Source organism: Protopterus annectens, chromosome 2.part0 (assembly GCF_019279795.1).
Source record: "Protopterus annectens isolate FY-2018-M chromosome 2.part0, PAN1.0, whole genome shotgun sequence".
NCBI classification, from domain to species: Eukaryota; Metazoa; Chordata; order Ceratodontiformes; family Protopteridae; genus Protopterus; species Protopterus annectens.
In genome coordinates this window covers 1,477,942,670-1,478,014,758 of record NC_056728.1, presented here as the reverse complement: position 1 = coordinate 1,478,014,758, position 72,089 = coordinate 1,477,942,670, and positions in this window count along the sequence as shown.

Genomic DNA, 72,089 nt, shown 5'->3' with positions numbered 1-72,089 from the left:
CCACAGCATCTTCGGCTCTGGCAGAGTCACCAGTGGGTAGTGTTGGGTAGGGTTGCTTGTGAGGCAGGGCTAACTCATGGGATGCCTGAGGTGGTGATGGTTGTTGTGAGACTGTGGGCTGGGATGGGTGCTATTGTCAATATGGCTGTATAAAACAGAAAACAACTGGTGATAAATTAAAAAAATAGCAACAAAATGTAATATATAGAAACTGTTGTAACAATGAGTATGGCAGAGAGAAACAGAAACATACAATTGCATACAGTTTTATATATATATATATATATCAACACCGTGAACAGTTTCATTTACAAAACATATTAAAAAAAAAAAAAAAAAAAGTAACCACAGTGTAAAATATAACTAAAAAAGTCCAAAACAAACACTGTGAAGCAGTAGGAAATACTTTCAGTAAGCCAAACTCTTCAGTCAAAGCTGTTTTTAGTCTTCCAACATACAAACACACAGATTTCATATTGTGGAAACAACAACTCTTCTTGAATATCTTTGTTCAATTTCTCTGTCTCTACTATCAGTGCACAAATTTTAACATCATTAACTTCTATAATTTTTGCCAGCAACTCTAAACCATCCCCGGGATTCATGAAGCTCAGCGCAAAGATGGTGTTAGGCTTGTGCCGACCATGTGGCATAGGGATGGCGCAGTAGCACCATATGCATATTAATGAAGGCGTGCTGCTGCCACATCCATGTGCATAGGAAATGTGCGTGAGTGCATGGGGCGTGTCAAAGCGCCGCACGGAGGCATGGACATGTCAGCTGTTTACGTGCAACCTACAATGCTGAATAGTACAGCCTGCCTCCAATAGTAATCACACCTGTCAGTGTCCGTGGATACTGAAACGTATGCAAAGCATGCAAGACAGTTTTGCGAACACAAAAATAAGAAGCAAATACAAATGCATGTAGCTGAATATTGAGTCCCCATCCTTCGAACAAATGACATTTAAAACCCCGTGCCCGTATTCTATTGTAGTGTTGATAGTTATATCAAGTGGAAGTGAAACGCATCATGTTAGCGCACCACCAATAGCTAAGTCTAGCCCAATGGTCAGGGTTACCACCTGTCCCACATTGTGAGTGACAGTCCCCTTATGGGTAGTTGTGTCCACACCAAAACCATTATAAATGTAAAATATCCTGCGATCGTAGGACATAAATATGTCCCACATCTTATGTAATAGTCACATACAATAGTTATTTCCATATGTAACATACCTACATTTTACAAGAAACAGAATAAGCAAGTAAATGAAACAGAAGAAACTGCTAAACTGCTACAACAATAAGCTTACATTTAGGCATAAAACAGAAGTACTATTCGTTGTACTGACTGTGGGTATGTGTTGGCCTGTAAAATCTGATGTGTGTCCGGAATATATCCCATCCTGGCCATATGAAAAGGTGGCAACCCTACCAATGGTCAGAGCATTTGCCCAAAATCTGCCCATTTGCGGTCCAAGGGGTCCTTGTCAGGATGGGCCAAAAATGAACGGGTATTACTCGGGTCTACCTAACATGTCATGAAAGATAAGTACTTGTGTGTTCCTATGTGCATGATGTACAGCATGTGGAAGGTGAAAAATGCTAGGGTAGTCCTCACAACCATACAGGTACCAGAGATATGTAGTGTATGCAATGTGTTCCCTTGACCATGCCATAGGCCATCAACCAGAGAAGGGATGCAAGGAGTGTGTGGAATATGGGTGTGGGGGGGGCGGGTAATGTAATAATTCACCAAGGGGTGAATGTGTTGGATGCACAATAGGTGAACTGGAAGTATATGAGGGAGCAGTGGGTGAATCAGAAATAAACACAAAAAACAAACATACGCATCTGCAATACAACCTGACAGGCCATACTGTAGAACACAATTCCACAAACATATGAATATTAAAATGTATGAAACACATGTACAGAAATGTCACTGGCACATACCCACATAATGGTCTGGCCTGAACTGATCCATCCAACCACAATACACCTGGATGCATAATTGAATACCTATCATCCCCTGTACAGCACACAACCCCCCATTCCTGAACGTCCACCAAATCCAGCATACTCGGGATGCTAGCTTGGTGCAGCCATATCTGCACATAGTGACCACTACTCATATCTTGTAGGCAGTTTCACCCTAGGCAGTCTCATGATTGCAAACTATGTATCCCTTGCATGTATAACCCTATCACAGTTTCGTAAATCCAAAAATATCGAAGGTAATTGGTCTATTCAATTTTTGGATATCCCTCATGGGATAAGTATCCTGTGTAAACATCAGACTTGGTGTCACGACACGATGTCCAGTCCTGTAGACATCTGGACACAAGTTGTATGTGCAGTAGTGGTTCACGAGACTGCTCAGCCTCCAGCCGGTCATGCAGAACCTACTACCAAGGATTAAACACCTGACCGTGATGCACGTCTCCCCACATGCATTATCAAGAATATATACTTTACACATTCGCATAGTGGCAGTTGGATATAGGGTGATTAAGGTGCTGACGTAAGCAGGGTACCTCCTGTCCCACTTTGTGAGGGACAGTCCGTGTTTGGGTAGGTGTGTCCTGACCAAAAATAATACAATGGCAAATGTCCTGTGATTGTAGGAAATAATCATGTACCATATTTCATGTAACAGTTGAATAAAACAGTTATTTCTGTATGTAAAATATGTAAATCTTACAAGAAACAGAATAAGCAACTAAACTGCTACAAGAATAAGCTCTCATCTAGGAAAATATGTAAAGTTTTAACCCTGTACTGACCATGAGTATGTGTTGGCCTGAAAAATCTGGTGTGTCCCAAATATATCCCATCCTGGCCATATGAAAAGGTGGCAACCCTACCAATGGTCAGAGCATTCACACAATAACTAGCCAGCCTCTTCACCCCCCCTAAAACCAGTGACTTTTGGAGGAAAGGTGGTGAATTACACTGAATGAATAATGACAATAATTAAGAGTAATATACATCTTTTTCTTCAGAAAATAAGTATTAATACATATGCTCTGATTCTGTCAACATTTCAAATTAATAGTACTAATATTTTAAAAGTGTCTGTGTTTGCCCCTGATTTGTCCTTGCCTTGTCCCTGTTGCTGTTAAAATTAGTCCCTGAGTGGTTGAGAGGTCCGTACATATATGTACACCAACCAACTGTCACATTTGTTGCCAGTACTGTTGAATACCTGTAGTGAAGTCATATATCCTAGCTACCATCCATGCGGAATGTACCACAGATGGTGTAGTGGTCAAACTGGTGACTAAGATGTGTCTGTTTCTAGGTCCAAGCTATGCAAGGGTCACTGATTTTATATGATGGCTAGAATAATGTCCGTCGGATAGGGGGAGGTAAAGCCAACTGGGATGCGTGGTGGACATTCAACAGTATGGGAAATGTAAATAGGTATGTAGGTGTATATGTATGTGTATGTACAGACAGATATATATATATATATATATATATATATATATATATATATATATATATATATATAAATGAACATGGTGACAATAAAGCAGTCATAACGAATGTGAAGGGAAACACAAGTGGAACTCCCCCACCCCGTATTATGTAGTGCGACATGCTAATTTTGACTTTCAAATGGGTACAGAGCTAATGTAAAGGCATTCCTGGTTCAAGTTCGACTATAGCACATATAATTTTCCTTGTGGAATGAATGTCGCTGTGCTGTAAAGCCAACATTTAAACATGTAAAGGTGAACGTGTGTTTCGCATGGGGCCATTAACCGAATTCCTTCAATCAAAGTGGTACTGTCATAATGAATAAGGCACATGTAAGCACAAATAAGCGGTAGTAAACATATGTAACTCACAGTAAGCATATGTGAGTGTGCCTGTGCAGGTGTAAGCAGCTCCCAGTATAGCAAATCTATGTTTTTATCTATAGATGTAATTGATATATATATATGTATATATATATATATATATATATATATATATATATATATATATATGTATATATATATATATATATATTTATATATATATATATATATATATATATATATATACATATACATATACACACACACACACACACACACACACACACACACACACACACACACACATATATATATATATATATATATATGTGTGTGTGTGTGTGTGTGTGTGTGTATAGATATATATCAACAGACATGAAATAAATATATATATATATATATATATATATATATATATATATATATATATATATTCGAAGAATGAACACCGTAAGAATAAAGCAAACACAAGGGTTGTGAAGGGAATCGACAGCAACTAAGGTATTATATAGTGCTTGCAGCGTATGTCAGATAAAGCTGCCCAAGAGTGAGCAGAGCACCGTTAATCACACCAGAGGCAGGGTTCTACCAGTGGGCATAACATCGTTGAACTGCTACGTCTACATTAGACACAGATGGAATGTAGTCCATGTTGGGACCACCTACACTTGTAAACCACAAATGGCCGTAATCCATAACACCAGGAAAGGCATGTATGTGCAAATATGAATGGCGGGAGACCCGGTGAATACAAGAGGCGGTACAAAATGTGTGTAGGGCCTCAACGCTCTGGAGAGGGCAATGTGTAAAGCTGTGTCATGGCTGTGATATCAAGTGGATAATGGCTATTACGCATGGAAACTCAACACGGGTGGGGTGGAGGAACTATGGGTATGCGATTATGGATCCAGGAGTGCCAGGTTTGGTTGGGCCGGTTCCAATGGACCGCCCCATATAGGTCAGCTAGTACACAATAGGTATATATCCGTACGCACATGCAGACAACAATATGTTGAAGTACATTCTCTGTAACACATGCACTCCATTTATTGATATAAATAACATGAATGTGCACAGACAAACAAAGACAGTAGCCAGAATAATAGGTTGTGCAGACGAGGAACAGGACAAATGATACTGTATCACATCCCAGTTACCATCAGTAATCCGTACATGAACATATTGCGACATCTGTCCACTGTATAACATGCTAAATACCGAATACAAGATAACCGGAGTGAAATGACAGTGTCATAATGACTAAGGCAATAGTATGCTGGTGAAGCATATATAAAACTCAATACGCATGTGTAAGTGCATATGAGTGGGAAATGTATTGGTCAACTGACACACAGATGTATATATATAATATATATATATATATATATATATATATATATATATATATATATATATATATATATATATATATATATATATATATATATATATATATATATATAAACACACACATATATACACACAAATATATCCACACAAAAAAAAAAAAAAAATATATATATATATATATATATATATATATATATATATATATATATAGATATATATCTATATATATATATATATATATATATATATATATATATATATATATATATATATATATATATATATATATATATATATATATATATATATATATATAGATATCTATATATATATATATATATATATATATATATATATATATATATATATATGTGTGTGTGTGTGTGTGTGTGTGTGTGTCTGTGTGTTACTGTAAATATACACATGTACATACCTAGGTTACGTTACAGCAATTACAGGTAACATATGGTCAAACTGGGCATATGTTAGTGGGAGGTCCAATAAACAAACATCTATCTCCCACACCTCCCCATCTTGGCCGGTGAGACATTCATACATGCAATAAAGGTAAATACACCACTGCTTTCCAGACCACCGGCAGGAAACTACCAGTGGGAGAGATCTGCAAGGTCTATACTTTAAAAATGGATCACGGGGTCCCTTGCGGGACACCAAAAATTTGCCTTGTAGGCGAACCTGTGATGATTGACGTGACCGGGATGTAGCTGTATACGGAACAGTAGGTTGTGCAACTCTGATAACACATGGGTTGACAAAACGTACATGTGTCCTGACATGGGGAGAGTGGACAGTGTGTAGGGGTTTGTTCATACCCCAGCTGCGCTCACAGTAATGATGAGTGCTGTAGAGGTGTGTCAGGTAGGGGAATCATGGGTATGCAATAATGGGCCTAAGTGCGCAGGTGTTGGTTGGCAGAGATGTATTAGGCCCATCCAGTGGAAGTAATTAATATTCCTATGTGGGTATAGCAGACACCCATACCTCCCAAACCTTAAGAGCACATCTCCTGGATAGTCCGTAAACCATTGGGGGAACACATAGGGACTATATCAGTGAACTGTACCCGATTATCATGGACGGCCATGATTACCAATCAGAATCTAACACAGTCTCAACTAAACCCGTCCATAACTACTGATATTAGGTGGACAGGTGGTGGAATACACGTAATGACTAATGAGAACATGTATGAGTCATAAACAGCATGTACCTCGACAAATGTGTATGAATACATGTGCTCTGGGACTGTCAGTGTGTCAGGTTAATAGTACCAATCATCTAAATGTGTCCCTCAGGGTGTTATGCAGTGTCCCTGATTCAGTGTTCATTCTCCCCCATTCGTATGTGAGGTCTGCTAGTGACAGAAAATGCATATTCCGCCAACTTCCTTATGAAGATGATAGCATAATAGGTTGGGGTTACCACCTGCTCACCTATGCGAGGGACACTCCCCTTTGGGCAGTTGTGTCCTGCAAAATAAATGTTATTATGGCACATGGCCTGTGACTTTAGGGCAAAGAATCCATATATTGTCTGTAGTGGTTGCATAAAAAGATTATGTTGTATCTGAAACACCTAGATGTTATAGGAAACAGTATTAGCAACTACAATGCTACAAGAATAACCTTTAATTATGCAAACCGGTGAAGTAGTCTATTTTCTACTGGCTGTGGGTATGTGTTGCCTTGCCAAATCTGACATCTCTACATATAGGTCCTATGAGGTTGCCACCTTTCCAAATGGCCAAAGTGGGAGTTGCTCAGTAGAAATGTCAGACGTACCAGGTCAGAACATACCTACAGCCGTGCATAGACTATACATATTAGCACAAATAAAAGCTTAGTCTAGTAGCAGTCCAGTTGCTTATGCTACTTCACATAACATATAGAAGTGTCATATATACAACAACTGTTACATGCAACTATTAGAGAAAAGTAGAATATAATATTGTCCTGTAATCAGTACATTTGCTATGTCTTGATTATTTTTGTATGACACATATGCCTAAGGAGGGCACTGTCCCACGCAAAGTGGGGCAGGTGTTAATCCTAAAGTCTCACCCTGGCCAATTTAAAAGGAGGCAAACCTACAATAGGTATGCAGTAGCATGACCCGGCAGACGGGTGTGGGTCCCAAAATACATTTATCTGTCTGCATTGCAGAGTATTGGTTCCCATGTATCAGCCAGATGGGAGCAGATTGTATGAGGAACACGCATATAATATGATTAACTCACTGGACAGGCCGCGGATTCCGTACAGTTGAGCACCTTGCCGTCACCTAATGGTCAGCCATAACCGATACTGTAGTCATGTAGTCCGATGTAATAGGCATCACAAGGGATTGCGCCCACCCAGCATGAGTGACACATGCAAGCACCAATGTCGGTGCATGTGCATGTGAGGGAGCGAGTGGGTGTAAGCATGTTTGGCTACCAGTATGCAAGTATTGCACTGGTAAAGAAATGTGGAGTCTAAGCAAGTGTAAGAACAGTAACCAGAGGTCAGCAGTGCTTAACACCACGCAAACCCACGCACAACCGCTCCCAACTGCTTCAATGTGCCTTACTCACTCTGTATCCAATGGGTTTGTTCTGGCCGCAAACAAATAACCGTCCTTTGCAAGTGTTGGTAGCAACACCCTGCACACACAGCTAATGTGAATTACCAATACACCATGGCAAATATACAGACAATAGACAGTACCACACACATACCATACAGCACAGTCACCCAACAGTATAGCAATGTACCGGCAGATATGTCCGGACCACTGGTGTTTGCAGACCTGGCCGACTTTGTGTTTACGTATGTGAGCATGCCCAGTATGATCATTCCACATGTTGTCGATTGACATTGCTGTCATACCTTCATGTGTTTGAGCATGCTCAGTATGGCCAACTGTATAGCATGTGTTGCATGTCCAGATAGTAAGTACTGTGGTGCCGACCTCTGCGTTGTACACTGACAGGTGGCATGCTGTGTCTGCAGGGCATCCATCAGTCATGTGACATTGACCGTTGCTACATTTCTGCACAGCGTGGGGGGACATCCGACTGTATCCACATTCCTACACAGCACTGGGGGGGTGCACCTGACTGTTGTTATATGTGTACGTTGGAAGGGGGGCACACCTGACACTTGTACACTTTTACTACTACTGTACTGGTATGTCAGGTACTCCATTTCAGTGTGTAGACCTACCTACTGTGCTGGCTAGAGACATACTAGTGTACTCCAGATCTTAGCTTTAATTACCAACATATTAGTTTCAGATGTCCTAGCCTTCACAACCTACATTCAACTGCCTGGCCTGATGTAGTCTGTCTGTGTGGGTCTGTGGGGTAGGGGTCATCCATTGGGCTTATTCAGAGGCCATAGTACAGAATTTGTCTGTGTTGGTCTACATCTGTCCAGCTGGTTGAACAGCTGTATGGACACACATGATGCTCAGCCCATTACCCGCAGTGGGATATGACACCCTGTGTACTACTGGCTACTATGGTGACTACATGTATGTGCTACAGATGTCATGGTGCCACTATGGACGTCTACTGTCTGCTGCCTTAACATTTGGCCAACAAATTCCCTTGCATGCTCACATCCATACCATAGCTACAGGTAACAACAGATTCTAATACAACTGCCAATTGGTAGGTTGATTGAGTCACCTTGGCGGTGTGCCAGACCTGAGGATTGTGCTGGAGGGCTGCCTTTGTCGGATGCACATAGTGCACCTCCAATACATGATTGATCCCAGGTAGTGTCATGTTTGGCATCTTTTTTACTGTCTATGCTAGTCAGAGAGGGTGACATTCCCTGGGTACCTACTGTGTCAGTGCATATGCTATGCGTTGCCTCTTTGCTAAGGCCAGATCATACTGGGCACGCCTCCTTCTGCTTACTGGGTCTGGCTCAGGTTGTTCCTCCTCTGAGTCACTCTGTGCCTGTACAGGCCTTGGCATTGGTGGGGGCTGTGTGGTCCTGCCCCATGCTGTTCCTGCTGCAGCTGTTTCCGCAGGATCATATTGTGTAGCATAGCATATACCATCACAATTTGGGTGCATGTAGCTGGTGAATACTGCAAGGCTCCACTGGATGTGTTCAGACACAGGAACCGTGACCTGAGCATCCAAAACACATGCTCTATTATATGTCTGGCCTGTGTGTGTGCCTCATTATGACGTAGTTGGTCAGGTGTGTGTGCATTTCTGATGAGTGTCATCAGCCACGGCTGCAGTGGGTACACAGCATCCCCCACTAGGTGACCATAGGGGATGTCCATATTGGCAAAGCTGTGGTACAGCTGCATCAGATGCCATATATCGGAATCGTCATAGCTTCCAGGGCAGCCAGCATACACATTCAGTATATTGCCTTGGGCATTGCTTATGACCTGACAGTTGATGGAGGGGATGCTCCTGTGGTTAATGTAGGCCCTATCCTACTCACCGGGTGGTGCTTTGATGCATATGTACGTGCAGGCTATAGCACCCACTACCCCAGGGTAGTCTGCCATTTGGTGGAAGAGATGCATATTGCTGGTCAATACCTCACATGTGTTGAGGAAATGTACGTGCTCACTGGCATGTGGTGACATGGCATCCAGGAACTGGTGGAATACCCTGGATGCAGATGCCTGTGAGACCCACATGATATCCCCAGTTGTGTTTTGGGAGGTACCTGTGGCTAGAATACATAGGCCTACATATACCTTGGTATCCACTGGGATGGGTTCCCCTTGGCCTGTTCGATGTGTCAGGTGTGGCCGGCACAGCTCAACAATCTGCTTTAGGAGGTCTCTGTCCACCCCATAGCGATCCACTATCTCCAGCTCATGTAGCCCCTGGTAGGTTACCCTGGGTCTGTACAGTCTTCTCTGTCTCCTCACTGAGAGTTGTTCGGCAGCATTCACATCCTCACCACCCTCAGCCTCCTGCACGTATGGGTATATGTTGCCTGCTGTAGCCCTTCTCTTTTCGTTGGATTGTTTTGTAAAATTTCCCCGCATGTATACACCAGTGGTGTAGTGTGTGGAAAAATCTGAGGGTATGGTGCTTGTTCACTTTATCGTAGTATTCTGGGATGGGATGGGCCTGTAATCTATTGATTGTGATAATTATCACCTGTTTGCCCAGCTTGTTCACCTTGACTACTCTCCTACTGCTGTTGTCCCTCCAAATTGCACTAGGCAGGTATAGACACACCCCTAGCTTAGGTTGTGCTAAGCCAGGAGCATTCCCGAGACACAGGGCTCCAATCTATGTACAGTATGCCTGACACCCCCTCCATGCTTTCACCTATATTCGAGTCCTGCACCCGGCTATCTATACACAGACACTCTTGGGACCTGCATCACACCCTGAGGATAAACGGGATTCACTGTTTTCCTCCTTGTTTGCATAATATTATCTTCTAATGCATAGTTACATGACCCATACTGAGCCTTTCCAAAAATAACCACTGCTTACTGTCACGCAGACCCGCACACAACTGGTTAAAAGTGCCTTACTATCACCGTATTCAATGTCCCTTGTTTTTCCCAGAAGCAAAACAACTGGCCTCTGCACGGTTTGAAAGCAAGACCCTGCACATGACAGACGATGTGCTTTACCACTAAGCCATGGCAGACATACATACATCTGAGGTTATCACGTACAGATCATCCAGCACAGGCATTCAGCAGTATAGAACATGTATTCCATCATGTAGATTTATGTGTTCTAATGTCCATATATATATATATATATATATATATATATATATATATATATATATATATATATATATATATATACATATATATATATATATATATATATATATATATATATATGTATATATATATATATATATATATATATATATACATATACACACACATACATAGATATAGCATATATATCTCAACAGCGGACCATGTGACACCAAAGCATTAGACAAGAATAAAAAGGAAACCACGTGCACCTCCTGCATTATGTACTGGTGTTAATATCAAGGCTAGTGTGTTTCTGTGCGTCACATGGGTTCAGACTGTATTAAGGGTCAGATTAGGGATGCTGACATTACTCACGGGACCTATTGCCAAATGTATGTGTATGTCTTGCCAACTCAGTCTCTTGGCCGATTGTGACATTTATGGCCACTATATAGGAAAACAACAAAACATGCTCCTCAACACATCCAGTAGCTAGCCACTCACAGACACCAACACATAGAATATGACTGCAAAACACACACACACCTATCATGTCTTGGAAGAGATCACCTACCTGTCTATTCTATCACACTACAGCATTACACAGTTACAGAATGTGCTACCGAGATTATTGGGGCACAACATTCCCAGAGGTGTACTTCTAGGGGGTTGACATCATCAGCAATGGCAAAGTTGGCGATAGGGATTTTATGGAGTGAGAGCAGTCTAAAAGCATTATTCTGTCCCCAGGCAGATACACACACACACACACACACACACACACACACACACACACACACACACACACACACACACACACACACTTAGCATGGCTGGGATTAGAACACCAGCCTAATTACCTTATCACACTACAGCATTAGGCAGTTACAGAACGCACTACCGAGATTACTGGGATACAGTACTCCCAGAGGTGTACTTCTAGGTGGGTGACATCATCAGCAATGGCAAAGTCGGCAATAGGGATTGTATGGAGTGTGAGCAGTCTAAAAGCATTATTCTGTCCCCAAGCAGATGGAGACACACACACAGTTGACATGGTTGGGATTAGAACACCGACCTAATCACAGTACAGCATTATGCAGTTACAGAAAGAGATATTGAGATTACTGAGACACAACACTCCCAGAGGTGTACTTCTAGGTGGGTGACATCATCAGCAGTGGCAAAGTCGGCAATGGGGATTGCATGGAGTGTGAGCAGTCTAAAAGCATTATTCTGTCCCCAGGCAGACAAAAATAACCACACACACATTTGGAAGGGCTGGGATTAGAACACTGAAATAGCTACCTTCTTACACAACAGTATTATGCAGCTACAGAACATGCTACCTAGACTACTGGGACACAACACTCCCAGAGGTGTACATCTAGGTGGATGACATCATCAGCAATGGCAAAGTCAGTGATAGGGATTGTATGGAGTGTGAGCAGTCTAAAAGCATTATTCTGTCCCGAAGCACACAGACACACACACACACACACACACACACACACACACACACACACACACACACACACACACTTGACATTGTTGGGCTTAAAACACTGACCTAATTACCTTATCACACTGCAGCATTATGCAGTTACAGAATGCACTACTGAGATTACTGGAACACAGCACTCCCAGAGGTGTATTTCTAGGTGGGTGACATCATCAGCATTGGCAAAGTCAGTGATTGGGATTGTATGGAGTGTGAGCAGTCTAAAGCATGATTCTGTCCCCAGGCAGACGGATACACACACACACACACACACACACACACACACACACACACACACACTGGGCATGGCTGGGATTAGAACACAGACTTAAATACTTTATTACATTACAGCATAATGCAGTTACAAAACACGGTCCCTAGATTACTGGGGCACAACACTCCAGGAGGTGTACTTCTAGGTGGGTGACATCATCAGCAATGGCAAAGTTGGCGATAGGGATTCTATATAGTGTGAGCAGTCTAAAAGCATTATTCTGTCCCCAGGCAGATGGAGACACACACACACAATTGGCATGGCTGGGGTTAGAACACCAACCTAACTACCTTCTTACACTACAGCATTTCGCAATTACAGAACATGCTACCGAGACTAGTGGGATACAGAACTCCCAGAGGTGTACTAATAGGTGGGTGACATCATCAGCATTGGCAAAGTAGGCGATAGGGATTGTATGGAGTGTGAGCAGTCTAAAAGCATTATTCTGTCGTCAGGCAGACGAAGACACACACACAGTTGGCATAGCTGGGATTAGAACACCAACCTAACTACATTATCACACTACAGCATTACACAGTTAGAGAACACACCACCAAGACTGCTGGGGCACAACACTCCCAGAGGTGTACTTCTAGGTGGATGACATCATCAGCATTGGCAAAGATAGGGATTGTATGGAGTGTGAGCAGTCTAAAAGCATATTTCTGTCCCCAGGCAGACGGAGACAAACACACGTCAGTGGTGGGATCAGGACAACTGCCTATCTACAGGCCACTATTACAATGCTACATAGATATGAGCCGCGCCACAGACACTACACCTTTCAAGACTGTCAATATGACCTTCTAGGAATGCGGACATCGACATGGATGCTGGCAGTTGTGATGTACATACCTGTGAATCTGTGTGTTCAATGTAGTAATCCATCCCGAAGTGGAGTATGGCCATCTGTTAATTGCATAACTACTATCGCTATACAGGATTACAATGGCCATGCCCATGCACATAGAGACACATAACCGACACAAGGTGCCACTGCACATGCTCACACACTTAGTAGCACACGGCTGTTTGGAATGCAATATGTGTCCATCTACACAACGTTATACTGGGTATGCTCACACAGTAGCACAGGGTTGTTTTGTATGCACTTTGATTCTAAACACGGAAGGGCACAGTGGCCATGCTATTACAGTTAGACCTGAACAACACACTGTAATGGACTCCAGTGTTGATAGTTGTCATTGCTAGCAGGAATGCTGCACTACATATATCTGACACCTGTCGTCTACACAACGTCTGCTGCTGTCCGTCACCTTAGATGTACCAATCTAAACCTGGCACACTACTACCACCCATGGTGATGTCCTGCCAAGAGTGGCTACTTTGCCCATATAGTGCCATTCATAGTCGAATGCCCTGAGATCAGGTTAACACCATGACACCTAGAGGACAACTGCATTGTATTTGTATGCTAAACAGTGCTAGATGTGTAGTGTTCATAATTATAGCTGGCCAATGTAGATCCAACAATGGGAAATACTGACATCTGTACAGTGAGGAACACCTGGCTAAAGGCTCAGTTGTGCACAATAGCACTACCACCGTATACCTCGGATACAGACATGTGGGCCATAACACAGGTATGGACCACTCCAGGTGGTGGTGTCCCCACGTACATGAAGGCCACTCACATGTACTGACCAGTACACCCTCAAAAGGCATCACAGATCTGTCAGGTGCAGATAACAGTGTCAAAAGTTGCATTCTAGTATGTAGCCCTCAGACATCACCATGTCCTTGGACCAGCAACACACATCCATACATGTGGTAGAGCATATAATAGTACAACACCATATGACCCATGACCAGTGGACTGTACCTAGCTTTACATCAACTGTGCAGACTACCCATGTACTGACACAGTTGCATCATATGTTATGCAATGCAATGATACCACTGTTCATAACCAGGTCAGCTGTATACATAACAGGGGCCCTGGGTCATATACAGCAGTAACAGATGACTGTTACTGTACACCAGTAAACACCCTCATGTTTGAATATGACATATATGTACCTGCCATGGATATATACATGCCACACATACACACCAGACATATGTACATAGAATAGCTGTTGCTGTCCTTCGTGCAGACAGGTGGCTACAGCAATTACACACATGCACATGGAAGGTAGGTCCATGGCTATTGAATGCTAACAGTACATAAGGTGTGATATTAATGTTGACTGAGTTAACATTCCCTCTGTACTGGTTACCCATGACAACTATCATATAATACAACAGTCCATATGGCATGCATGTCATCACACATGTCCACCAATTGCAATGCCTACAAACATGGCTAAATGACAGGAATGTAGGACCTACACACATGTACATGTAGTGGTGTGCGTTCAGCTGCCATGTGTGCGCAGTAGTAGCTGATGTTTGCAGGTGACGTGTGTCTTACTACAACATGCAGTTGCAATGCAGCCCCATCATTGCCAACTGTATATGGTGATATACTGACAGTACAGTAAGATGTACATTGGGTATGGACAGATGTACGGACATAACTAAGTGGTGGGCCATCTTTGCAGTTGGATGTTTGCTGAGGACAGCTCAGAGATGTGTCACAAGCCATCTTACAATAACATGTGCAAACACTAAGCTATGTTTCTGTTAATTGAAGGGGAACACATACAACATACACAGTGGTCAGGGTGTCACTGACTGTAAATCACTTGACACCTGTAGCACTTAAGACCTCCCGTGTGCATATATCAGCACAATTGCCAAAGGTAGTGTCAGTACACATTGTAATGCAGGCAATACTGCTGCATGTCTGTCATACATATCATAAGATAGCAGGTGTTTGATTCACAGTACTGCCATGTGTGTTTGCTTGTGTGTCCATATATGCCACATATGGTGGGGAATACATCCCAATTGTTACTCACTCTCCTGTACACTGTTGTAGAGATCTGCATATACTGCATTGTAGAAAGCAAGACATAGGCAGGGGTGGGGTGTGTATCACACACACATGTGAGCTATCTGTATGTGCATGACATAGGTGCATTCAATTGTGGACTCCACAGTGTGTGTGTGTGTGTGTGTGTGTGTGTGTGTGTGTGTGTGTGTGTGTATGTATGTATGGTTGTCTGGTCCATGGAGTGAGGATGTATGTTACCATAGTGAACAGATAGGACCCCTAACCCCTCCAGGTGATGCAATCTACTACCCTGTTGATGCCGTCGATCTTAGGCATTACTGATTACCTGTACATGTGTTTTCTCTTTGTCGCATCATGTGGGTGCACAGTACTGTAATGGTGATTACCACATAGGCAGGGGTCCTCACCTCCACACTATCAAGTGTGTGTGTTACAGTGTCGTTGACCCCATGAGTGTGGATGTGTTACTGTGTGTCTGAATGCATGTGTGCGAATACCTGTGTGTGTGTGTGTGTGTGTGTGTGTGTGTGTGTGTGTGTGTGTGTGTGTGTGTGTGTGTGTGTGTGTGTGTGTGTGTGTGTGTGTGTGTGTGTGTGTGTAGTTGTGGGTTCTCATCCTGTAATGTGAATGTGTATTACTGCTACACAATTAGGCCTCAAGCTATCAACTGGCCTCTACCCTTGTCATCAGCTAGACTGCTATGTAAACTCCCCACCCCATGTAACTGTATCTGTGATGTCACCCGGTATGGATGTCATGTCTCTAGCCACTGTAGCTTAGTACACAGCTCCCATGCTCCTGGATCAGTAGATGTATAGACATCTTTGGAATGTCAGCCTTTCTAACAGTGAGGTTGAAACTACAAATAGCATGCTGGCATTGCCATACATATCTGTGAGTAGTCCACATTTACACATGGGAAACTAACTGCAAACACTCACACTCAACGGCACATGCAATTAGACCTGAAGGAGGGAAGCAGGACATCATGAACAACATGCTGTTACTGTTGTTACCAAGACACATACTGTGAACAGAAAACAATGCATTCTAAACCTGTACTACATGGCATGTCTGCTGCATGTCAACAGTACACAACAATTGTAATCTACACTTATCTCCCTTTTCTGTTCACCCTGTGCATCAGATCATATGAGCATGTCCCTGCACCGATGGTGTGAATGACAGGGATGCGGCACAGGCATCATTATATGCAGAGGGTGATAATGTTTGCCAGGGGTCTAGGCTGCACCAGTGGATGACATCATGTGTGTGGGTTAGGGCATGTCATCTAATTGGCCATGTGTGGTTGTTATGCATGCGTGTGTTGCAGTGCCCTGCAGATGTTTCTGGTGTGTGCGTGTATGTGTGCACACAGTTCTGCCATGTGTCTGGCCTACACAGGGGTATTATTGACAGCTCCATACTGTACAAACAAAGTTTTACAGCTTACGCTGTCTGGCCATGGCCACGTGACCTGTGCCTGCCAGGGGATGCACGGGCACTACCAGGCAGCGGTGCATATTGGGTACTGTCCAATGACACATGTCCACTGGAACCGTGTCCCCATTGGGACCATCCAGGGCCATGTGCACATGACCTGATGTAGCCTGGTGTGGACAGCACAGCACCAGCTGCACTACTACTGCTACTGCCACTATGGAGCGGGTATGTAAGGTAGCTCATTCACGTAGACCTGCACCAGGTGACATAGCTGGCCTACATCCATGTACCCTACTCCTCACTCCTACCAGATGTTCCAGCACAGACAGCTCACGCTCACGGATTGTCATGCCATGGTCAAGGATTCCAACCATGTCACCCAATCATCTGTTCAAAACCTCAGCAATCTGCTGTTGAGCATTCACCATTGCCTGGATGTTGTTGTTTAAAGAACGGATAGCAGCCCTCTGAAGCCTCTGCCCTTCTCTGTTCAGCCATTCAGCATGTGCCTGTGCCACTTTTATAGCCTGAAACATGCATCTGGTGACACCAGCTGCTGCACTCTGTCCTGCAGGGGCATGTAGGCCAGAGGTCCTCCTATGAGCAGCACTGGCCACATGCCTGTGTGGCCCATCTCCAGTCATTTACCTGACACCATGGTGTGAATACACACCTTCCATAGCCACCACACTTTCCTGTTCCAAGCTACCACACGCCAACTGTCCTTCCTCGATGGCCACTGGTGATGGGGTATGTGTTGGCATGAGATCTGTGTGCAGGGATAAGGGGATATAGGTGGAATGGCAACCATAGGCACAGATTCAGCCCCTGACAACCCTGCCTGTGCCTCAAGCATATGTTCATCATCACTGTTAGAGTCTGTGGGGACACTAACATCAGATGGACCGCAAGAGGGTAACGCACCTACATCACCTGTGAGGGCAGAAAAAGACTCTACATTACAATACAGACACACACAGACACACATAGACACACACAGACACATACCATGCATGTGATTTGACAGAAGGCATGCAACATGCATGTGATACAGCAGAAAGCATGCAGCTCAGACAATAATAGTGGTAGTTATCATACATCCCTGGGTTGCACACAACAGCATGCATGTGTCATAGCAGAAGCCATGCATTTTACAAAATCATGGTAGTAAGCAGGCATCCCTGTGTTACACCATGTGGACCAGCACAGGTTAACAGTACACATGGCTGATGTGTGGCATATGACCATGACATTAACATGTAGTATGACATGTAATCTGCTAATGTGTGCATTGACATGCATACATGTTTAACACAATGGTGTCCTGTCACATATACAGTGGGGTAATGGTGTCACATTGCAGTGTTGTCTGTCCGCCCTACAGATAAAATGCACATTTAGCAGATGTGCATGACCATTGCAGGGTATTAAGAGGTGTCTATATTGCTATACAGTGTGAAGTACAGACACAGTGCCATTACATGGAATCATGAGGTGTCTCTATTGCTATACAGTGTCAATTACAGACACAGTGCATAGCCATGACTGTGTGCATGCACAATACATATATACTGTGAATTATGACACACGTTGCTGAGGTGTATACACACTAAACCATGATGTGGAATGTGTGACACGGGTCACCAAAGGCCATACAGATGACATCCCTGCACATCTGCAAACATACTTTAGCTGCCTGGCAACCATGTCCACACATGACAGACTTGTCAATACACCATGTCCCACATGACATTTGTGTACCACACACATGAGGTGCATGGCTGACAGTGATGTCCAACAGCAGCAAGGGAAATGTACTGTATCTGTGGCCTGATGTGGTTGTCTGTGTATGTATGTGGATGCTGTACAGGTGACTACTGTCATGCTGTGACACAGTCATGATGTTCAACACATCTTATGTGGTCAAATGATGTTACACCTCCACAAACTGTGCACAGGCCTGTAGGATGTCCAGTGTTCCACATCTGCAATATAACCATTCAACAAAGGCTATAGTTGGACCATGTGCATCCAATGAACAACAGGGTGTACACACAAACACATCATATCTACTGTGTGTTGCTACATGTCTCTGGCCATCCTCCATGGCCATGTGTGAACATGTGTTGGCCAAATGGTTGTGATGACCATCTATTTCACATGTCTGTGTTGTCCCATATGACATACACACATAGATATCATATACTCCACTGTCCACAGGGTTATGCAAACAAAGGGTTGTATGTTTGGTGTGTAGGGTATGTTTTATAGTTTAGTGAGACAATGTTGCAGCCGGCCCACTACATGTCATTGACATGTCAGATGGCACATCACAATGTGTGCACTCATAGCAGGGTCATAATCCACGATGGTGAATCCTGTGGGTTGCCCATACTCCAGTTCACTGTGTAGTACTGTTTGTGTACCCCACATGTGTAGTTCTGATGTGTAGTACATGTTCCTACATTGAACAACACCTCCACCATTGTATGCACAGCTGTCCATACATCTAGCAATGACAGTTTCTGAGGTTTCATGTCGGTGTTTCACTTAGTTTGTAAGTATTGCACATGGGTAGCCATTGTGATGGATTGCAGATGCAACCTGTATATTGTGACCAGACCATACATTATGTGTACATGTGTTAACTGGCCACATGGTGAATAGATCTATGCATTAATATGCCGAATACTTATAACTGTCTCACCTGCAATGGCCTGCTGTCTTAGCGGAATGCCGGAGGTACCTATATAGGGGTGACACAGCAGTCTGATCTGTATGACAGCTACAGGGTGCAATGTGCATGTTAACACATTCACCAGTACAATAGGATATACTATGGAGTATGCACATGTGTGCATACACAGAGTAGCATACTATCATATGGGGCATGTGTGTATACATGCCTTGCATATCATGTTACATTACATATTGTACAGTGACACATACAACTATATGGGATATAATAGTTATATGTGCAGTAGTGACATACCAGGCATCTCCAGACTCGGTGGTTGAGAGACACCCACCTCCATGATGTCAGCTAAGGCTTGTGGATGCTGTTCTGCTGGTGCCCCCAGGTTGGCCAGTAGCTTCTTGGTACATGTGAGTGGGGGCTGAGTTGGTGGCCCACCACCTGTTGCACCTTGTCCCTTGGCAATTGCATTTGCATGCAGTTTCACATGTCTGATCAGGTCCAGGCAGTGTCTGTGCACCTGCTGGTATGTGCGGTTATGGCCACCCACATCATTAACCCTTCTGCAAAGTTCCTGCCACAGATCATCCCGCTGCTGTGCATCCTGTGGCACATGGCTAAACAAGACATCATAGTTGTCTTGGAGGTACGGTATAAGGGCCTCATCCTCCAAGCGTGTACATGCTGGTAGCCTTGCATGCGGCACACCTGGAAGACATAATGATGGAGACAGGTCACAGTCTCTCAGAGATGCACAGAGATACAGCTGCACATACATGTGTATCACATTTATTAAATATAAATAGTTGTCTTTGCAAATCTTCATGACACTGACACCACTGACATGTTTGTGTCACACACATGTGACACCCAATGGGGATTGGATATTATCACCATATATGTGTGTCACCTGATTACATTGCTCATACTCCATGTGGATGCTGTCTTGATGTGGGCATGTCTGTTTGCCTGTACTGGTGCTCTTACCTGTCAGCACATGCTTGGATGTGTCCACATTAATGCTGTCGAACTTGATGCTGTGTATATGTCACATATAAACACATACACTGCCTTAATGGACATGACCTGTGACACTGCAGACATGCACAAAGAAGACTTTACATGCATGTGTTTTGCCATATACATCTACACGGCGCTATACAGCAGTTCAGCATCCTGCCACGTATCACCTGTGTTGCACATGTGATACACATGGGACACTGACTAGTCTGATGGTATTTGCAGGGATGGTTATCAACTATAGCATGTATGGCCAAGGTCATCTAGTGGTCTGTATGCCCTAGGCCATGTATGAGCTTAGAATGTAATGTTACCTAGCTGTAGCCGACAGCCGTGTTTCCAGTGCCAGGTGAAGCAGTGCCACATAACTGATCCACAATGATACAGCTACCATGCAGTTATCACACCATGTCTGACAGAAGTGAAATGTGCAGCTTTGCTGGACAGGGTTGCATAGTATGGCAGGAGTACGTAACGTGTATGTCACAAGGATTTGTCCAGCATGTGGCGATCCTTGTACTAGGAAGGTGGATGCCCATGACGTATGTATTTGAGATCAGGATATGTACATGTAGCATGTCCAACATCACAGTGTTGGACATGTCATTATGCAGGTAGGGATCATGCTACATAGTGGAGATGAGGAATGTGAAGGCTGGTGTCGACCATCCAAACATGGCCAATACCCCTTAAAGGTGATATGTGATCCGATATAGGTCACTTGAGTGATGAGTATGGCTGAACAATGATCTCTGTATTCATGAATGGCACCCTGTCATGACTAGGGTTGCCACTTACGACTATCTAATAGGCTTGGTGACGTCACTAGCTCAGGGAGGTAAACTGCACAGCAGCATCCCTTACACACAGTGTCCATTATGTTGACCACTGCCTAGGTGGTAGTTAATGGGTCCAGGGTTATTAACCTAGCGGTGACAATGTAATATGCAGCTGTCAGATTGTGCACATATGTCACACACCTCACCCACAAAGCCCCTTCTGTATGTTGTCCACAACACTGAGTAGCTATTGCTCCTAGGTCATAGCCATTCAAATACTTACATAGGCAGATGCCTCCCATTTGTCTGTGTGGTATGGGCTACAATGAATTAACCCTGTTTTACTGTAGCTGGCACTGGTGTGATATGCACATATTAATCAGACACCTTCTGTAGTGTTAGTTCTGTCAGAAGTCCACTGGCAGAACACTCCTGTGACATACGAATGTACATCTAGTATACTAAGTGTAGGTGGAACACAGTATGGGTGATGATGTCCTATGACCTGTCACAGGTATGATATGCAGTGTGAAATCATCCGTACTGTCATCTATATCTGTACTGTTAACAACATATACGTTGATTAAGGTTAATGGCCTTTCAGACCAGACTCAGCAGGGTAGTAGTGCAGTGCCTCCCATTATGAGTGGTGTCTCCACTTTGTGGGTTGTGATAACTGTTGGTGTGCACCATTCATTGTTTTCACAGACTGACATGAAGCTATGTTTTACATGATATGCATGTGTAGAGCAAACTGTTTTGCCATATGTGTATGATACAACCAGGGATGTGGACAGGTCCCATGCAGCCTGAGTGAACCTTGTACCATCATAGTTATGGTTACAGAGGCTCTGTAGTGTACATGGATACATGATTGTGTACCTGTTGCGGAGGCAGTGTGTTTATGTTATCCAACACCCTATCTACATTGCTTATTCATGCTCAGCACTTGTTCAGAACATGTAAGCACTACATGAGCTACTAATTACTATAGCACTCAATCCTCCTCATTACCTACAGGCAAACACCATTTGTACTTACATTTCGTGTTTGCTTAGAGTAAAACAGCTCTTGTACACACTTTCCTCACTTATCTAGAGGAAAATAGTTATATATTCAGGCATGTCCAAGTGTCAGTTCCCAGTGTTCTCGCCTGTCTATATGATGAATATGGGCATCATGAGGCAATATAGAAATTGTCTCATGTACACAGTCAATACTCCCCTCCTAACATCCAACACTACAACCTGTGGGAGATGCACATATCTAGCCATGCTGGAGGTAAAGCTCTCTCCAACCCAGACTGAACCTGACAATCATGTGGGGATGTTAAATGTTTGCACCACACCACACTCATAACATAGTCTCACTAGATCTCCACCACCACAGGCTACACATAGTAAGACAACAACATTTGTGGAGCCTCTCAATACTACTCTATATAGGCAACAGAGACCTCCAAAGCAGAAATGCAGGCAGCCCCCATCCCCCAACACAACACCAATTACTTATAGCCCACAGACTCAGTGTGCCCATCAACCACAGCCAATAGGGTGAAATAATGTACCCAACACACTAGTCATAGGTGCCACTATAGGCGGTCACACTGATGTCCCACTCACCAGGCTACACAAGGAGATAGCTACTGTCAGCTGCCTGTTGGGTAACAGGATCCGCAACATAACCTATGCACTCAAGTCACTCCTCAGCAGGTACAATATGACTGTGTCAATCTCCATGTTAGTGTGAATGCCCTGAGATTTACCTTCCTGGACTACATGTAAAGAGACATGGAATAGCTCTCCGATCTTGTAGCCCAGGCAGGTATCGCCCTAGCCCTGAGTAGCATTCTGCCATCGTCCAGACTGATAACACAGTACAAGGACAAAATTATTTACTTCAGCAATTGGCTGTGCTTCTGGTGTCATTCCAAGGGTATCCAGTATCTGTCTGCTTTGAATGACATGGTCGACAGAACACGATGCTTTGGCACAGTTGGCCTGCACCTGTTGGCCCTGGGATTCTGGATAATGGCTAAGGCTCTTGCTGCTCCTATAGTGCCTGTTTTAGACACAGTTCAAATAACATATTCACCACCATAACAGGAACAGGCAAGCCAAACCTGAGGGTAATGCTACTCAATGCTTGACATCTTCATCTCAAATGCACTCACCCGAGGTACTCCTTTTAATGGACCACTTTGATATCTGTACAGTGACTGGGACCTGCTTCTAGGCTCCTGAGAACAGCCCTGCACTACCAGGCTATTACTCATACCACACCTTTCAGTCATGTAACCAGGAACGGAACACCCATGGTGGAGGTGTGTCCATATTTCCTAAGGATATCCACACCTCCAGGCTAGTTGCTTAGCACAATGCATCAGAGGTTATCCAAGTGCAACTAACTCTGGCCATAACTGCTATACAGATTGTAGCTTGCTACAGATCCCCCACCATACCCCATGGTTAATGGTCCTCACTTCTTGGTGAACTGGAAAGTAGGGTTCAAACAGGCACACTACTGATGTGCGACTGACACTACCCCACTATTATCTGGGATACCTACTCATGTACCGACACATTAGGCCAATGCTTTCTGGGATTCATAACCTCCAATCATCTGGATCAACCTATCCACACCACCACCAGGGGCAACATTATCCTAGACCTGGTCATTACCAACATGTGTGACTGGTGTTCCACACCTGGGATTATCTCCTCGTTGGTCAGATCCGAACGTATGCTAATCACCCTTGTTATCCACATCCCAGCACCACACCCTTTATGAAAAACACAATACAATATTACTACAAAGCCAACTTCAGGCTTCTTATGACAGCAGTAGTAAACGTCATGACATCTGTGCAGATGGACAATACAGTTACAACCGCTGAAGCATACACAACTGCACTTAATTAGCACTTTCATGACTGCATGGATCATGCTATCCCAAACAGAACCATGATGGTTCCCACCAGAAAACAGAGGCCACTCTGGTGGTCCACTGCCATGGACGTAATGTACAACAGAAGGTGGAGACTGTTGCAAAGTAGAGTACATTTCAATGAGTGAAGGAGCACCCTGGTCAGCGTCAGTAAGAATCTGAGATCCCTTATCACATCCTCCAAAGCTAACTACATAAACATAACCGTGACTAATTCCAAGGACTACCACAAAGCATTCTAGAGGTATGTCACTACTCTCAATGGCAATACCCACATCTGCTCTGACATACAGCAGTAAGGCACGAACATTACAGAACCAACTGATATTGACAACATCCTGGCAGATAGGTTCAGTGCTAACTTTACACCCCTCTCACACCCTAAAAGGCCCATATCTATACAGGAATGATGCAGAGTCCCTGCGATCACAACTATGCAGTTCAAAGCTGCACTCTCTAAAGCCAGGAACACAGCATCCATGTTACTGTACAACATCCCAGTCTGCGATTTCCACAAACTTCAGAATGAACTGGCTCCCCACTTAGGCACCATATTCAATAATAGCCTTGCATCAGGCATTGTGGCCCCTGAATGGCACACAGCAACAGTTATCACACTCCACAAAGGTGGTACCACAATGGACCAGGGGAACTATTGCCCTATACGCCTGACTATACTGTTCTGCAAAGCTGTGGAGCTCATCATCATGGATCTCATTCACCGAGACAATGGTGGCCTCCAAACCTTTGATCCCACCCAGTTTGGATTTGTTAGGGCCAGACCATGCCTCCTAAATCTGGTGCAGTCCTTTGAGACAGTTACCAAGGCAGTAGATGAGGGTAAGGAGATCCACACAGCCTACCTTGACCTCTCAAAGGCTTTCAACACCATTCCCCATTCTGGTATTGTCAACATACACATCCAACTGCACATTAACCCCTACGTCATGAGATGTTATGCAAAGTGGCTCACGGACAGAACCCACACAGTGAGAGTAGCATACCCTAGGTCCTACTGTAAATCAGTTACAATTGGCGTCCCCCAGGGCTAGGTCACAGGGCCCTCATGTTTGGTATATGCTTCTCTGAGGTATAGGCTAGCACAGGAGGACTTACCCTGAAATGGTTTGCAGACGACTGCAAACTAGGGGCCATGATTCATTTCCCAACTGATACAGACACCCTCCATAAGGGTGTCACTGGGACGGATACCTGGTGTCAATAACATAGCCTCAAGCTGCATGCCACAAGGTGCATAGACATCTCCTTTGGATTACACCAATCACTCGCGGACTATCATATAGGTGGTAGTCCCCTACATACATAAGACATAATAAGGGATCTTAGAACCCAAGTAGAGAGCATTCACTCCTTTGATAACCATATTGGCAAGGTGGTGTGGATATCCTTCTAAGTGCCCCCCCCCCAATCTCTAATGGGTTTGTAGCCAGAACAAAGGCAGCCATTGTGCCTCTCTACTCATGACTTATGAAACACATTAAAGGGTACCTTTATGAGACAACAGCAACGGCTTGAAATACCACAACATTACCACACCAAGAGGAATACTGACCTCTGAAGGATGACGTATGCAGCCCAACTACAGAAACCCCAACTGTACTCGTTTGCATACCGCATACTCAGAGGTGATCTCTGCTGAACATACAAGGCCCATGTCCAAAACAGTATTGATGGATATGATCCACATAAGCAAAAGCCCCTGACAGCCACATGCTCTGGGATATGTACCTAAATGCAATGATGACTAGGGCGTGCTGGAGGGATACATTTTTGACCCAGACACTCCCCATGCTTTGGAACATGATTCCTATGTACATCAGGCAGGGACCCTCACTAGCACTCTTCAATAGATACCTCGATGGGTGGATGGGAGATAGACATGTACATCAGGGATCACTGCAGTTGCTCTGCTGTACAGAGGTGCAGGAAAATAATGGCTCTGCTGTTCACAGGCACAGGACACTAACCTAGGGAGGTGCCGCAAGTCAAAACACTGTAGCTAGGCTTATGAATGACCGTGGCCAGACAGCATAGTACCTAACTATAAACCTATGAAGCTATTACATGTCCTTTGTGCATGGATAATTGACTAGCTCTTCCATTTCAATTAGCTATCATGCTGATACACTGTCCAGTGACTACAAGTCATATGTATCCTGTTATTGTGTATTGTCATGCCAGTAAACATACCTGATGTTTGCATAACATAACAGTAATGCTATGTAAAATGTTAGACATATCTACCTACAATACTGTACACTACACATTTTTGCCACAATATCCCATAATGCAAATCATAATTGCACAGCAGGACCACCTTAGACATGTTATTCTCAGTTATATGCCCACACATATGCCTACTGTTACAGTATATCAACATATACTATCCCCTATTATGGCACATACTTTTTGGACCAACTCTGCCACTGACAGCGGCTGGAATGGAATTGTTGTGTTCAAAGTCCTTATATAGCATCCCTTGTGATGTATGAGGTGTTTACCTTGTGGCCTACAGCAGTACACACAATTTCTATGAGCGTTACTATGCTCAACAATACATCACTACATAATACTTTTTCCTACTATATGCATTGTGTACACTTTAATTATTACAGAACAGGTACTACATACACTGACATACTGAGTGTTACCTTATTAGTAACCTGAATTGTCGTTGACGGAAATATAAATCCTATTTGTTTTGTGTAGCAATCCATGTTGTAACGTTTTTCTGGTATGAACAGATGGTTTGAATGTATGACAAGCCATCCTTTTATACTTACATATCAGTAACATGCGGTATCCTGCCACCAAATGGTGTTCTGGAGTAGATGATTTCATGCACATCAGCTGTGCAGCTACTCCAATAGCCAATAACATGGCAACAGTAGTGTATAATTGAATACTCCACTTGGGCGTTGTCTCTTTACCCTACCTTTGAGGAAGACAGCCTGTCTGTGTTGTTTGTGATGAATTGCAACAGCTATATGGAGACACACAGAGATATTATAACTTCATGGCCCCTGTGGATTGTGTGTAATGGCTAGAGGATGTAGTTCTACATGTGAGTCTAGCTGTTATAGTTCTGAACATTGCTACTTCTGCAGGGTTTGTACCTGATACATCTGCAAATGTTTAGGTCTGGCAAGGATGTTTGGGCAGCTCAAGGCTGTGTGGCTAGGCATAGAACGTTAGGTGTTTTGATCTGTGCTCACCTGACATCTGTGGTATACTGTACATGTGTATCATACTGTGCTGTTAATCAGTAATTGGTAACACTTCCTGGTGTATGCACAGCCATCTGATACGGGATTATTGCAACCAAGCCCTGTAACATTGGCGTCTGTTCCATTGTACAACAGCAATGATTTCGCATAGGGCCATTATAGTGTGTCTCTGACAAGGTATGTTAAGGCTTCTGCAGATGTCATAGAGTGAGTGGATGTTTGTGATGTTATTACAGTATGTATTGCAATTGTTTCAGGTGTGGGGGAGATGTAGATGGGTGTACATAGCAGATGCAGGTGTGTAGGAACTGCATTTATACATATTCAATATGTGTGTGAGGGCTCCTTCCCTATTTGAAGACCTGTCCTTTAGTGGACTTATTATATGCAGTGGACTTATGGTAATTGCAGGCTGACTCATTAAGCGATTGTTAATTGGTTCCTGTATATCATGAAGGTGATGCTGGTTCTTCAATCCCTTCAGAAATACATCGGTATGTAATTAAATGTTGCTACATGATAGCTGTCTCATGTATTTCTGTCACAGATATTTGCACTCATTGAAGTTGTGTTGGTGACTGAACCTCTTTGGCTTGGGTTGCCACCTTTTCAAATGGCCATAGTGGGACATTTGCAGGACACACATCAGATTTTAGAGGCCGACACATACACACAGTCAGTAGAAAAGTATAGAACTTTACATATATGCCTATATTAAAGCTTATTCTTGTAGTGGTTTACTTGCTTATCCTGTTTCTTGTTACATGTAGGTATTTTAGATACAGATTACTATTTTACGCAACAATTGCATTAAATATGGAACATGCCAAATGTCTCGAGATTGTAGGACTTTAGTATTTGTACTCATTTTGGTCAGGACACTACTGCACATAGAGGGACTGCCCCTCACAAGGTGGGACAGGTGGTAACCCTTTCCTTGGCTCATGTTCATAGCACATATTTGTAATAGTGTATAGACGTATATACTCTCCATATCCTTTGTTCATAATGTTCGGTCGTGGTGGAATGTGTGATTGCTATGGTCCATGTTATACACATATTTGAAGACTTCAACCACTGTATTCGGCATACCCATGGATTCAGGAATACACACACTTCCAATGACCACATTACCGTTCCTAGACTACCAAACCCCACAATACCGAACACTCAAACTCACGACAGTCAAACTCCCGGAACTAACACACACACACACACACACACACACACACACACACACACACACACACACACACACACACACAGACACATTGCTACCTATCACATCCAAATAAAACATCCTACACTACATATGGCTAGGTTGCCATGCCCCCATACACCCCCCATATGGGTGGCTGTGCACCCCACACTACACCTAATTTAATAATCTACCTCCAAGATAGCACAAACAGGCAGACAAAGCAAACCCACACACACACACACACATTACAGTCCCCTGGAAACACACACCACACTCAGAACACACACTTACACACACTACAGTAATCAGAAACACACTTACACGCAGTACCTACCTGAACCGCAGTACCAGAAGCACTACCTAAATGTGCCTTAACATCATGATAATAGTACTCATGGTTCTGGTGTTTCAGTAATGTGGTCTTTCAGTCTTTAAGCCTCGTGATTACATGTGTCAGTATGTAATGCATTCAGTATTTGGTAGTATCCTACTTATATGTACCTCCATGGTTGTGTAGATGTTGTTAACCTATCTATATATTTGCATATATATGTATATCCATATATATCAACATATATCTCTCTATCACCCTTTCTCTCTATATATTATATATATATATATATATATATATATATATAGGGAGAGAGAGAGAGATAGAGAGAATACACCTTTCATTGGGTACATGGCGGTGTATACTATTTCCCAAAGTCTGCCCTTTTGTGTTTTAACCTACCTGTCACAATACACACCTGCTGTTGGTACATCTCAGGTAGCTTACTGGTAGGTTATTGTGAAGATTGTGTACATAGTTGCATGTTCTACTCCTGGCACTGGTCGTTTTACCTCTCAGAGCAGGCACTATTAGTACAAGGGTAAATAACACACATTTCAGCAGTTCTGGGCAGCTTTGCCTGTGATCTGTGTGATATTCAGCAAAGGTTAGACCTGTGTTGCGCATATCAGTCTAGTCATGTTTAAACACCGCTTACCGGCACTTACCGGCGTAAAAACCCCGCTAACATGCTTAAACATGCTCTAATGACCTGCATCCAACATCCATTATTCGGGATATCAGAACTACGTAACAGCCCTTGCAGGTCATGGAACCGGGACCATGAACGACACAGTCAGTGGCTTTACCACTGAGGCATCTGGGATATGGACAAGTGTTATGGTGTTTAGTATGTAGAGTGTACTACGGCTGTTCCTCCATACTGCAAACAAGTGTGTAACTCAGTTGGTGTACATATGGATGATACCTGTTAATGGTATGTCCATGTGAGGCTTAATAGATATGCTCCAGCTATGGAAATCCATGTCACAGTGAGCCACACACTGTAATGAGCTACACCTTGCCACAACCATAACTGGAGAATGCTGAGGTGACAGATACCTGTCATGGGTACTCCCCATGCTTTGGAACTACACCCCTGATTACATTATATGGAGCCCCTCATTAACACACCAGGGAATCCTTGCAGAGTGAGTGGGGAACAGTGGTTACACCCCAGGGATCCCGCAATTGGCTCTGCTCCACAGAGGGACAGTTAGTTAATCAATGGGGTGGTGACAGCAGACACATTTTGGCTAGGCTTATGAATGGCCTCTGGCAGTTAGACAAGTGCCTACCGATGTACCTAGGAACTTATACATACAATATCAACACATGCTGTTAGCTTAATTTACTGTTCAGGTATTGACTTACCTTATGCCAATAACAGTTGTGTGCGCAATAGTTGAGGGCTGCCTATGTAGGATACACACAGTAGACCACCTATACATGACAATTTACAGGTGGTCATTTTGTGTGTGCCATCCATGTTTACTGTGTGTGCAGGTGGAGAAGTGTGTCAGTCCTTAGGGGCCTACACTGTCAGTGTATGTGCTATACGTTCCCTCTTTGCCAAGGCATGGGCATACTGGGCATGCCTCCATCTGCCTACTGGGGCTGGCAGAGGGTGTTCGTGGTCTGAATCCCTCTGTGCCTGTGGTGCCCTTGGCAATTGTGGTGTGCTGTGCAGGCCTTCACCATTATGTCCCTGCTGCAGCTGTTTCTGCAGGATCATATTATGTAGCATGGCACATACTATGAAGATGTGGGCACACGTGCCTGGAGAGTATTGCAAGGCTCCACCAGATATGTCCAAGCAACAGAACCATGATTTCAACCTCCCAAACACATGCTCTATGATGATTCTGGTTTGTGCGTGTACCTCATTATGGCGTTCTTGCATGGGTGTGTGTGCATTTCTGATAGGAGTCATCATCCATGGCTCCAGTGCATAGCCAGCATCCTCCACAAGGTGGCCATATGGGATGTCCCTCCTGACAAATACCTGGTACAGCTGTGAGGCATGCCAGATGTGGGAGTCATGGTAGCTTCCAGGGCTGCCAGCACACACATCCATGATAATGCCCTGGGCATTGCACATGACCTGGCAGTTGATGGAGTGGTATCCCTTGCGGTTTATGTAGCACCTACCATGCTCACCGGGTGGTGACTTGATGTGTATGTGCATGCAGTCTATTGCACCCAGTACCTCCAGGTAGTCTGCCACATGGTGGAAGAAGCGCATATTGCTAGCCAACTCCTCCTGAGTTTGGGGGAAGTATATATGCTCATTGGCATGTGGTAACATGGCATCCAGGAACTGGTGGAGTACCCTGGATGCTGATGCCTGTGAGATCCCCATGATATCGCCAGTTGGCCTTTGAAAGGTACCTGTGGCTAGTATTCTCAAGCTTACACATACCTTCATGTCCACTGGGATGGCTTCCCATCTGTTGTTTCTGACTCTGAGGCATGGCCGGCACAGCTCAACGATTTGCTGTATGATGTCCCTGTTCACCCTGTTATGCTCTACTATCTTCAAATCATCTAGCCCCTGGTAGGTTACCCTTGGTCTGAACAATCTTTTACTCCTCCGGTGCCTGAGGTGGTTGTCAGCATCATCCTCCATACCACCTTCAGTCTCCAACACATGCTGATGAATCAAAGCTATGGCAGCTCCCAACATGTACGTTTAAAAGTTCTCCATCTGTTTACACCGACGGTGCAGAGTTTGTGAATGCACAAGTGTGTGTGAGGTGCCTTCACACTTTATACTATTGTGCTTTGGAAGCTGATGATGTCATAGGGTGTGTATGTACAATCCGAGCTGCAGGGTATCTTACTTATGGGTATTACCGCAAGTACTGCTATTGTGGGGCCTTTGGTGATGAATTACACTTGGCTGCCATGGATCATCTCTTGCCCTTGCCTTAATTTTTCAAACCGATTCCCCTCCCATTGTCAGGCATGCATCCAGCAGCCTGCTTTTTTGTTTTGCACTTTCCCAACTCAGGATTGTGTTGCGAAATGCGTTCTGTAGCCAATCTACTGCAGGTTTGCTTTGTTCTGCTGTGACAGTTCTCTTTTCTTTGCAATCCGACACCTCCCCTTTCCTGTTCTGCAGGTTGCAGCTAGCAGCCTTGTTAGCTACCGTCAATGGCCCACTGTGAGTTAATAGGTGTTAATTACTCAGTTGTACTCCAATTTCCCTGCTGTAGCATTTCCTTATTGTCTTCCCGTAACCTTCCTGTTTCAGCTGTGGTGCGCGCCGCTCGCAGCCTTTTACCGGGTTTCAAGCACGTTGTCATCCACGTACACATGCGCTTTCGGTGACCTTGTGTGCTCTCAGCTAAGCAAAGCTATGGCTACATCCACACCCCTATCCTGCGGCTTTGCTTAGCAATGTGCAACCCGGATTAACAATGCTCCAATGTGATTACAGCTACGGTGGCACACCCCTCTCCTGATGTCATATATACCTCCAGGCCACTCCTCGGTGTTATACTGCTATGCCGTGTGGTAAAGCATTACACCGGCAAGGCGTTTGCGATTCAGTATTACTTGCCTCATTTGCATGGTATTGACTACCAATTCCTAGTTACCGTGCCAAACACTGTCAAAGATCCTTAGCAACCCTTGCGCTTTGGTTGTGGTGTAGCATGCATACCATTGACTATTATGGCAAAATCATGATTTGTGTTACATTGCAGTTTTATGACATCTATATATATTTTCCTTGTGTTCCCATTTGTGCACCCATGCACTGCGGTTGTACTTTGCGTTAGTGTGGCCATGACATTAAATGTTATTTTTTATGTGTTGTGTGTGTGTTTTTTATGCCATTGGCTGCATATTTAGCCATTGGCATATGTTAACTTTGTAATACGTAAGTTTGGTCCGCTTTCATAGCTCCAAAGTTCTGTTTGAAAAAATGTAAACTGTTTTTTGGTTAACATTTCTGTATGCTTATGCTACACCCGCACCACTTCATGAATCGCTATGTACCTTCATTTGCCTGCTGCACTACTGCGCATGGTGTGATTAGCATACATGCACCGAGAGCTGCGCAGCTCTGGCATACACTGGTAGTGCACGTGGAATCGGCTTGTACCTGAATCGCTCGCCGGCCATATTTGGCGCTAGAACGCCTATGCTATGCATGCGCTTTACGCAAGCTTCATGAATCCCGGGCATGTTTGTTAAACATTTATATATATTCAGCATATACAGTGTCAGTATAATCAATACCAAAAGGAAATTTATATAACCTTAGTCTATTTGGCACAATTATCTTAGTCAGACATTCTAAAAGATAAACATTTTCCATTTGTAAGGCATTAACCTTGTACATTTTACTTTTAAAAGCATAAATTATTTCTTTTAAGCCACCCTTAAAAGTACTAGTTTCATTACATGCAGTTTTTTTTACCTTTATCTTCTTTTATATCATAATTTGAAAAGACAATTTTTTTTTTCACTAAACATTCGTAGTCCAACGTTTCAGTCTCTTCATAGTTTCCCATAGGATTCCTACACCTTGCGGCTTCAGAACCAGTCTCTAGTTGCAAACCATTGTCTTTGTTAAACGTATAAGCTGTACCTACTTGTTTAGGTCTGGTTCCAGCCTCTTCATTTCATTTTCCTCATTTTTGCCTGTTGTACTGTCCTGGGGGAATTTCTAACGAAAAGTTCACATTTCTCGTCAAGCAAGAAGCCTGTTTTCTTACTTGCAACAGTTTCAGGACTGTCTTCATAACCATTCCTACTTTGCTCTGCTCTTACGTCCCTTCCTGATGATGAATTATGCTTCCATTTGCAGGATCCAAAGTGAAACAAACCCTCCGGTTGGCTAAGAAGGTCTATAAGGTGGGACAATTCCCCTTTCCCAGTTGCAAGCTCAGAATGCAGTTTATTGAACTCTTCCCTGTGAACAGGCAAAAAAAGGGAAGGTATATCATCCAAAGAATCCATACTGCTTGGGTGACTCAAAAAATACTACAAAAAAAAAAAAAAAGTAACCACATTGTAAAATATAACTAAAAAAAGTCCAAAATAAATACTGTAAAGGAGTAGGAAACACTTTCAGTCAGCCAAACTTTTCAGTCCAAGCTGTTTTTATTCTTCCAACGAACAAAAACACAGATTTCATATTGTGGAAACAACAAATCTTCTTGAATATCTTTGTTCAGTTTCTCTGTCTCTACTATCAGTGCACAAATTTTAACATCATTAACTTCTATAATTTTTGCCAGCAACTCTAAACCATCTTTGTTAAACATTTCTATAAATTCAGCATATACAGTGTCAGTATAATGCTCAGAATGTAGTTTACTGACACAGTTGCAAGCTCAGAATGCAGTTTATGCTTTTGAAAGTAAAATGTACAAGGTTAAAAGCTTACAAATGGAAAATGCCTATCTTTTACAATGTCTGACTAAGAAAATTGTCCCAAAGGGACTAAGGGTGTATAAATTTCCCTTTGGAATTGACACTGTATATGCTGAATTTATAGAAATGTTTAACAAACATTGTTTAGAGTTGATGGCAAAACTTATTGAAGTTAATGATGGTAAATTTTGTGCATTGATAGTAGAGACAGAGAAATTGAACAAAGATATTCAAGAAGATTTGATATTTCCATAATATGAAACCTGTGTCTTTGTATGTTGGAAGAATAAAAACAGCTTGGACTGAAGAGTGTGGCTTACTGAAAGTGTGTCCTACTGCTTTACAGTGTTTGTTTTGGACTTTTTTAGTTACATTTAGAAAACATGTCAGTAACTTCAACAAGGAAGTATTCTACTACAATTGCAGTAACTGCTACACGACTGGGACAACCAAGACCCACCCACACTTATTTGCTGAATATTCATAGGAGAAAAGCAACTGTTATGTGATTTGCAACCATTGTCTGCAGACAATTAGCCATAAAAGGTATGTGTGCTCCATGATAAGCCATTGTGGTAAGAGTAGCACTAATGGACAGAATACTGTCACTTCTAATGCACAGACTCTATTTGTTGAAATGTCTGTTTTACACTGAGAGGTGTATACATCGAATTATATACGTTAACATTTGTTTATCAATTTGCTCAAAGTAACTCATGCTAAATGTGATGTAAATGTATGTTAAAATCAATTAGATGTCACCTTACAAATATCACAGAGGATAGGTATTCCAATGGGAGTATTTTTGTAAATCATCTTGTGTAAGAGGTGTAGACATCAAATTATATCTGTTAACATTTGTTTATCACTTTGATCAAAATAACTTAATCTAAATGTGATGTAAATGTATGTTAAAATCAGTTTGATGGCACCCTACAAATATCACAGAGGATAGGTATTTCAGTGGTGTATGTATGTAAATCATCTTGAGTGAGAACAGAACATATACATTGTCACACTATGTGATGTACACATTGAATTAAATTGGCAAAAGGTTCATCGCTATGCCCATCATCCTAACTCTAATATACAGGTGGATGTTGTTGTTGTTTATCGTTCAGCTTTTTCCCGGTAAGGGGTCGCCACAGCGGAACTCCGGTCCACTAATGATTGGCAGTAGATTTTTATGAAATGCCGAGATGCCAGCTCAACGCCCAACTTTCAATGAAGGCAAGCCCATTTACGCACGCATGTCATTCGAACACTACCCAACCGCATGGTGGACATGCAGACTCCACACAGAAGGCACTCACAAGCCATGCCGAGAATCGAACAGGAGAACCTCTTGCTGTGAGGTACCAGCGCTACCGCCGTACCACCATGGCTTCCCTTTAATATACAGGTGGTACTCTACAGATATCTAAAATAAAGGATACATATTCCTGTGTACACATATCTGAAATGGAGGATAATTATTCCTGTGCCCCTGGCATACAGTGCAATATGTCTGGAAATTACCCTCTGGCAGAAGAGAGCTTAGAACCTGGTATAATCACACTAAGGAGGAAAAAAGCAGAAAAAAAAATAAAATCTGTCTCCACAAACCTATCAAATCTACTGTGCATTGTTATGGCCTGGAACTCCATAACTCTATCCATCAGGTCAGTACCCTACCTCCCATCCTTCAAAACCATTCTGAATGACTTCCTAGCCAAAAAACTGTCTCTGTACCAGGATAAACTATATCCCCTAAATGTGAACAAGTATCTATTCATACCTTACAACTCCTTACTGTCCTGTCTTCACTCATTTCCTTACTTATATCAGTTTCTCTCCCCTGGCTTTCTTTCTAAATATAGTGCTTTTCTCTCACTTCATATTGCAATTCCTATTTGTATTATTCTAACTTACCTTTATTTTCTCTATAAACTGGCTAAAGTTCTGTAAATATTAAATCACTGTTACATAATGTTTATGTATTTTTAAATAGTGTTTTCATATTATGTCTAATTTGGTAACATTGTTTAAATTGTAGATGCTTGTATTATTTTTGAAAATTACAAAATTATTGTTCTTAAAATTTTTTTGTAATAGTTTACAGCTTTTCTCCCTGGGCCTCCACTGAAAAATGAGCTGCTATACAGACGGACTTTCTTGGTAATTAAACTTCAATAAATAAATAAATAAATACATACATACATACATACATACATAAAGTGTTTTACCTGATAAGCTATTCAGGCATTACTGCAATAATGAAACAGCAAGCAGATACTAACATGCACTATCAATAAATGAAAACAAAAATAGCCGGAATTTATAGATATCTACTTTATGGACAGAATAATACAAGGTAACCCTGAAAAAAGTTACATATATAAACAATAAGATACTGAGTTGTATACATAACCATGTTGTAGAAGCATACTTAAACAGATTTATGATTCTCTCTCCATATGAATGAACACATTAACATATATACATATGTGTCAGGATCTGGCTGTATGATCTCTCTCTCTCTCTCTCTCTATATATATATATGTTTTCAGACTTCTTTCAGCTTTTTTTCCCGGTTAGGGGTCGCCACAGTGGAACTCCGGTCCTCTAATGATTGGCAGTTGATTTTTACGTACCGGCTTGCCAGGCCTGCCACACAACCTTCAACGAAGGTACGCCCATTCGCGCATGTCTCCACGCAGAAGACATTCTAGCTGAGAATCGAACTGGACAGCATCTTACTGTGAGGCAACAACACTACAGCAGCACCACCACAGTATGCTTTACTTTTTAAAATTTGTACGGCAAAAAAAGATGCACTCACTCCTGCACCTAAGGAGATATCCCATCCTACCTTGGTATTGTTCCATATTCTCTGAAATAGCATTCAGAACGCTGGAAAAAATCAGTACTATTCTAAAATATACAATATATGCATCTTATTGTTCTGACATGTCAATGTATGTTTATATAAAACATCGTAAGGTCTTTTTATCTGATAGAATAAAGAAGCTGGGAGATCCTGGTCTAATGTGTTGCTACATTTTTCTGTCATAGAAGGCGGGACAGGATAACGCATACACCACTCCTTCAGTACTACATTCATATCTACCATTAGTTGTTATAACCCTTGGAAAAGTTAAGATTGTAATATTAATGCGATTGTTAATATACCTGCACTGAGTACATGCCTCGCATTTCATCATGCCCTTTTTCTGAGTATTTTTCCATATTATTTCCTTTTTAATGCTCTCAAAAAATAATTTAAAATTCTGACCATCATATATAAAGCTCTAAGGGCAGTCTCTAATGTTGTAAATTAAAAACAGTTTTCCTGTTTCTGTCTAAGACTTGGGCACTATCATTGTCATACAACATCACCACAGATAGATACCTGTCATCTGCAATTCTATTAGTAGGACCAGCACCATTAGGAAAATGTAAAATTGGCTGGTAAATTTTGTATCTATTGCCTAAAACATAATCAGAGAAAGGGTTGATCAAAGAATGTGAGTTGTTCATTTCCAGGAACATTCCCTTAAGAATCTCCTGTTCCTTCCCGAAAATAAAATCGTCTGTAACTAGACAAGACAAACTCACCATTTATCCATTCACTAAGTTGTGTTTTTGCCAAAGTGGATGCTGCATTGTATAATGATGGTGACTTTTAGAATAGGTTGGTTTTCAAAAATCCCAGATTCTAATCTGTCATCAACGTCATTCTTATAAATAGGGACATGTAAATAATTAACATTGTCAGTATCCACTTTATAAGTAAATGACAAAAAAGTTGTATCCTCAATGTAATCAATAAATTCCGTAATATGTACTAAATTACCCTTTCACAAAATTAAAATGTCATCCAAGATCTGGAAATATTTATATAGAAATGTACTAGATCAAGAAGAAAAATTAAGATTTGTTTCCCACCAACACAGTACAATGTTGGTGAAAACTGGAGCTGGCACAGCCTTCATTGACATGCCTGTGGTTTGCCGGTAATATTCACCATAAGAATATATGAAGTTATTCTGATTGGCCATTTCCATAAAACTTGTAATGATCTTAATTTCATTACTAGAGAGGCTGGTTCCAATCATCAAAGCCTCTGCAATCCATTTGATACTGAGGCCCAAGGAGATTACCAAGAGCAAGTCATTCACATCAATACTTAGAAATATAATACCCTTATCAATTTCATACTCACTTAAGCTCCTTAACAAATGACATGAATCAATTAATACATGTGTCTTATCAGAACAAATCGCCCTTAAGCGAACCATCAATATAATTGGCAAGTGGATAATCTTGGAACATCCAGCAACCACAATCGGTTGTGGGCAGGGGGGCTACAATAGACTAATGTATCTTCAGAATGCTAAATATTAATGGAATTAAAGGATTCTTCACCTTAGGAAAGTCCACAACAACCATAGGAAAGCCCAGAAACTTGAAAGTAAAGGCATAATCCAAAGACATATTCTTCAGTATTATGTCCAATCTCCTGTAAACAATGTTTACTTCACTTTTGCAAACAGGTGTAAAAAAAAATAACCATATAAATCATTTGAAATCTTACTGCTGTATACCAAGTAGTCCATAATAACCCCCCCCCCCAATTAGGCTTCATAATATGAACACTCTTATTATTACTTAGCTCAAAAACAACCGGTTTTCATCAACATTTAAATTAAAAATGTGTTGCACCTTTACAATGACTAGACCTAATACCAGCCTCACAATTTTTTTTTAAAAAAGGCTATAGGAGGCAGAAAAAGTGGAGTTTAAATACTTTTCCTAATAAACTTTTGAAAAAGCATACACCAGGATTCAATAATGTCTGCGTAGACTCTGTGTGGAGTCTACACAGACTGTGTACACAGCCATGGTTCCCCCTCAGCAGTGCACCATACATATTAATTATGGTGTGCACCTAAAGGCCAGAACAACATGGATATTCAGTCCGTGTAAGACTGATGGCGGAGCCACACACCTTACTGCCCATTCACCTTGGCAGAAAAATGTACAAGACATTTTATTTCATTAAATTGCATTTAATTTTTTTTTTTTTTTTTAGGTTTATATGTTTGTTTGTGCAGTACTTTTCTTTTTGTGATTGTTTGTGTGATGCAGCACTTTGCTTAGCTAGGTATAACACTGTGTACTTAAGCATTAGACATCCGCTAGACATCTAAAATTAGAAAACAAATGCATTCAATATTAATTTTTCTCTTTTTGTGCTTGTTTGCATGATGTAGCATGTTGTTTAACTAAGTGTAGTGAGGTGTACTTAAGCAGTAGGCATCCACTAGACAGCTAAAAATAGAAACCGGATGTATTCAATTGTTGTATATCTGTTGTGCTTAACAACGTGCAAACGTCTGTGCTTACAAGCACCTTCCCAGTATATCTGAAGATATTGAAGTTCCCTTTAGTATACCAGTGGCTAGATAGGTTGAGTTATGATCTAAAGTGTAGTAGGTCCTGGGTTCCAGTCCTGACTAGTAATGCTTTTTACATATAGAGTTGTGAAACTGTTAGGTGACTGAAACATCGGTTGAGTTTAAGTTAAATAATTGTTACATTTAGAAACAGTTAGAAAAGCTGCACGATGCTTAGCAGAGTTTAAACATGGTCGGTGGTCTTTTCTAGCTTGAACGTTGCTAAGCTTTGCTTAAACATGGATTGTGCAAGTTTGCATGATGCTAAGAGATGTAGCATGTTTTTGAAAGTTACAGTATGATGTTGAGGGGGGGGGAAATGCAGCATATTTAAAGACCAATAGGTGGGAATTTCAATCATTCCTTGGAACCTGACCTTGACTGTGGGTATGGCTGCTGGTGCTGGTGAGGGAGTGGGCTTTAATGCACAAAAGTGAGGTGTGCAGGAGTCCAGGGTTATTATTGAACTCCCTATATGACACCACAAACCCCGACTGTTGCAGGGTGATTACCAGGGCTCAGAGTGTAAGTCTGTGACCTGGGATAATTTGTCCAGGGACCAAACCAGTGCAACTGGTATCCCCCTGTACTGGTGACTAGTGTCGTCAACGCTATGATGACCTTAAACGTCAGAAGAGGGGAAAGTTGGACACCTTGGTCCAAGAGGCTTGGGATGGACACACCCACAGATATGCAAGTATGTTTTCCAGTAATTTTTTTAAATATGCAAACTGAATCTGTGCAAAACTGGTATGCATAATGGTTTGTTTCTCTTACCACAGCTGCAGAAGAGAGGACTCACAATGCAGTCCCATGGAAGGCATTTGGTCAGGATGAGGCAAGCACATGGTAAGAAAATCATCAAAGTAATAACTTAATGCATAACGTAACAATACAATAAAGTAAATACAGATTTTGCAGTCTTAACAGGTATGAAATACCTGGGACATCTTACATCTTTATTAATGTGTCAGTACTTATCTGAAATAGTAAAGCAAGTTCAAGCTAGTAAGCATGCAGTACTGTGTAGCATAGCTTCCAACCATCACTTAATGTGGTCTACCCAGATTAAGACTCACTGTTCTGGTCTGCTCAGTCTAAAATATGCTGTAGGCTGCACTCAATAAATGAACTGTGTATATGGATAAGTTAACAGAAGTTCTAGGCAGCTATCCATGTGTGTAAATGCCAGATTTGAAGCAACATTAATCAATGAAGTTTAAAAGGAGATGGTGCTTTGATATATATATTTTTTCAAATCAAATGTTCAGTATCCCTGTAGTCACTGCATGTACATTCTAATCCGACAACAGACAAATGATAAATGTGAAGTACTAAATAATGTGCCAACATATGTCATACATAACTGCAGGGCTGTACCCAGATTAAGGTTCAAGCTTATGTTCTGCTCATTTTGTCTGAAGTATGCTGTAGACTGCACCCAGTAAATGAACAGGGTATACATGTAAGTTAACAGAAGTACTAGACAGCTATCCATGTCTGTAAATGTCAAATATGAAGCAATATTAAACAATGCAGTGTAAGAAGAGATGGTGCTTTGATAATTATTTTTTTTCAAATAAAGTGCTCAGTATTCCTGTAGTCACTGCTTCTGGGTTCTAACCCAACACCAGGCACAGCTATGCATGTGTGTTAATGCACAATTTGACACAACATGACTCAATAAAAGTTTTAAAGGAAATGGTGGTCTGAAAATGTATTTTTTAAAATAAAATGTTCAATCTTCCTGTAGTCACTGCTTGTGGGTTCTAATCCCATGGCAGCTTACTGAAATGCCCAGCTTTCTAGTGTAATTAGTATACACAAACTCACCTCTCAACTGTCACAATTTTTGCAGAATGTAATGACTACTACCCCATATGTCTGGTCCTTTGATTTGTAGATATATGACATTACTTGGAATGCAATTTAATGACAAATCTGTTATCAGAATACCTTGCTACTATTGTATTAGCACACTATGTAAAATGTTCCCTATTGATGTGCCTTTGTACCACTATTTTGTATGACTTGTCCCATATTGTCCCATGCTAACAGGATGAGAGCTATGTATGTGCAACATCTATACAATATAAGCAGCCAGTCTTCTCACAAGTGAAATATAACATATCAAGAAGTATGTAGTAATAGTCTGTGTAGTTATATTATCTGTGAAGTTTCTAATGTTCTTTTTTGTCTCACACCACCCCTTCTCTTCTTTCATTTATTAAATATATTTATTATCATTTGATATTTTCATATTATTTGCAATTACCTCTTATGCTGGCCTTATATTTAATTTAATATTGCTTTTCTGTTAAAACACTATCATTTACATTATTTATTGTTGTGTTGCTCATTATATTATTTTCAGTTTGTTTCCATTACTCATTATTGTTTTCTCTTATGCTATTAATTATATTTGTTTGCTTATGTTTATTTTTCCTTATGTTTGTATTTAATTTACCACTGTGTGACAAGGGAGGCCATTTCCCGATGATTCTGCTACCTTGGCTCCCCCAGCCAAAGCACTGGGACCCAGCACGTCTCAGAAACAGCCAGTGGTGCCCACTCTGCTCCCCATGCACTATCTGGGCAGTTGGGCAGTTCCACCTCACAGGCTGGGGTGTCCATCCCTGGGAGTGGAGGTGGAGAGAGGTGCTTCTGTTACCTGTGATGAACTGCCAGGCATGGTGTGTGTGGGCTGCTGCACCAAGCTGTTGGTGCACACCTTTGCCGAATGGAGAGCATGCTGTCCATCCTGGTGGGGCAGTCTGGCTCCAGGTGCCGGCTTCGGTCACTGCCTCCACAGGATCAGTGAAGATTCAGTGCCGACAGTCCCATGACTAAGAACTTGAGTCAAACTGCTTCCATTTCTGATGTCCATGGCACTGGGATTCCACAACACCATCCACAACCAAGGTATGCACTCCCTCTTGTGCCACACACCAATTCTGTCTGCTGTCTTGTCTGTCTTGTTTATCTGCAAAAGCTTCCTCACATTTCCAAACATACCTACCCCACACAACCTATGTCCCTTTCTCAATATTCCCACTTTACCTTAAAAAAAATGGGCACCTCTCCCAAAACAAACAAAAAAAAAAATGTCATCCCATACATAGCTCATTTTGCACGTGTCCACTGGACACACTTAATTTAGTCCAACTGGCTTGACAACTCATTAATCTTGTCTTCACCCCTCTCTCTGGGTGTGACAGTCCAAATTCAGCTAAAAAAACTGTTAAAGTGCACATTTGTTGCCATAGAATAAATGGATAGCTACATTTCATTCCTACGCCCTTCTTGTACATACCTGCCTGTCTTTCAGTACATTTTTCCCCTGCTTGCACCCCATTTCACCACTGTCTTAACACCCCATTTTTCTTTCTTTAAAGAACTTTTGCACAATGCTGCATGAAGCACAGCATCACTAAGCTATGCTAAATGGAGATATACTGATATATATGTATTTGAAAAAAAATAGTAGTCGTGTTCAAAAATTACACTTGCACCCTATTTCAAATCAGGGACCATTGCACCCAAAGAACAGTACATTAACTCACAAAGCCACACAGCTACTCAATTAACACAGGTGTTTTAAGCAAAATATAATACTGGTTATTTTCCTGTCACTAAGCATGTTTAAGCCATGGTGGGCAGCATGCCGCATCACTCAAATCAGCTATAAGATTAATGGAAAAATAAGAGTGCAACTGGGACTCTGGCAGAGAAAGGCATCATTATAAAGCCATACACATAATAATAGTGAAGTATGTAACAGCAGGTAACTGTGCAATTATATCTACAACATTTAAAAATACACCTGCTACAACAGTGACTCAGTAGCTCAATTTGTTAAATACTTTGAAAATATTAAGGGCCGGATTCACGAAGGCTTGCACGGAGTCTTAGAGTAGAGTAAGACTCCATGCAGCCAACATGTCCGCCGAGCGATCCAGGAACAGCCGGTAAGGGCGTGCAACAGAGCTCTCCAAACTAGTCCTACACGGACAGGGCTGGGATATGCAAATTACCTCAATTGCAGGTGAAAACCATGCAAATGAGGTAAATTTGCAATCCAGGAAACCCAAACCTGTCCGAGTAGGAGTAGTGTTATTTGCAGAAATGTACTCAGTTGATAACTGAGTACAGTTCTGCAAATAGCAAAACGGAGCCATGTCAGCTGGAAAAAAAGCATGCATTCACAAGAGGAAGCATGCCAATGGCCAAAAATATGGCCATTGGCAATGGAAAGTGATGCAAATTAAAAATAAAATAACTTTTTTTTTTATCCAGATCACTGGGGTTTAACCATAGCGCAGTGCCGCGCAAATGCACTGCGCCCTAAAAAGCAGAAAATTAATAATTAAGATCCACAAACACGGATTTTATAGCTAAAATGAATTTACAATGCAAGGGAATGGCAGGCTGAAGACAACATGGCCACCGAGTAGAGGTTGCTAAGGGGGGAAGCTCAGTCTAAGAGATGTAACTAAGCATTAGTAGGCAATCCTATGCAAATGAGAATTAGGATAGTGAATCGCAAGTTTACATAGCAAATGAGCACAGTCAGTGGAGTGTAGGAGTAGGATAAAGGGAGTAACAGAGTAGAAGATAGGTGACATCACGAGGGGGGTATGTATAAAAGGAGTGAAGCTCATTGGAGCAGAGTGACATGTGTCAGCTTACATTTACATAATAGTGAAAGAGGTGTGTCAACAGGTAGGCCAGGTAAAGTCAAGAAATCGAAGGTGTATGCCGTGGATAACACTAAAGTTTCTTGCTGAGCATGCATGCGCACATGTGCGCACCAGTAAACCCGAGTAAGACAGTGTGCGCACATGTAAGCGTGAGTGCATGCATGTAGGCTTGAGTAAGCATATGTAAGGCTGTGTAAACAGTTGTAAGCGTGTTTGCACAGGTGTGCGTGCATTGTATGAAGAATAAGCAAACTTTAGTCTGTGTAAGCATGTGCGTGCACGTGTTAGCTGCTGTGTGCGTGTTTGCTCTTGTGTGCGCCCCCCCCCCCCCCGAGGAAACAGTAAGGAAAAAGGAAGCATACCAAATAGTGGAAGTTACCAGGGAGTACTAGCACAGCTAGCAGGTGAAAACAATCAGAATCAGGCAATTACCCAGGCAGAACACTAGCCCATCCCAGCCCAGCACTTAAAACTCTGCAAACAACAGTCCATTATTTTTCTCTCAAGAGACACTGCAACACTGTAGTAAGCTAATAGAAGTGAAAACTGAAAAGGCTTCACTGAGACAAAAAATGTTAGGGGCTGCCATTGCTGTTATAAGGTGACATATGCAACATGCTGAGGGTGGTGATAATGCAAATGCTGCTGGACAACCCACAGTGAGGAGACGGAGAAGAGTGTACAGGCCCAGGGTTACCTACCAGGGGCTACATGAGCTGGAGATAGTGGAGCGCTATAGAATGGACAGAGACCTTTTGCAGCAAATTGTTGAGCTGTGCAGGCCACACCTCACACACAGGACCAACAGAGGGGAACCCATACCAGTGGAAACTAAGGTATGTGTTGGCCTAAGAATATTAGCAGCAGGTACCTTCCAGAGACCAACTGGTGATATGATGTGGATATCACAGGCATCAGCATCCAGGGTACTGCACCAGTTCCTGGATGCCATGTCAGCACATGTCGGTGATCATGTATATTTCCCCAATTCCTGTGAGGTATTAGCCAGCAATATGCGTCTCTTCCAGCAAATAGCGGAATACATTGTGGTAGTGGGTGGAACAGACTGCATGGACATACGCATCAAAGCACCAGCTGGTGAGCAGGGTAGGGTCTACTTCAACCTCAAGGGCTTCCCCTCCATCAACTGCCAGGTCATGTCCGATGCCCAGGGCATAATACTGAATGTGTGTGCTGGCTGCCCTAGAAGCTACCATGATTCCCATATCTGGCATCTGACGCAGCTGTACCAGACATTTGCCAATGGGGACATCCCACATGGTCACCTAGTGGGGGATGCTGGCTATGCACTGGAGCCGTGGCTGATGACACCCATCAGAAATGCAAACACACCTGAACATGAACGCCATAATGAGGCACACGCAGAAACACGAAATGTAATCGAGCGTGTGTTTGGGCTGCTCAAGTCATGGTTCTGGTGCTTGGACACATCTGGTGGAGCCTTGCAGTACTCACCAACTACATGTACCCAAATTGTCATGGTATGTACTATGCTACATAATATGATCCTGCAAGAACAGCTGCAGCAGGACCAGCATAGGCCTGGGCCAAACAGCCCCCCACCATTGCCAAGGCCATCACAGACAGAGCGTGACTCAGAGGAGGAACAACCTGAGCCTGCCCCAGTAGGCAGAAGGAGGCGTGCCCAGTATGCTTTGGCCTTGGCAAAGAGGCAACGCATAGCACATACACTGGCTCAGTAGGAACTCTGGAAATGATACCTCTCTCTGACCTGCACATATAGTAAAAGGGATGCCTACGTTGACACTACCTGCTTTCAAACATGTATAGGGAGTGTAGTATGTGCATCTGACATAGGCAGCCCTGCATCAACACCTGAGGCATGATTGCCATGTCTTAAGCAATATAAAGCAGTGCTAAACAGAATTTACCATCATGAAGTCAATGTAAACAAAATCGCACACACCAACTACTACAAATGTGGTCAATGTAGAGTAATATTGGCCAATGTCCAGCAATGATGGTTAATACTGAGCAATGTTGGACAAGCTGGGTCTAGGAAGGACATAGCTGAACAAAAGCCAACATGCTCATATTTGCTCTACTGGCCCCTAAGCAGTCTGGTCTGCTCAGTATGAAAATATAAGCAGCAATGGGCCTTGAACCCAGGATACTGTGCATTATAGTCATGGTACTGAACCACTAAACCATGACAGTAGTGCAGTGGTTAGCCTGTATGAAGAAATATTGATAAGTCTATGCAAAGTATTTCACCGAAACCCTGCAGGTACAGCATAATCCCTGTCGAGTTATGACACAAAGGTGAGTCCTGCAGTAAGAATAAAACCTGACTTTCAACACACACAGTACAAATGTTAATAATGGACATGTAAACATACATCAACAAATGTAGTGGACCTCAGACAGCAACATACTGAAAGGTCACACTGGGCATGCTCACACACTTGAATACATGAGACAAATGTCAGGCAACAGAACACTGACAGTCTGAACTGGGCATGCTCACACACTTAGGCCATGTTGGAGTAAAGCAGTGGGCCACACATAGCAGGCAGTTGCATGTCTTAACCCAGGAACCTCTCACTAAACAGCAATCTGCCTTGTGCACACACTTATATGACAACAGACACATATATAATATAGTGGAACCCTGCCATAAGCAAATATGTTCTGCAGATACCTAAGCGGTTCATATAAAGTGTGAAAGCAAAGATGATAAAAACCTGCAAACAGTATCAGCAATGAAAATTATGCATCATGAAAATTATCATAGGTTCAGAGGTTGATACTAGGCTATCTGCCCTAGGGCATGTACAAGCATAGCCAGAGTGTGTTTGGCTACTGCAACCCAGTCAAATCAGAGCACTGTGCTTGTGAATAGCAGATCACACAAGATAGCCCATTTACTTTCAGTGTATTGTGCCTCTGTCTAGCAGGGACCCAGAAGATATCCCATGGCTAAACATGCGATCACCCATCCACTTGTCAAGATGTCACCTGTAGGTGGTCAGTGGGTGGCTCTGTCTATGCAAAACCTGGACTACACTCCGGAGTGAGTGGAGGCTTTCTGATAATAATCTGTCCCCCCAGCATGTCCTTTTAACATCAGTGTTGAGGTATATGCCCCAGGAGTGTGTAGCAGCAAGGGATTCAGATATCCTGAGGTGGAGCATGTCCAGTAAGTCTGGGTCAGATATTGGCCTCAGCTTCAGGCACACAACACATCCATGTAGGTGGTAAGTGACTGAGTAGAGCTGGAGTTACTGTATCAGAACTGTGCAGGGCATCTGTGTGAGTCCCTACATCTGCTCGAAGAGTAACATTTGTGGCCATTACAATTGCTGCAGGTGTCAGGTAAGGTACATCCCAAAGGTGGTATAGTAACCAAGCATGGTCGTGAAGAGTATAGGGGCACAATGACCACACGTGATCAACATGTGAAACCATGTGGGATATGGTGGGCTATGTAGACGTACTGTCTAACCACTATGGCAATAGTATTGTCAAAGGTGGGAGTATGAACAGGTCATGTCCCCAAACCCGAACAACTACTACTGTATGTAATGGATTACAACCTATGTGGTAATGTGTGGGCATCTTGTCATCCTCAAAGGGGATGACTATGCAACTAATGACATGTAGACATGGGCCATGGCTCAGGCACCAGTCAACCTATCTCTGTGAGACCCTGTTGGAGTATGCATGTGCCAGCAGGAGAGCTGATTATGGCACCCAGTTTGCAGTCAACTGCGAACATGGGCAGCCATGTCCCTCCTGTGATAGCCTGTACATCACACAAATAAATACTGAACAAGAGAGGTCCCAGGACTGAGCCTTGTGGGATGCCAGGTGTAACTGGTGTATAGTCAGACATAGCACCTGCAACACTGAGCATGTGGGTGCTATCCCTGCTCCAGGTAGCAATCCATCTTGTCAGATATGTGTTGATATTGATGCTGGTGAGCCTATGCATAATGGCTGAGTGGGGTATTGTGTTGAAGGGTTGTGCAAGGTCCAGGCAGGCTGTGTGGGGACAAGATATGGATGTCCAGTGAGATAAAGTATGTTCTGCCCTTACCAATGAGGGGTATATCACAGGTGTGGAACATAGAGTCCCCATGTCGGTGATGATCATGTCCAATATGTTGCCCCCTCTTGTGGGTGTGGTGACCGGTTGTGCCATAGCATATGAGTTTAGAAATAGTAGCAACTGTTGGGAGAGGGTGTTGGGGTCTGAGTACTATCCACAGTTAATGTTTGGGTATTTGACATCACCCAATATAATGGTGTTTGGGGAGACATTCATATGGTCCAATGTTCCCAGGAAAGCTGAGTGAGGTTGCTGTGTTGGGGAGTGTCGTCTGTAGCAGGTAACAAACCAAAAGGCAGATTTGCACAATGGTAGGTGCATATGTATGGTCCATGATGCATTGTACCGGAGGTATGTGTATCTGTGATGTATATGGATACTCCCCCTATTTGTGTTGGCCATTCCGAGTTATGTAGTCAGAAAGCATGGTACGAAATGCAACCTGGTAGTGCTGGTATGCATGTGGGAGCCTCAACCATGTGTCTGTTAGTGCACAGATATTGCTATCCTCCACACTGAGGAGATTCCTGAGTGGGCGCAATTTGAGGGTAAAACATTTGGTGTTGAGCAGCATTACCCTCAGTGTCGTGTACTCTGTAATGTGTAAGGAGGTGGTTCTGTCCTTTGAGCCCTGCTTAAATAGGGCAGTATGGTGGCAGCAAGTGCCCTAGCCAGTATTCAAATGTCCAAGGGTGACAGGTTCAAGATGTGCATAGGGAAGGCACGTGGCATGTCAAGCATGTCACCCCAGGGTGACAGACACTGTATCCCCTTTGAATAACACTAATATGTTAGCCAACTGTTAAATGTGATCAGTTTGTTGGTATACTGTGACATTATACTTGGTGAGTGTAAGATGCTAGACAAGGTCAGTGTAATACTGGGCTGGGCTACATGCTCACAGAGTTCCTCTATGTTCCATGTCATGTGGTCCAGGGAGGAACGTCTGAGGTTGTACGCACCAGCATGGACAATGATGGAGCCAGTCCTGGACTTGCTTTGGAGTGACCTGCGTGCATGTGTTATGTGGTGGATCCTGGCACCTGAGAGACAGCTCAAAGTGACTATTCTCCTGTCTGGCCTAGTGAGTGGGGCGATAGTGTGTTTGACGTTAATTGTCACCTATAACAAGTGTATCAGGTGTGTTGTTTAGCCCAAAGGGCAGTGACTGTGTGGCACACTGACATTGCGAACTGTGTGACATGTGGGCATTGTAGTGGGGTAGCAGTTGTATGTGTGTGTCTGCTTTGGAGGTCTCTGCTGCTTAGGCAGAGTGTATGTAGAGCCTCAGAATATGTGTATGTGTGATAATGTGGTTTGTTTGCTGTCACTATCAGTGTATGTGAGACTGATATGTGGTGTGTGTCGTCACCCTCACCACCTGATAGACTATGCCAGTCATGGGTTGAGAGAGCTCAGCGTACTGTATGTCAATATTGTTACATCTCCCACATATATGTGAGTGTGATGTGAGGAGGAGAGGGTTGTCTGTGTACATGAGGCAGATGTGACATTGTGTCATAACCACAATATTCACTAGCTGGACTGGAGAGTACACATGAAACCGACCCCTGGACATGCCAGTATATTATGATGACATACTCTGTAGCCTGATCACAAAGGATCAGTAGGGTAAGTGTGTAAAACAGTATAACCGGGATTAGTGCTCAGGTTTCTCGGTGTTTTGTAAAGAGTAGCTGAGAAGGAGTCCAGACTGAGAATTATGACATGTCCTTCAGCTATGTAATAAATAGTAATGTACATGCATATATGTGCTGCGTCAGAGTCAACTGTATCTTACTGACATTGCCGACATCCTGTCAGACAGGCCCATGTATACATACCCACCCCCCACTGACGATAGTCCCTGACATCATACCAGGAGATATCACGTGTAGAATGGCTGAATAGCTCCCCCCAAAACCAAAAGCATGGCAGCAATTGGATTACATTGTTTCCCAATATGTGTCATGCATGCACTACAGAACAAACAGACCCTGCACCTGAACAGTCTGTTGAGCCTCACCCACTCCACAGGACCTGGAACCGTCGAATGTGTTACAGCAACATATGGCACTCCCCACAAGTGTGTGTGCACAACACACCAAGGGAAGTATAGTCCAGTAAGCCTATAAAGTTTGATCTGCAAGGCCATGGAGTGCATCATGGCAGAAGTCTTAAACAGAGCTACTGGAAAACCACAAACACACAACCCTACCAACTGTGGTATGTTCATGTGCAGATCATGGTTCCCAAGCATGCTACACCATCTGCAAGGCAGCCACCCAGGACATACATCATGGAACAGAGCTACACATGTCCCACATAGACTTTGAACAGCTCTTCATGAACATCACAGACACATGTCGTATCCACAAAACCAACAATCTGTGCATAAATATGTGTTGACATATGAAGGGATAGCAATGTGTCCACAGATAGATCACACAAGGTGAGACTCACGGGGTCCAGTACAAGCTGTTGATACCTGCCGACTTACGTGGATCATTACTGGGATTACATAAAAATGTGTACACACATTACCATGTCCAGTCTGATGATGTCATCATCCTACAAATATACCAGGAGAACAGAAACCACCCAGTAAAGCATATAGCACGCCGTGTTAATGTGTATCTCTCTAGTATCATAACATAGTTAGGTAGGGGTTTGTGTCCTGCAAACGCTGTGTGTGTGTGCCACAGGTGGTCAATGCAGTGTGGGTTTTGCTTTTATTATGGTATGACATATGTTTCAAACAGTATGTGCATTGCACACATCGGGTATCTGCTTGTCAAATAAATTTGTGTACATGTGACCTCAATCAGTACATAGGCGTGAAGCCTACATACTACATAAATACATTCGTAACCTTCGACAGATTGTGCCACTGCTTCTCAGATCATAGGTCACATATGTATGTAGGCTCAAGACTGGCCAATGTAGTGATCCATGGCCAAGGACATCCCTGCCACACACACCCATGATATGTACTATAGAGTATTGTGAGTGAGAGTAATTGCCGGGGTATATGTCAGACATGTTCATACACAACAACGACTGGCAAAAATGGACAGTCATTATAGGTGTGCACCAGCCCTGTGGATATGCATGCAGGCCCCCAATGTGTTATGTGAAACACCGAGGGACCCCACAATACCTATGGATATGTGGATACCAAGGGACAGATGACATAGCACATGTCTGTCTGTACACATTGGTACCCAACATACATGTTCAGGACTACCACCTATGTGGTACTGTCAGTATAGTATGTATAGCAAATGTGAATGACTATGCCATAGACGGCATACTGCTATACAGCATGTATTGGACAACAGGTATCTGTCTGTATGATACCCTTGTGTAGGATATGCGCCCATCCGGGGAATGCAGTGTAGGCCAATGCATTCATTTCCAGATGTGGATGCACATATCCCTAGTGTGTTTGCATGTACCTAAGAGGGCTATATGCCACACAGGTGTGGTCCCAGGAACGTGTGGTGGTCAATATCACTGGTTGCTGTTATAGTATAGTACTGGAAGGATCCAACTGTTACTGAGTTCCCTACAACTGTGAGTCATTTGTCAGGACATCATCTAATGATTGGTTATAGTCATGCTGTTGAGGTGGTGTATACTACCAGACTGCAGATCATTGACAGATATCAACGGTATCACCCACAGCATAGTGCCAACCCATGTCATAAACACATGTGTACCCATGTTAGTACATATCTGTAGTAGAATGCATACTGGCCATGAGATGTTAACAATGAGTAGAACAGGGTATGTCGCACATCCTACGTGTCCATTATACACGTACATGCGGACAGTGCACACACACCATGTTCACAGATGTACACTTGCTAATTTGTAATGCACACATCACACACGTACTGTCCTCTCACTAACACATGCTGGCAACACTGTACACTTCAGCCAAGTGGCACATGGGTGGACAATACATACTCAGACCTAACACTAGTGTAAACAATGCTACAATGACTATCAGAGCTGTGATCCATAATGCCTGCTCAGATATACCTACAAGGATATCAGTACACTTTCCTGTTGGCAAATTGCTACTATTGCTACACTGCTATAATGTCACCCTGTGCATCAGAACCATGTTAGCCTATTCCTGCATCAATGTGACAGATGACAGGAGGTGGCACAGGTGTCATCATATGCACAGCGTGTGTTGTAGGTTTGCCAGACCCTGACATTGGCCCATCCAATCGGCATATCTGTGTGTGTGTGTGTGTGTGTGTGTGTGTGTGTGAGAGTGTGTGTGTGTGTGTGTGTGTGTGTGTGTGTGTGTGTGTGTGTGTGTGTGTGTGTGTGTGTGTGTGTGTGTGTGTGTGTGTGTGAGGGACAATAGTACTGCATGGACCAATGTTGATGTAATGTGTATGTGTATGTGTGAGCCCTAGTTGTATGGTAAATGTGTGTGTGTCTGCATGCACACATCTCCACCATGTGGCTGCCATATACAGGTGGTTGTGGGACAGCCACAGACTGTACCTGCTAGGCCATACAGATCACTGTCTCCGGCCACAGACACAGTACCTGTGCCTAGCAGGGGTGCTACGGGCAGTATCAGGTACCAACCCTGACTGGGTGCTATCGTCAGAGGCAGAGGTATGATGACTGGACCCATGTCCTTGCTGGGACTGGCCAGCACCATGTGCATGTGGTCTAGTAGGATGGTCAATGGACAGGCCAGCCCCAGCATTGCTGGGGCTGGTACTGCCACTACAGGAGTGGCTGTGATCCGTGGTCCAGCCGGGATGACTGCCAGCTGATGCTGTTGCTGGCATGGGGCTGCGTCGGCTTCTCATCTGTCCCGCACAGTCCTGGCTCATGGCTAACACATTCTGGAGGACATCTAATGTCTCCCTCCAACAGCTATCAATGACCTTGGTGTAATTCCTGATGGCACCGGCAAGGTCACAGATGCTGTCATTGATAGCAGTGTAATGGGCCCTCTGCGCCCTTAATTCCTGTCGGGTATACTGTTCCATGCATACCTGTGCCTGCATTACAGCCCAGAACATACTGGAGGTTGTAATACCTCCAGGGGCACGTCTGCCAGGGGCAATATGACCAGTGGTGCTCCCCGAGGACCCCTGGATATCCGCCTATGTGGTATCATTCCTGTAATCCAGCTATGGTTGCTGTGAGGGGATGTACGTACCATAGGTACCACACTCTCCTGGTCAATGCCAACTGTATGCTGTCCCTCAGATACGGGCATTGGTGACGAGGGATGTATTGGCAGTATGAGTGTGCGCATAGATGGGGTTGACTGCTGTGTACTGTCGATTGGTGGACCAATGACAGGCCCTGTCAGACCTTCCTGTGCCACAATACATGTCTCATCATCTCCACTATTAGTGGTGGTGACATCAGGTTCCCTGCTGCATTCAGCCACCCCTAACTCAGCACCTGGGGAAGGAAGGCAGGAAACACACTTTACAATCTGTACATGATTTTAGCACACATGCACACATGCACACATGCACACATGAACACATGAACACATGCACACATGAACACATGCACACATGCACACATGAACACATTCACACTTGCACACATGCACAAATGCACACATGAACACATGCACACATGCACACATGAAAAGAAATACACTGCTCACCAAAGCACATACACACACACACACACACACACACACACACACACACACACACACACACACACACACACACCAGCAATCCAACACATACACAATAGTGGGTGATGGAGGGTGACAGTATCACAAGGCAAACAGTCACCACACACGTGTCAGCATGCAGACCATGTGTTGCTCAACACCATGCAGTGCAAGTGTAGACAGCCCTCTCTAATGACATTATACATGGCTTTGATGCATGTGTGTAGTTGTTCAGTGATTGGCTACACCCTAAACACAATGTGCACATGGACACAACATTGCTGTGCAAGTATTATCTGCTCTGCAATGTCATGTGCACCATCACTCAATGGTATACATACCATGGTTGCATGTGTTATCTGTGTGACACATAGATTGCCATGTCTGATGACAGTGCCTGTGTCCATAGCGCATAAATGTGGGCACAGGTGTAGCAAATGCATGCAATGTACAGACATGGGATGAGTGGTGCATGTAGACATGAAGGAATCCCAATGCATGACATGGACATTGTACAGTGGTTATGGTGAGTGTGGGACATATTGCAGATATGTCAGTGCCAGCCATGACATGGCATACTACATGACTGCAACATTAAACACCAAACATACCCAATGTGTGTCATGTGACCTATACACCCAATAGCATTCCAGGACATATATGTGACTCTTTGTACAGATGGCGACTGATGTGCAAAATGTGTATACTAGCATATGTAAGCACACACACAACATGCTATGCATGGTCGGTATAGGTGCATATGTTTGCACACACAGAACAATGAGGTGCACAGCAAAGACTGCTATGTGTAGTACTGTGGTCACTGTAACCAGATGGGGTGTAGTACCATGTGCCATCATCATCATCATGCATCTTGTGGTCACTCACGGCTATTACTGTGTGACAGACCACCACCTAGCATGCTGTACCTGAAATGCAGTGCCGTGGATACATTCACTACTATACAGCCACTTTGTACATGGGTGTATGAGGTGCCCAGTAGGGAGCATTCCCTAACATGACTGTGTTATGTGTTGAAGAGTGTTGCACAGCCCCATGATAGGCCTCTACCCCTGAGGAACATCATGTGTGTGTGGATGACATGTGGGATACTGAAATGTGACCTTACAGTGGGTGTGTGGTTACGCCATATGTAGGATGACTTTGTGTACTGCAAGTGATAAATGTGTTATGTTGTGTACAGGTGTTGCAACTATGCCTATCCAATGTGCAGTACAGGGTTGCCACAACTGTGTGTCATGCTCTGTGTATTGCATGTCATTGAGGCAGCTACTGACATTACTGAGCTGTGTGACGTCTCACAACAAACATGCACAACATGCATTATGCGTAGGTGTGTTACATGTACATGGCCTACACCTGACCTATGACATGCATATTTAATTACCAATGTTGCAGGTATAACACACTCATCAGCATGGATCAGCTGCCCTGCCCTCACACCAGAGGGACCTACGAGAGTATGTGAGGGTTCATCAGTGGCCACAACTGTGGCATTGCTACAGTGGGTATGCTAAACTGCAGCAAAACAACAGTCAACAGTCACTGGTGTAGGGATATTATTCAAACTATCCGTATTGCACAACACTAGGCAGCGGAACTGCTAAACACACAATACACATCTCACGTACACATAATCTAACAATACAGTTAACTGTAGTCTACAGATAGGGCATGTTACCTGCTTGCTCCAGTTGGATGTGCTGGGTGGCTCTGGCCTCCATTACAACACATGTCAGAGGTTGATGTAGCTGTTGTCCAGGAGCCACCACGCTTAGGAGCAGCTCCTCTGCTCTGGTGAGGGGGGGGGCATGAATGGCCACCCCACCACCTGTGGCAAGCTGCTGTCTTTGGATATCAGACACACGCCGCCAGATTTGTCTAATTAAATCACTGCAGTGATGGCGTACCTGCTCATATGTCCGGTTATGCATGCCTATGTCATTTACCCGACGAACAAGTTCCTGCCACAGTGCAGTCCGCTCCTGCTGGTGCTGGCTGCTTCTGGAGAAGAGCATTGTGTACTGCTACAATAGGCTGTCAAGTATCACCTCTTCCTCATCCACTGTGTACGCTGGGTTGCGTTGGTGGACCATCTGGCTGAAAAAGATATGAACAATATGTGTGAGAGTGTCCTGTGGCACACTTTACACCTTTACCCACAGATATCACTTTACTGACATATATACCATCCTATTGTCTGTCAGAGGTTACACACATTCAATACCACTTATTGGTTCTCAGGCCACAACTAACTAACATTGCCTGGAAGACTCTATATATCACACCACTATACAACATTACCCGACACACTGTTTGTGACACATTGCACAACCTCAAGACAGGGGTGTATATCACACCAATGCACAAACAGAGATGTCATCCATTGCAATGGATGTAAAGTACAGGTACAGTAGTACCAATCAACCACCCTAGTCATTGATGCCATAGCCCTGCCTAACAGATGTGTCCAGTTGTTGCTATAGGTGGCATACTGCTGTAACAGACTATATATGTTGCTGAATACACACGTTTACACTGTAACACACATATGACTGCAGCCATTGTACAGGCATAATCACACACACATCAGGCAAACATACAATGCACCACTGTATGCCAACACAGATGAGCATTACCTGTGTACCATACGGTACTGCGTGCCACTACTTACACACCCTTATGCCTGCATTCTGTCCTCTGTGCAGACTACAGGAAACACACATGACAGTGTTTCCAAGCAATGTGAACACACACCATACTGTGCTGTTTAGGCCTACAGCTTCAGGTAGTACTACAGTTCATATTGGTGATGGATTCACCAGCAGTACCACTCACTAAGCATACATGTATTGCTTTAGCCTACAATGAGACACCACATTCGTCAACGAAGAACTACGTCACATCCTATGCCATACTACTATGTCTGCCTAACAGTACATTACACATGAGTTGCTGTCCTCACAGCTAGGATAGGCACTACCATGTCAGATAAAACATCACACTAAGCTATCACACCTTTACAGACCTTGCACACATTCAATGTTACACTTATTCAACCTCACATAGCAGCTATTGCATTAAGTACATGTGTGAGTGCATAGTGTCATAGGTAGGTAATATGCTATTGGCCCTAGGGCCTACGGCAGCCTAGCCATATGCTACCCTGGCCTTTGACACACATGTACTTTGATTTCACGTGACCCTGCTAACCTAAACCACAGAGGTGTTTCCTGGGGTGTATTACCAATCTCCCACACAATCATCAGGGGTATTTATAACAACTGCCAAGGAGGAGCCTTGTTTGCTATTGCTATGTGGTCTGTTCAGGTGTATGGCATATCTCTGAAATGGGAACCTATCCCTCCAGCATGTGCTGTTTAGTGAGCTGACAAGGTTTAGGGCCCTAGAGCGTGTATCCCGGAGGGATTGTGATATGTTGCCATGGTGGTTGTCACCCAGCTATGGGTGTGACATACCTCTGTATGTCCGGCAGAGGTCACCTCTGTCTGGCCAGTATGCAATACAGTGTAGTTGTGGTTTTGTGCGTCAGTCTGCATAGGGCATCTGTTTGCAGCCAGTATTACCCTCTGGGAGGTCTGTCTGTGGCCTGTTCACCTGGTGTAGTTGTCATGTGAAGTACATACCACACAGGGCATTGTGATGAGTAGAGAGGAACTCTACCCTATACTTCCATAGATTACACACCTGTTGTCATGACACATACCACACAGACGATTACAAGTGTAGTGTGGCACTGTCTTCATCAAAGTGGAGGCTACTGTCCACCTGTGTCCCATGTTCCATTATCACACCTTCACTGTTAGGTAGATATCTACCTATGTGGTAGTTAATGGGTACACTGTTTCGGGAAGGTGGGAATGGCACTGCTGTATCAACACTTGTTTACAGTCCATGCCTTGGTCACCACACACCTGTTGCGGTACATATGACCTTGTCTCTCTCTCTCTCTCTCACTCTATATGTATATATATATATATATATATATATATATATATATATATATATATATATTATATATATGCATATCTGTACACATACATGTACACATCCATTGCTGTACACATGGATGTACATATAGGCACATGTACAGTCCACCTTTCATGGTGGGGATATCACTTATGCGACAGTTGTGGGATGTAGAGGTATGTGATTAAATTGCACAGTGTTGTGCAGAATGCATGTGGGTGTCCTTAGCCCTTGTAGCATTAGCAGGCCTCACTGGCTGTAACACAGCAGATCTGACAAATCTTTCCCACAGCATTTAACCACCACATGACATATATCAACACTACCATAGCTGGCCTTAGGCATAGGCCAACTGGGTGGCCGCCTAGGGTGCCGCTCTAGCAGGGGTGCTTTTCTACTTTTTATGTGGTGTAGTAAGACAAGGATGGGGGCACCAGGAAGTGTGGTAGGTGGTGCCATGGAGCACTTTTTAACCTAGGGAACCAGTTCACCTAAGGCCTCTCCTGCGCACTGCATGCTGTTTTCTAAGTCACACACTACGACCTACATGGATATATGCACATATCAACCTTCACTGACAGATATCTGTCCACCCTTCACTAACAGTTGCAGTATGTCCCTTGCCCTATGCACATGTGCAGATACAGATAGATACATACTTCTGCCACACATGGATGATTTGCAGTGTGTACAGTACTCTTAAGGAACATCCAACACGTACATGTGAGTTACATACCTTACCTTTGTATTTCCCTGCTCCGTGTGTTACGGTTTTGTATTTTTTTTTTATCGGTGGTTTGTTTTGGGTTTTCGCCCTCTATTTAACTTTCTGTCTCAATTTCTCACTCTGTTCTGTCTCTGTCTCAGTCTGTGTCTGTGTCCGTGTCTCTCTCTCTCTCACTCTCTGTCTTACAGCACCTGCAATGATATAATCGCATGTGTGGACTGCAGGTACAGATTGCTTTTCTAGGTATCTGCACTTGTGCATGTGATAGCCTCTGCACCAATTGCTGCTCACCATTCAGTAATTGCATGCAGCCTGCTGTTTGGTGATTGCATTACTCACTGTGATTGCAGCCCACTGCTATAAAATGCTAGGTTAGGTAGGTGTAGCCCTTTCAGATTTCCAAGGTGGGGCCCATGCTTGTTTGCTCTGGACACCGTTGTGTCAGTCTGAAGGTTGGTATATGTCTCTTATCTGATGCTAGGGTTGTAGCCAGTTATATGCATGTTGTACTCAAACCTGAATGTTGCTGCTTCCAGTACACACATCTCAGTGTAGACATGTATGCACCCCTCCAAATGCTAACACAGGATACATGGGAGTATGTACTTTTTTCTCACTTACACAATTAACTGCCATACAGATGTGGTTATTGCACTGTATTCCTGTAGCCAGTATTTATCCTGGTCTGATACTGTGTGGTGTTTGTAAGGTGCTACTGTAACATTATTCCCTGCTAGGATGGCTGGTTCTCCTTTCACAGTCATGTCATGCAATTCCACAACCACTGCCGGTAAAGACCCACAGAAAAGGATTTGTGTTATACCATTCCTAATTTCCATTTTCATTCCCTCATTGTAATGCATGATATATTTATTTCAGAACCAAGTTATTTGTATATCTACTGTGGCTTAGTGGTAATTAATGCAGTCTACTGTGTCAATGGTCTGGGGTTCGAGACTGGCACAGGTTTTTTCTTTTGCTGCTCAGCAGAACAAGGGCCCTGGCATAGAGTGACTAAGCAGTTGTAAGTGGGTTTGCGTGGGTTTGTACGATGCTTAGTGACACTTAGCTAAGCATACACATGTGCGCACTCACTTAATCCCGCTTATAACTGCTTAAAAGTGCTTACTCCCGCTAACCCCCACGCTAATTTCTTTTAAAGAAAAGAAAAGGGGGAGATAGGAAAGTGGTGAAAAAGGGGGCACAAAGAGGGACAGACAGTAGGTAAACAAGCTCGGGATGTGCAGGACGGGTGTAGGGAAGGTCCATAGCTGCCGATTTCTTTAACAGCAACAGATGTGCATATGCAATTAATTTGGAGTGAAATTTGAAACCTTCCACCCCTGGGAGAGGGGTGAGGACAACAAAGTATGTTGTACTGCCATTTCTAATTATCAGCTTACATGTCCAATGGACATGTGTGCGAAATGGGCAGCTATGTATGGGGCGTAATTTTTTTGTGGGTACAGATTGCCCTTTTTTTTTCAGGTGAGAGTGGAAAGTGAGGTAGAGGAAGTAGGTATGTTCGGGGAGGTAGGTTGGGGAGATAAACAGACAAGACAGACAAGACGCATACAGGGGTGGTGTATGACACATGGGGTGGGTGAACACAATTGACGGGGTCGGATGTTTGGAAATCGCAAGCCCATGATCCCACAGATGGTAACAGTGGAACTGAGATCCCCACCCATGGGCAGTCACCACTGCACCTTCACAGCCCCGAGGGTGGCTGTGCTGGGGCTGTGTAGGATGGGCAGGCTCACCCGTGAGACACGCCACTCTCGCCTCAAGCTGGAGTAGGGGATCAGCGACTGAATGCTGGATCTCCCTACGCACCACAACCCGGACCCTTCAAAGGGTGACAGGTGGCCCTTCTCCGCCCATGCTTGCACAGGGGGGGGATGAGCCCCATCCCCTGCAGCGCTTCCACCCGAAGGTGGCACAGGACCAACAGAGGAGGGGAGCCCGGGCTGGGCACCGGACCTGCTGGTGCCAGGTGCACTCGCCAGCTGAGGAGGGACAGGTGGGTCCGCTGGTACCGGCCTTCCCATATGTTCTGTGATTAGGTTTGTTTAATTACAACATAAGCAAAACATCATTTCAGATTAGTTGTAACAGCATGCAAATAATATTCGCATTAACCCAACACACCAAGGTTACAACAGTTGAACAGCAAGCATAACACATGCATATATTGAACCACAGTGGATATTTCAACAGCATGTAGGCATGTTTGGTAGCAACAGGCCACCATAATTGTGGTGTTTAAACAGGGCACGTGCATCAACGTGAATGCAAATATTTATAGAACAATAGGACATATGTCCCAACAAATATATAAGATTACACATACCCATTGAGGTGTGGAATTACATGGTTTATGCACATACAGTAGGGTGTAGAAAAAACCTCGGTTAACATCTTATAATTACCTTTTCGTCTACACTACACTCCTAGTGACTGCAAGTGTATATCCCCTACATGTATTATTGCACTTGCCACCATACATTAGGTTGTGTAATGGGTTTGGCTAGTTCAATATATGCCTGACCTATATCTGACATACTAACTGTCCAGGATGCAGATGTTACTGCTACATATTTGTTGATTGCATTTATATTTCTTTATCTACATATCTGGGATGTTTTCACATGACATTTTCACTTTGATTTGCACAGAACCCTGCATTTCTTGACACACGCTCACATTTCTGGGGAAAAATAACATGCTACATGTGTGCCAGATTTACTTATTCATGCCAGCCAGTAACTGACTGTTGTGGACTGTATATATGTTTCACAGCTACTAGCACTTCCATCACTCACTTTATATGGGGCTACACAACTCTGGGTTGCCAGCACCTTTTCAAACAGTACTGTTTGTATAATGCAAGGGTACAACAACATTTCAAACTCTGTGAGACAGACACACTCCGGGTTTTAGACCTTTATTAATGAAATTGCACACTTTTCCACAGGCTCACTCCTTTATTTGTTTTAATGATGTATATGGCAGACATGTTCAAGACATATTATACCTTTATTAATGGGTTAGAATACTCTTTTTTTCAGGCTCACTCACTTATTTTATATGACAGTGCCTACAGAGATATTATTCCAGACATACGTTACCTTTCTTAATGGGTTACTGCACTCTGCCTCTCTGACATTTTTATCTGACAGTACATGCAGAGGACTTATTCAGGCAACTCTATGGCTGTTTTATTTGTCTACAACACTTTCTTTCATGCTCTCCCCCATATTTTATATAACAATACATGCAGAATAATCACTAACCTGCCTGGTGGTGCAGCCTTAGCAGCCTATCAGCATAGGCTTGCTGATTCATAGCATGGTCATCTGCAGCTGTAAAGTAAATGAAGGGATATTGAGACGTACCTATCTGTTATACATACTCCATTATCAATTCTTACATACTGCATTCCATGGCTACTTACTCAGTTGTGGGGCATCCCGCATCCTACGGGCCTCCTGTATCCATTGGTTCAGTCGGTTCTGCTTTCATCTCTTCAGGTCTGCATGGTGGTGACGGACCTGCTCACCAGTCCGAGGAACACCTGTGGCACTGGTGAGGTCACGAGCTTACCGGTTCCAAGCCTCTGCCTTATACTCCGTCCCTTGGAACTGGCCCTGCAGGAGTCTTGACTCATGACGGTGGACAATGAGCCAAACCATGTATTTCGACTCCTCGATTCCCAACATTGCACTCGGAAGCGTGTTCCCTCTCCGACACCAGACATTCTAACTGCAGATGTGAGCTACAATCAGTTATGGTTTGTATTCCCACCTATGGGACTTAAATATGCCGCATTTCCCGCACTTTTTTGTGATTGGCCATTTTGTAAAATTCTTGGCTGACTGCAGACCTGCTTAGTAATGGTTAAACTACCATTCGTAAGTATATGAATGTTAACAGTGGCTACTTCTCCTATGTTGTCATGGCTTAGTGGTTCTGTACTTTGCTTCTAATGCACGGAGTCCTGGGTTTGGACCTTGTTATTCATTTTATTTTCATATTGTCCAGACAGGCTAGGAGGTGTGGCTGCATTTAAGCAACTTTGCTCTACGTTGCTCCTAGGTGCCCTACGGTGCCCTGGTTGACATTGCGCTGGGTAAAGTGCTATTGAACTATGGGCAACTCTATTGCACTGGGTGAAGTGCTATTGAACTATGGGCAACTCTATTGTGCTGGGTGAAGTGCTGCTTAACTGCAGGCAATTTTATATTGGGATCCTTTAAAATATTTATTTTGTTCACTGATACATTGGCCATTTCACTGCTTTTTAGTTATGTTTAAACATATATGTTAGGTATTATTCCATATACTGATTTAAAAAATAAATACGAAAGGGAGTGGTGGGACTCAAACCGTGAATGCCTTTTCTTTGTGCGAACACTCTACCATTACGCTATTGGTATTTGGTGCGATTTGCTTAAACATTCTTTCTTATGCTCTTCCATGTCAGAATTGCTAACTGTAACTAAGCAATGGGCACACCCGCACACACACGTGCAAATACGGGCAGCTATTTTGGGAATTTAAAAAAAATTTAAAATTATGCGTTTTGGAACTGTGATGGGGGTTTACAATATCAGACAGTGAGATGTTGGGTGCAGGGACATTTCAGCGGACTCGCTCTTGTTTATTTGCTTTTATTTTAAACATTTGCAGGGGCATGGACATTTAGACTGCTCGGCAATCGGACACGCCCCATACTTTCTTACACAGTCCGTGTAAGACTTACGGTTTAGTCAGTGTGCTCTCATGCATATTCATGGCATGCTGACGTCATACCGTTCAACTGCAGCCTCCGAGTAAGACTTATTAAGTCTTACACGGAGGATTCGTGAATCCGGGTGTAAGTTTTTGTTCACATGGTCCTGGATTCAGATACAGCTGTGTCTAGCATTTAAAATACATATTTTGTGTACATCACCAGTATAAATTTTGATATGTATGACTGTCTCATCACTTATTTAACTACCTAACGCAGTACAGTTTGAATATCTGCTTCTAAATAATGGCAGTCAAAGGCCTACAGATGGGCCACATTTAAACTTTTCCTATTACAACACTAGAAAGTGCATAGAATGTCAGGTCATGCATTAGTATGAATTCCCAGAGGATTTTGAAGTATGTAATTCAAATGAGGCCAGTCATATCAGACTGCAGCCCACAATGATTTGCTAGTAATAGTATAGACAACCACAGCAAATAACATGCACATATGAAGGTCATGCTAGAAGCAAGGGTTGCCAGCACACACATTCCAGATGACTGCCATGACATAACACATGGCTTGGCGGTTATCTGACTGGTTGACATAATGGTTAATGTACCCCATACCTTGTTGTAGAATACACCAAGATGTTTCCTTTTACTCTGTCAACGATACCTTTGACTAACATACTTACCTTAAAAAGCATACCTTAATTTCCAGTGGGATGGGTTCCCTCAATTTAGCTCTGGCTGTACACCAAGGCTGCCACAGGCCACACAGTTACTTTTAAGTATAGTTGTCCTGCACATTCTGCAGACTCTCAAACGATGCCTATTGCCTGCAGCAGCAGCAACATCAACTTCAGCCTGTAGCAGACACATCTGTATGTAACAAGTAGCTGTGCTAACATAATCTCTACCCCAGTAATTTCCAACCTAAAATGTGAGAAATGAGATGGAATCTACATTGAGGCCTTATATATTGTTGAGTACTTGCATGGAATTGGTTGTTCATACTGCAAATCAGCTGTGTGTGCTGCATGTAGCATTCCTGAACCACAGATTGGTTCAGAGGCAATCACCTGCTAATGAGAGCCATATTAAAAAGGCATATGCCTAGCTAGGGGAACCATTTTTTATGAGAGTTGGTTTGTATAGTTAACTTGTTCACACAGTGTTCATACAGCTATATCTTTCAACAGAGGAGTTTTGTACATCATCAGTTATGTAACCATTTTGTTTCCAACATGTTGCATATATTTAAATGTACTTGGAGGAATGGGGATTACATCAGTAAGCATTTCTTAGAACTGTACTGATGACATGCCACTGATCTCCAGCTGTGTTACACCTACAGATGATGTAGATTACAGCAAGGGTATATAGGGTTGCCGGAGTTTCAAATGTCCAAAGTGGGACAGTTTTGGTACAAACGTCAAATTTGGCAGGCAGAAACATACCCACGGCCAGTACAAAGGGCAGAAGTTCACATCTTTGGCTAAATAAAAGCTTATTCTTGTAGCATTTTAGTTGCTTATTCTGTTTCTTATAACATTTAGGTGTTTCAGATACAGAATAACTGTTTTATGCAACTCTACATAAAATATAGGAAATAATTTTGTCCTAATATCGCAGGACATTTGCCATTTTTACAAGTTTTTTGCAGGACACAACTTCCCAAAAAGGGACTGTCCCTCGCAAAGTGGACAGGAGGTAACCCTAACGGTATAATGCTCTATGTTAACTAGTTACACAGGTTTCCTGGATACTTCCTTTGTTAGCAGTTGTAGTAGTATGCTGCTATTTGGTTGGCACTGTTGTTTATTCATATGTTATGGGTGGGGATTTCCTGATAAAAGGCACACTATAATGGACTTCTGTGCTTGTTGTGTGATCACACGTGAGTATCTGTTATGTCACAAGCAGGAATGGGTCACTATTGCTACTATCCTCGTTGCTTCGACAGCCCTTGTATATTTGGCACACTGTTGATTATGAGATGTGTAATCAAGCAGGGACTACTAACAGGCTTCCTTTATTGCTGTACCTCTACATACTGTACTCCCATTTATGTGATCCTGACATGTGTTTGCATGTATCTGTATTTCAGGAGATAACATGCATGCCAATGCCATCTACCTTTCACTGAGGCAGAAAATGATCTCGATATTGAGGCCTTGAGACAACACTACCAAGTCCTGCTGTCCAAAGGGAGGGCAAATAGGCAAGAGTGTGCATTGTTGTAGGACAAAATGGTGCACAGCATTAATGCTGTGAGTCGCTAGAATCATACTTATGAACAGGTGTGACACAGTGCCACTGACATGATTAACTCAGCACGTAGACATGCAGTGGACATGGCCAGGGATCATCAGGTCACTGGTGGTGGGCCTGCAGCAGAACAACCTCTGTCAGCCACTGAAGAATTCCTGGTGAACCTTGCAACACAAGACAGCTCCCCAGTATCCATCGCCCAATATGTCATGGATGAAGGTTCAACCATTTCCAATCAAGAGGAGCATCAAGTTATGCTCAGTTGAATCAGTATTGGAATACTGTAGCATTCAGCATGTCAGAATGCACTTAGTTTTATGTGGGTGTCAGGTGTTTTATGGGGTAGGAGGTTAGCTGCAGTTTTAAGCTCATGCACAGATTGTAACCTACATACCTGCTAACACAACATTTACTGTAAATGTGAGATATTTGGCTGTATTACAACTGTTATACTGTAACATGCGATACTGTTTGCATTACCTCTCCCTCAAACCTTTACAGGACAGTCAGGAATAGGAATTTATTATTATTTATTATTTATTTATTTTACATTTGTTAACCGGGATGGTCCGACTGGATACATGTCCTTTTTCAGTGGAGGCCCGGGGAGAAAAGCTCCAGCAGAGTTACATTGATAATTAGGTACAGTAAATGAGCTGAAAGAACTTAACAAAAACATAGGCTATTTACATACAAGTACAAGACTGCCATTACTATTTCTGAGATTACTACAAATGTAATATTATTAACATATTAGCAAGGACGGTAGGCAGTATAATGACATAGAGTTAGACAGGATACATATTTCTTTATCACAGTATACAAAGTACTTATCATCTTAGCTAGTTGTTTATGTTTTAGTTAATGGCACAGAGCTAGTCTGGGTTTGAGCAAGGACATAGCCAGTGTAACTTGAAGTGGAGTTTTAGACTATTTTTGAATTGACTTAGAGAAGTTGCAAGCGTGATGTTATTTGGGAGAGAGTTCCATATTTTACCAGTGGTGTTGGCAAATAGCGTCACCACCTAGGTTGAGAGATTTAGTTGTTTGGACAAGGAGTCTGTTTGCTGAGCGAAGGCAGCTTAGATTGGAGTAGGGAGTCATTAAGTTTTATAGTGCTGGGGTATTCTCAGGTTGTTTAAGAATTTTGAAGGCCTCTATGAGTTGGGACTGGTGAAGAAGGTGTGGGAATTCTATCCATCCAAGCTTTTTCAGGTTAGTACAGTGGTGTGTTCTGTAGGGTAGGCCTGTAACGAACCTGGCAATGTGATTATAGCAGGATGAGAGCTTGGCCAGATCAGATTTGTTAAGGTGAGTGAGGACAGGAGAGGCATATAGTAGGGTAGAGAGAAGGTGTGAACGGGCTGTGGCTGCCCTGGCATTCGGGGTAAGGAAGGCTTTAATTCTATATAGGGTCCCAAGTTTCTTGTTGACTGACTTAATGGCTTGGTTGATATGTATATCAAATCTGAGTTTATTGTCAATGTTTACTCCTAATAGCTTTGTATAGGTGTCTGGGGATATGATGGTCCCATTATTGGATTTTATAGTGAAGTTTTCAGTCGGAGATCTATTGGTTGGGTAGAAGAGAAGTAACTTGGTTTTGTTTGGATTTAAGATCAGGAGATGGTTGGCAAGCCAGTTTTCGACTTTGGTGAAGCTATGTTGGGTGGTAGTTAGTAGATTTGCAAGAGAGGCATTGGAACATATTATAGTCGAGTCATCTGCATATTGAATGCAGGTGGCTTCAAGGATGACTGTTTGGATGTCGTTTATGAAGACTGAAAAGAGGAAGGTCCTAATATGGAACCTTGAGGAACTCCTATGGTATTTGGTAGTAGGCAGGAGAGCTTGTTTTGCCACATTACTGCTTGTTGTCTCCCAGTGAGGTAAGCTTGAAACCAGTCAAGGGCTGGAGTATCTAGATACAGGGTTTTTAAAGTATATAGAAGTAACTGATGGTTTACCATATCAAAGGCTTTCGATAGGTCCAGGAAGAGAGCGGAGGATATTTTTTTATTATTCCGGTTAAGATTAATGTTTTCAGTAAAAGAGAGGAGGGCAGTGGTTGTACTATGATGGGGTCTGAATCCATGTTGAGAGTCTGTGAGTAGTTTATTTTGGGTTAGATAGAGCATTAGTTGGTTGTGCATGCACTTTTCCATAATTTTGGCAAGTGGTGATAGTATGGCTATAGGTCTATTGTTGGATAGTTCTGTGGATGAACCTCCTTTATGGAGTGGAATAACATAGGATATTTTCCAAATTGAGGGGATTGAGGCCTAGGTTATGGTTCTGTTAATTAGGATTGAGATAGGGTAGGCTACGACATCTGCAGCAATTTGCAGGTATTCAGCCGGCAGAAGATCGGCTGAAAGGGTGGTTGGCTTCAGTTTTTTCAAAAGGGATCTGATAAAGGATGTGGACACTGGCTGGAAGTTAAAAGAGAGTGGTGAGTCGGGTATAGTGTTTATAGAAGTGTGGGGAGGAAAAAGTTGGTTAGCTAATGACTGAATGGTTTCTGTGAAGAAAGTATTGAATGAATTGGCTATATCTTCTTGGCTCTTGTCAGATAATGTTCCTGGGGTCAGAGTAGTGGATTTGCCTGGTTGGAGAAGTTTATTTATGCCTGCCCAGTACTTTTGAGGGTTATTCTGGTGTTTATGTTGCAGATTGTAGAAGTAATTTTTTCTTATCTAGTATGATGGCTTTTTTAGTCTCATTTCTAAGTTGTTGGAATTTGATACGATCTAGGTGTAGTTTGGTAGTGTGCCATTTATCCCACGCTTTGTCTCTAGTTGTTATTTTGGTTTTGGTGTCTGTTGTTAGCCAGGGTGCTAGTTGAGTTTTAATTCTTATTGAGCGTTTAGGGGCATGCGAGTCAAGTATAGTAAGGAATGAATTGTTAAATGATGACACTGCCTCATCAAGGGGAAGGAACTTTAGTTTTGTCCAGTTACATGATTTGAGTTCAAGTTGAAATTTAGTTGGGTCAAAGTTTTTCTTGGATCTGATAGACCTATAAATAGGTAAGCTTGTACAATTAATTTTGTCTTTCATGATGTATGTGAGCAGGTGATCACTAAGATCATTAGGAGAGTTCAGACATATAGTTCTGGGGATGACTGTTGGTGAGTATCCAGTCTAGTATACTCTCTTTTTGGTTATTGTTACCTGTACGTGTGGTAGATTATATTATCTGAGAGAATCCATGTAGGTTAACAGGGATGGGGTTGGACTGTGCTGTGCATTGGTTCCAGTCAATATTAACATCGCCCAGGACAATGGTTTCTTGAGGGTAGTTGTTGGCTATCCAATGTAGAATGACCTCTAGTGTTTCTACATTGTTCCCAGGGGGGAATATAGGTGACAATTAGGTTAATGCCCTTATGATTATTTAGTAGAATTTTTAGAGCTAGTATTTCAGCGTTAGAGACCTGGGGTGGTTGTATAGGGTTAGTTATGATGTTAAGTGTGCTATTATATAAGACAGCTATTCCACCTCCCCTTTTCTTTACTCTATCTGCCCTAAGTATATTGTAACCAGGAGGCAGGATCTCATTGTCTTTGGTTGATGGCCGGAGCCATGTTTCAGATAGACACATTATGTTGGGGAGGTATGTGGCTAGTACAGCATGCAGGCTATGTATCTTATTGTTTAGGCTTCAAATGTTTAAGTGGCATATTAGGAGGGAGTTGACCAGTCAGTGGGAGAGTGGTGGGCTGGTAGGATTTTGAGTTAAGGTTGGGCCTGGATTAGGATGGATGTCCCCATCTTTGGTTATGTTTTTTCTTAGATACGCTAGTAGTCTAATAACTTTGAATAGTAGTTTTAGTTCATATTTGGATTTTGGTGTTGATTGGAGTGGTTTTTTTAGAAGCAAGTGGTTGGAATTTATAATTTTTGGGGTAGTGTAGTAGTGGGCAAGTGGGCAAGGAAGAGGCTGTGCTCTTGCTGCTGGTAAGCACAAAACTGTTTTGTCACAGATGTAGGTTTAGTTCAATGTATTTGTTAAAGTGTCATCCCAGGCCTGCTGGCTGGATTGATGTACTGTCTGCATGATTAAGAACAGAACAGATATTTTCTGACTGTACACAGTTTAGACTCATACCTATGCCTTGTAGGCATGACCACAGTGATTGATTTGACAGTTTTTTCAGGACATCACAGATTGCCATAACTGTCAGCAGAGCAGAGTTTTTCAGAATGTCAAGCAGTGTGCAGCATTTATGTTTTGCTCATGAGATTCTAGTTTAATTACAGATTTGGGTTAGACAATAATATCCTCATGTCCTACTATATGAGGTTGTGGGTTATACAAGTGTGTAATAGTGACAGCAGTGTATACAGCTTAACATATATTGCAACAATGTACTGCAGAGCATAGTAGTGCAGGTATTAATGTAACACATTTCCTTTTTTTATCACAGGTGACCAGGGATGTTGGTCTTTGTCCCCTTCATGACCTGATGTCAATGTCTCTACAGACTCTGATGATGATGGTGGCCAAAAGAAGGCCCAGCTAAGAGTTGCAGGGGCTGAATCTGACACAGAGATTTGACATCCCTCATCCACCCTTATTATCACCATACACAGTCAGTATGCTTGTGCATGCCCAGTCCCCTATGGCCATAGATATTGGACAGTTGGAGGGTGGGGACATTGAACAGGGAACTGTTGCTACTGTGGTTGCAGTGACTGCCAATACTGGCCATAGCCAACAGTTGGTGAGGTTCCACACAAATGGATTGATAGGGGTCCTTGTAGGAGGCCTGCTGTCCCTCCACCACCTGTTGCAGGTATCTCATCTCGTGTCACTCGGCGTATGTTTAGGGCCATCATGGAGGCACAGGCACATTCAAAATGGAACTCCAGACGAGTGGTCAGGGTTATGGATGCAGCAGTCTGACATCCATGACTACCTCCACCATGTTGCAGATGCCCTGTAATGATTGACTAATGCAGTGTAAAGATGGTGGTCTGAGACAGATCACACACTATCTGCTTGGAACACACATTGTCTGTGATGGAACACCGGGTTGGAGTTAAGCATTGGCTTCCTGGACGTAGGTCAGCAACTACATCTGCTGAGAGTCAATGTGGCCATGCACAATCATGCTCCTGCAGTGGTAGTACATCCAGCACTCCAAAGGAGTGTGTGGTATCCACACCCAGATGTGGCAGGCCATGGGCTTATAGTCCTGGGTATTCCCATGGAGGACATTTTCCCAGCAGACAGCAGTCACCTTCAGGTAGTAGCACAGCATCTGACCTTGGGCATGGAGGTGCCAGTGCATCTCCTGGTAGAGCCATTTCACATGTTCAGGGCTGGAGATGATAAACTGTCAGCTCTACCATGCATGGCTCACAGCTGTCCAACATACAGACACTTAGGTCTAACACTAAACTTGGCTGTGCTCACGCAGACACTCACAGACCGCTGTCACATTTAGGTCACCTGCAGACACACATGCTACATTTCCATGGTCCATCTTGCCTGCTTCCCTTCCTGACTCACATACAAGTTTTCCAACCTATTGGGTCAGCTTGGGCCTCCTGCACCCCCACACAACACCCTGTGCAACTGATGATACCTGTGCCAAATCCTTGTCATCTTTCTCATGAATGCAGGGAAATAAAGTTTTGTGCCTGGTGAACAGGGTGACTATCTACAGTAATATGAATGTGTTTCATCCAGTGTTGACATGTCACTTGTACTGGTCTATTTCAAAATTTGTACTTTGCCATTTATAAGTACTGTGCCATAATAATGTGTGTATGTTATGATGGATGCTG